Source organism: Moschus berezovskii, chromosome 5, assembly GCF_049115385.1.
Source record: "Moschus berezovskii isolate FMDL1 chromosome 5, NW_MosBer_1.0, whole genome shotgun sequence".
Classification (NCBI taxonomy): Eukaryota; Metazoa; Chordata; class Mammalia; order Artiodactyla; family Moschidae; genus Moschus; species Moschus berezovskii.
The window spans coordinates 91,950,001-92,022,089 of record NC_142464.1 but is presented as its reverse complement, the minus strand read 5'-3'; positions in this window follow the sequence as shown (position 1 = coordinate 92,022,089).

Genomic DNA, 72,089 nt, shown 5'->3' with positions numbered 1-72,089 from the left:
AGTGTTAAGAGCTTCAGTCCATAGTTCTTTAGGCACTCTGACTACCAGATCTAATCCTTTGAATCTATTCATCACCTCCATTGTATAATCATAAGGGATTTGATTTAGGTCGTACCTGAATGGCCTGATGATTTTCTCTACTTTCTTCAATTAAAGTCTGAATTTTGCAATAAGGGCTGATGATCTGAGCCACAGTAAAGTCTAGGTAGGTCTTGTTTTTGCTGACTGTATAGAGCTTTTCCCTCTTTGGCTGCAAAGAACATTAACAATTTGATTTTTCTATTGACCATCTGGTGATTTCCACGTGTAGAATTGTCTCATGGGTTGTTGGAAAAGGGTGTTTACTATGACCAGTGTGTTCTCTTGACAAAATTCTGTTAGCCTTGTCCTGCTTCATTTTGTATGTCAAGGCTGAACTTGCCTGTTATTCCAGGTATCTCCTGACTTCCTGCTTTTGCATTGCAACCCCCTCTGATGAAATGGCCATTTTTGTGGGGTGATGGTTCTAGAAGTTGTTGTAGGTCTTCATAGAACCTGTCGACTTCAATTTCTTCGGATGTAGTGGTTAGGTCATAGACTTGGATTACTGTGATACTGAATGGTTTGTCTTGGAAAGGGAACTGAAACAATTCTGCCATTTTTGAGGTTGCATCCAAGTACTGCATTTCAGACTCTTTTGTTGACTATGAAGGCTACTCCATTTCTTCTAAAGTATTCTTGCCCATGGTAGTAGATTTAATGATCATCTGAGTTCAAGTCACCCATTCCTGTCCATTTTAGTTCACGGATTCCTAAGATGTCAGTATTCAGTCTTGTCATCTCCTGTTTGACAAGTCCTATTTACCTTGATTCATAGACTTAACAGTCCAGGTTCCTATGCAATAATGTTCCTTACAGCATCAGACTTTACTTTCGCCACCAGACATATCCACAACTGAGCATTGTTTCTGCATTTGCCCAGTCACTTCATTCTTTCTGGAGTTATTAGTAATTGCTCTCCACTCCTCTCCAATAGCATATTAGACACCTGAGGTCTCATTTTCCGGTACTGTATCTTTTTGCCTTTTCATACTGTCCATGGTGTTCTCCAGGCAAGAATACTGGAATGATTTTATTTCTTCTGCCAGTGGACCACATTTTATCATAATGCCTCACAATGACCCATCTATCCTTGGGTGGCCCAGTACCACATGGCTCACAGTATAGTGTTTATTTGCTCAGTCATGTCCGACTCTTTGCAACCCCATGGACTGTAGCCCACCAGGCTCCTCTGTCCATGTGGATTCTTCAGGCAAGAATACTGGAGTGGGTTGCCATGCCCTCCTCCAGGGGATCTTCCCCACCCAGGAATTGAACCAGGGTCTCCTGCATGACAGGTAGATTCTTTACGTACTGAGCTACCAGAGAAACCCTGGTAGTTCAACTTATGGTGAGCTTGTAGCTTACACCTACAAGGTTTAAGCTTATGGTGCATGTTGTTGGATTCCTGATCTCTGAAGGGGAAGATTTAGCTTCCAGGTATCAGGCTTGATTAGTCAGAGCTTTTGGGTGACAGAGTTTCATTACAGTGAAAAAGGACAGAGAAAGTTTCTGACATAGACATCAGAAGGGGCACAGAGAGTGCCCCCCTTGCTAGTCTTAGCAAGAAAATGATAAACTTTTTCAATTGGTTATTCAGTTCTGTTCAGTTCAGTCGCTCAGTCCTGTCCAACTCTCCATGACCCCATAAATCACAGCACGCCAGGCCTCCCTGTCCATCACCAACTCCCGGAGTTCACTCAAACTCATGTCCACAGAGTCGGTGATGCCATCCAGCCATCTCATTCTCCATCGTCCCCTTCTCCTCCCGCCCCCAACCTTTCCCAGCATCAGAGTCTTTTCCAGTGAGTCAACTCGTCGCATGAGGTGGCCAAAGTATTGCAGTTTCAGCTTTAGCATCAGTCCTTCCAATGAACACCCAGGATTGATCTCCTTTAGAATGGACTGGTTGGATCTCCTTGCAGTCCAAGGGACTCTCAAGAGTCTTCTCCAACACCACAGTTCAAAAGCATCAATTCTTTGGCGATCAGCTTTCTTCACAGTCCAACTCTCACATCCATACATGACCACGGGAAAAACCATTGCCTTGACTAGACGGACCTTGGTTGGCAAAGTAATGTCTCTGCTTTTTAATATATTATCTAGGTTGGTCATAACTTTCCTTCCAAGGAGTAAGCGTCTTTTAATTTCATGGCTTCAATCAGTTATTACAGTAAATCAGAAGACGATATCAAGGTTGTAAAGGTCTTATCAGACCTACTCCCACAATTTACATTTTATGATAGTGGGATTAGAACTTACAACAGAAAGATCTTACTAGACCCAGTCCCATAATATACATTTCATTTGACAAAGTTAGGCAGCAGGGTCTTAAGAAGGAGAAACATGTCCTCCAGCAGGATACGTTGTTGTTCTATAATCACTGGTACAGAGTTCAAACTAAGTTGTGCTGTTGTGTAATCATCAGCTCTGGGCTTAAAGAAAAAATGGTTTCATGTGATTAAGATGAAGGAATGTACAAAAATGTTTGTCCTTTTCTCTTTCTGGAGAGTCCCAGGACCCTTTCTCCTCCTTGGTGACCCCAGACTTCGTATCAGCCTATCTAAGAATTGACTCTCTCAATAACTTCATTGCCTGATGGAAGTCTCTTTGCCACAACAAGTCTGTGATCCATGAAGGGGGGGATATTGAGATTTCATTTCTTTAATTGTATACTTCTGTGTTTGTTAACTATATTTATCTATTGATTTTCATATTTGTTGCAGTTGTCTCCCTCATCTTTATCATTTGATTTTAATTGTATTTTAGTTTTAAATATAGGTATTAGCCCATGGCCCTGGCAGAGTGCTGAGAAGATGGTCAAATTGACAATTTAGAGGAAGTTGATGTGTTAACATTTTATGTAGTCAAATCAATTAACATTTTCCTTTATGATTTAATCTATTATTACATTCTCAGAAAGTCCTTGTCCATCCTGTATGTTCAACAAATGCTCACCTACAAGTTTTAATGCTATATTTATTACATTTGTCTTATCCAGTTGTACAATAAGAACTAACCTAAGAAGAACTAAAGAGCCTCTTGATGAAAGTGAAAGAGTACGGTGATAAAGTTAGCTTAAAACTCAATATTCAGAAAATGAGTATCATGACATCCGGTCCCATCACTTCATGGGAAATAGATGGGGAAACAATGGGAACAGTGAGAGACTTTATTTTTGGGGGGCTTCAAAATCACTGCATATGGTGACTGCAGCCATGAAATTAAAAGATGCTTGCTCCTTGGAAGAAAAGCTATGACCAACCTCAGTTCAGTTCAGTTCAGTCGCTCAGTCGTGTCCGACTCTTGGCGGCTCCATGAATCACAGCATGCCAGGCCTCCCTGTCCATCACCAACTCCGGAAGTTCACTCAAACTCATGTCCATCGAGTTGGCGATGCCATCCAGCCATCTCATTCTCTGTCGTCCCCTTCTCCTCCCGCCCCCAATCCTTCCCAGCATCAGAGTCTTTTCCAGTGAGTCAACTCGTCACGTGAGGTGGCCAAAGTATTGGAGTTTCAGCTTCAACATCAGTCCTTCCAATGAACACCCAGGATTGATCTCCTTTAGAATGGACTGGTTGGATCTCCTTGCAGTCCAAGGGACTCTCAAGAGTCTTCTCCAGACCAACCTAGACACCATATGAAAAAGCAGAGACATTACTTCGCCAACAAAGGTCCTTTTAGTCAAAGCTATGGTTTTCCCAGTAGTCATGTATGTGAGAGTTGGACTATAAAGAAAACTGAGTACCAAAGAATTGATGCTTTTGAATTGTGTGGTGTTGGAGAAGACTCTTGAGAGTCCCTTGGACTGCAAGGAGATCCAACCAGTCCATCCTGAATGAAATCAGTCCTGAATATTCATTGGAAAGACTGATGCTGAAGCTGAAACTCCAATACTTTGACCACCTGATGCGAAGAACTGACTCATTGGAAAAGATCCTGATGCTGGGAAAGATTGGAGGCTGGAGGAGAAGGGGACGACAGAAGATGAGATGGTTGGGTGGCATCACCAACCCAATGGACATGAGTTTGAATAAGCTCCGGGAGTTGATAATGGATGGGGAAGCCTGGCATGCTGCAGTCCATAGGATCACAAAGAGTCGGACACAACTGAGTGACTGAACTGAACTGTCCAGTTGGAATTTTTTTTTTGAATACAGCATGAAAAAACATTTTGCTTTTCCCTTAAATGATTATCCAATTATTCCAATGTAATATGTTAAAAATATCAACTTTTTACTCTTATTAGTAAAATTGTTTTTATTATATACAAAATTTCTAATATATTACACGAGTCAATCTTTGATATCTAATATCCAGAGTAACTTCTATGATAATTCCAAATTTATCTTGTACTTTAATATACAAAATGCATCTCAGGAATGACTTTTTAAATAAATGTCTCTGCTGTTCTTATTGTCTAATCTGTAACATTCATAATTATTTTGCAATGTTATTTAAAAATCCCCATTGGAAAGTTGATTAGAATTAGATTAAACACCTATGTTGATTTGAAAAATATTCTCTTTCAATTTATAAAGTATTTTAAATACTTCATTAAAATATAAGAATTACTTCATTCATTCATTCTGTATATATTTTTGTATATTTTTGCTACCTGGCACTGTGAGGGGCACCATGGATTTAACAATATACTGACGAGCCTTTGCATTCTAAACCCCTTGTATCAGACTCGTATTCATGTGGTGATAGAAAAAGATAGAATATATATTCTTTACTGATGGTAATAGAAAATAAATCATGAATAATAAACTTGGTGGCAGTGAAACTCACATGTGAAAGTTGCTCAGTTTCAGCAACTCTTTGCAACCCCATGGACTATACAGTCCATGGAATTCTCTAGGCCAGAATTCCAGAATACCAGAATGGGTAGCCTTTCCTTTCTCCAGGGGATCATCCCAACCCAGGTGTCCCACATTGCAGGTGGATTCTCTACCAGCTGAGCCACAGGGGAAGCCCACGAATACTGGAGAGGTTAGCCACATAATCATGTTTAAATTTCAGATAGACAAACTCACAGAAACAATTTTGGAACAGCTCATAGGTAATTGTTGCCAATATAAGTATATTGCATATTGTATAATTGTATATTGACAATATAGGTTCTAATTAGTTACAAAGTACATGGAAATCTAAGAAAAGTTGGCATTTTCTTCTTTATGTGTCTTGTACATTGGGGGCTTTGAATGCATAATTTAGATTTGAACTGATTATAAGAAAATAATACATAAACTATTTTTTTAAGCATATGAAATCAGTTCTCTGCTAGTACACTATATATTATATTTCATATAACTGCTTTATTCTGTAAAAACTATTTTTGTTGTTTTTCTGGAAAGAAGATAAATTAATAGAAAAGAAAAGGGAATCACTCACAAAGTAGTTTCCATTGTATCTTTTAGATAGAATGATATTATTACCATGTCTAGAGATAATTTTAACTTTTCTTCATAGAATGTAATCTGTTTATAATGTAGCCACCAATTGAAATGCTTCTGATTACAATGTACATGTTTCTATGCAATTTTTTTATCTACTATTATTTCTGTGAGTATACTCAAAGAAGAATTTCTTTAAAGTTTTCATTTCTTTTGAGTTGCTCAATTGATTTTTATAGATATTTCAGTATCAGAAAGAAAATCCCAAACAATTGCTTACCTTTTATGGGCTTGCTGAAATTATTTGTATCAGTAATGTCATGGTATACAGTTGCAGGTCTGTGTTTGTTGTTTGTTCCCAAAATAGAGTTCTCATCAATACAAACTTTTGGTACTCTATTATTGTTATGGAAAACAATCATTTAAAATACATTATCCTCTCTGAGTCACATGAAGCATATTTTCTGTACATTACTGGCCAAGAAATGAAAAACAGAGAAGTTTTTGTCATTGTCTGAAACAGAACTTCAGCTGAGAATTCAGTTACCTTTCTCATTAATTATATGGTAAAAGGAAAAATCTCCTTTAACACCTGTAGTTTTCCCTTTCATTTTTTCCACATCTGTAGTTTTCCCTTTCATTTTTTCCACATCTTTTCCCCTACAAAAATTGTCACTAAATTTTTGGGAATTGTTTCTGTTGCTGCTGCTAAGTCACTTCAGTCATGTCCTACTCTGTGCGACCCCATAGACAGCAGCCCACCAGGCTCCACCGCCCCTGGGATTCTCCAGGCAAGAACACTGGAGTGGGTTGCCATTTCCTTCTCCAATGCCTGAAAGTGAAAGTGAAAAGTGAAACTGAAGTCGCTCAGTCATGTCCGACTCTTTGTGACCCCATGGACTGCAGCCTACCAGGCTCCTCTGTCCATGGGATTTTCCAGGCAAGAGTACTGGAGTGGGTTGCCATTGCCTTCTCTGGTTTCTTTCGGAGAAAGACAGTAAGTCTTAACAATCATAAATGTATTTAGAGTTCATAAAATGCTTTTCACAAGATTCCAGTTGTTTCTGTGAGGTGGGGAAAGGAGCGTTATGTTACTGCTGGAATGAGCAAAAGATTAGGAAGTTATGTGGTCTCAGTAAATATTATTTTCCTTTTATGCTCAGGAAAACTAAAGAAAGAGTTTGAGTAAGCATTAGGATAAATGGGGCAAAACTGGAGAGCTAGTGATATGCTATGCCAGGAAGAAAACTCTATGATATAACACAGTTATGATTGTTAAAGTAGTTTGAAATAAATTATACTCCTTCAGTTATATTATAGAGTTAATAATACCCTAAAACATCACTTGTTTGCTTGCAGTTTATGATTTTAGCTTCAGTATTTTCCACTGAACACAATACCCAAAATGGTATATGAGTTCAATAAATGTGTTCTTCAGATCAATTTGCATTTTATGAAAGGATTTATAAATGATTAATTAATGAATGAAAAAGTCATTTCCTTTGCTAAATTCATTTTTCAGTGAAAGATAATTGATATGTATCATATTTTAAAGAAATAACTGCAAAAAGTCATACATTTACTACATCAAGTAAACATACAAAAAATAATATAAATTATCAGTATTTTCACCATTATGAATTTAAAACCATTTATTTTTCTATATTTACCTCATGTTTTGTTAGTAAGTATATAAAGTATTTCAGCTAAATGTTGAAATGACCAATAACCCAGTCATATTTTTTCCTTCTTCCTCCTTCAAAGAAACTAAATTTTGGTAACCAAAATTTTGGTATATATAGAGTGGTATGGTATACAACAGCATTATTTCTTTATATGTATTAACATTTTGCATTTTTACTTCTTTAATATTGTGCATAATATCACCATTATGCATAATATTCTGTAATACAGTATTTTTCATTAAGCAAATATTTGTTGAATCTGAATTATGTGATAGGCACTATTGGATGTGAATGAACAAGTGCAAATTCCTGCTCTTCAAGCACTTATCTTCTAGATGGATGGAGGAAGAGAAAGCAAATGAACATATTATATGTCAAAAGGTGATAAAAGTCATGACAAAAAAATAAAGTAGAGTTAGGGGGTGGAATATATCAAGTGGAAGTATGGAAGTGGTATTGCTATTACAAATAAAATGGTCCTTTACTGGTTACTTGAAATTTTATCAAAAACCTGGAGAGTCATGTAGACAAGGGAAGTTTGGGTTCCAGGCAGAGGAAATTTAACATGCAAGTAAAAATCTTTGAAATAAGAACACGCAGAGAATGATGCTAATCCTGAATAATCAGGGAGAATGGAACAAGATGAGAAAAGAGATGCTGCAGGGATTGTATCTTGACAAATAACTATATATTTATCACTCAACAGGATCCTTTAAAGGGTGAGAGGGAACACTGTTAATAACTAAGTTGGAACAGCAAAATAAAACAGGACTCTGTTGGGTAAACTGAGATTTAAAATCAGGCTACACTATAAACCTTTAACTCAAGTTGAGATGGAAAAAGTGCTGGTGTTGTTGAGAACTGTTTAATATAACACCTGACTTAATGAGGTCTCTGTAACAGTTGTATTGAGAGTAGAATGAAGAGGACACGAGTAAAACTGGTAGATGAGTTGAGAGGCTACTGCTATAATTCTGGATAAGAAAAACTGGCATATTCTAGAGAGACAGTAAAGGGACTGAAAAGAAATTATTGAGTTCTGGATGCTAGATTTACTGACAGATATTTTTCTATGTTATTTTTTACTGTTTTGTGCATGAATTGATTGGTCTTAACTCCAGGCAATAATTTCTATGGAGTTCTGTAAATTTTTGTTTCTATGCATTAAAAAAAAAAAAACTTGTGGATGCTAATTATTATTTATAGGTTTACTTTTCCTAAAATTAAAATCAAGTATTCTAATGTTATTTATAGTTCCTTCATTTGTTCAATATATTTATGTGAATTTATTTCAATTTAGTCAAATTAATAATAATTAATCTAAGGTTATGGGTTTTATGTTTTTGATATTTTTTCTAAAAAATGCCTCCTGAACTCAAGATCATAGAGATCTACCTTTTATTTTAATACTTTTGCTTTTAAACCTTTACTTACTCAGGAATTTATTTTTGTCTATGGCATATTCAAGAATCATTAACCTGTTTTTAATCTACTTTTTTCTCTTTGATCTATTTGTCTCTTTCTGTGTCAATATGGTACTGTGTTAATTTCACAATTTCATAATCAGCCTTGATATCTGGTAGGGGAATTTTCCCCACTTTATTCTTAGTTTTGAGAATTGTGTTGGTGATTCCTTGTGTTATGATTCAACTGTCTGCATTTTAACATCAGTCTTTCATATTTTGTAAAAAATTTTCTAAGATTTATATTGATAGTAAGTGAAATCTATAGATTTACTGTGGGAAAAATGGCATTTTAATTTATTTTTTGTTTATTTTATTGCTTGATTTATAATGAAGTATAGTTGATTTGCAATATCATGTTAGTTTCAGATGTACAGCACAACTCAGTGATTTTACATATATATTCTTCTTCAGATTCTCTTCCATTTTAGGTTACTAAAAATTATTGATTATAGTTCCCTGTGCTATACAGTAGGCCCTTGTTGGGTATCTATTTTATATAGAGTAGTATGTATATTAATCACAACCTCTTAATTTATCCCTCCCCCACAACCTTTCCCCTTTTGTAACTATGAGTTTGTTTTCTATATCTATGAATCTCTTTCTGTTTGGAAAAAAGTTCATTTGTAACTTTTTTCTTTTTTTTATATTCCACATATAAGTCATATTGTACAATATGTCTTTTTCTGTCTGGATTACTTCACCTGTATGATGATCTCTAGGTCCATCCATATTGCTGCAGATGGCATTATTTCATTCTCTTTTATGGTTACTATACCATTGTGTGTATGTGTGTGTGTATCACACCTTCTTTATCCATTCATCTGTCAATGGACATTTAGATGTGTCCACATCATGGTGCTGCAGTGAACATTGAGATGTATATGTCTCTTCAATTTATAGTTTTCTGCCGATATGCCCAGGAGTGGGATTGCAGGATCATGTAGTAGCTATATTTTTAAATATTAAGGAACATCCATACTGTTCTCTGTAGTGGCTTCTATTTACATCCCTACTAACAGTTTAAAAGGATTTCCTTTTCTCCATACGCTCTCCAGCATTTATTGTTTGTAGAGTTTTTGATGATTGCCATTCTGACAAGTTGATGTGATATCTCATTGCTGTTTTGATTTGCATTTCTCTAATGGTTAGAGGGTGGTGTCATCTGCATGTCTGAGGTTATTGATATTTCTCCTGGCAATCCTGATTCCAGCTTGTGCTTCTTCCAGCCCAGCGTTCCTCATGATGTACTCTGCATATAAGTTAAATAAGCAGGGTGACAATATACAACCTTGACGTACTCCTTTTCCTATTTGGAACCAGTCTGTTGTTCCATGTACAGTTCTAACTGTTGCTTCTTGACCTGCATACAGGTTTCTCAAGAGGCAGGTCAGGTGGTCTGGTATTCCCATCTCTTTCAGAATTTTCCACAGTTTATTGTGATCCACACAGTCAAAGGCTATGGCATAGTCAATGAAGCAGAAATAGATGTTTTTCTGGAACTCTCTTGCTTTCTCCATGATCCAGTGGATGTTGGCAATTTGATCTCTGGTTCCTCTGCCTTTTCTAAAACCTGCTTGAACATCTGGAAGTTCATTGGAAGGACTGATGCTAAAGCTGAAACTGCAATACTTTGGCGACGACCTCATGCGACAAGTTGACTCACTGGAAAAGACTCTGATGCTAGGAAGGATTGGGGGTGGGAGGAGATGGGGACGACAGAGAATGAGATGGCTGGATGGCATCACTGACTCGATGGACATGAGTCTGAGTGAACTCCAGGAGTTGGTGATGGACAGGGAGGCCTGGCGTGCTGTGATTCATGGGGTCGCAAAGAGTCAGACTCGACTGAGAGACTGAACTGAACTGAACTGAATGTTTAGAGGTATTGAGCATCTTTTCATGTGCCTTTTGGCTATCTGTATGTCCTCTTTGGAGAAATATGTATTTAGATCTTCTGCCCATTTTTTGCATGGGTTGTTAGTTTTTGATTTTGAGCTGCATGAGCTGTTTGGATGTTTTGGAGATTAATCTCTTGTCAGTCACGTTGTTTGCAAATATTTTATCTTTGATTTGTTTATGATTTCTTTTGTTGTGTAATAGCTTTTAAGTTTAATTAGGTTCCATCTCTTTATTCTGTTTTTATTCCCATTGTTCTAGGATATGGATCCAAAAATACACTACTGTGATTTATGTCAAAGAGTTATTCTATGTTTTCCTATAAGAGTTTTTTTTTTCCCCAAAAAAAAAGCCTGATTTTATTTTATTTTTTAAAATTATTTATTTTAATTGAAGGGTGATTACTTTACATTATTGTAGTGGTTTTATTTTGTAGTATCCAATTTGCATTCAGGTCTTTAATCCATTTTAAGTTTATTTTTTTGTATGATATTAGATGATGTTTTGATCTCATTCTTTTACATATAGCTTTCCAGTTTTTCCAGCAGCAATTATTGAAGTCTGTCTTTTCTCCATTGTATATTCTTGTCTCCTTTGTCATAGATTAATTGACCATAGTAACTCAGTCGGTAAAGAATCTGCCTCCAATGCAAGAGAACCAGATTTGATTCCTGGGTCAGGAAGATGCCCTGGAGAAGGAAATGGCAACCCACTCCAGTATTCTTGCCTGAGAATTCCATGGACAGAGGAGCTCGGTGGGCTACAGTCCACGGGGTCACAAGAGTTGGACACAACTTACTGACTAAGCCATCAATCGACCATAGGTGCATGGGCTCATTTCTGGCCTTTCCATCCTGACCCATTGATTTGTATTTCTCTTTTTGTGACAATACCATACTGTCTTGGTTGCTGTAGCTTTGTAGTATATGCAATCAAGACTATGGTCACTGTTTCTCATAATTCCCATTATAAAATTATTGCTATGTACATACATTAAGAGTTTATTTCTGCCACTACCCTCATGAGAAAACTTTGATGAACTTTCATTTCTTCTAGGCCAAAATCTAAACCTCCTGTTTGGTGTCATCCTGTTTACCCTGTTTCTACAATCTCATGTCATGACCTCCCTGTCTCCTTACTTCTCAACTCTTTTTCCTACTTTCCTAAGAGTCACCAAAATGTCATGTCTTTGACCATCACATGTCTGGGATGTCTTATCTATCACTTTTTCATCACCATTCAAGAACACTTTACCATCTAAACTGCTCAACTAAGATAAATTATCTTTTATGACTTAGTTTATACGTAATATCTTGTCAACTTTTCCCTTCTCTGGTCATAATCATTCAGTTCTTCCTTTGTATTCAATAAAACACCTCACATTATATATATTGAATAAATATGTGTATATGTAGGTTTCCTACAGAAATTCAGAATCATCAATTACTATGTAGGCCATTTATTTTAGGTTTGGTTCGGTTCCGTTCGGTCCGGTCGCTCAGTCGTGTCCGACTCTTTGCGACCCCATGGAGTGTAGCCTACCAGGCTTCTCCGTCCATAGGATTCTCCAGGCAAGAATACTGGAGTGGGTTACCGTTTCCTTCTCCAGGGGATCTTCCCGACCCAGGGATCGAACCCGGGTCTCCCGCATTGGAGGCAGACGCTTTAACCTCTGTAATATTTTATAAATACTTAGTAGAATATGTTATTAATATTTCAAATTATTTACATGACATATATGTCCAACATTATTTATATGAGATCTTCTCAAACCGATTATTTATATATTGCTGAGTCTAGACCCTAAGCCAGATTTTTATCTAATGAGTTGCTGGAAAGTGGTAGAGTAGAAAGACGTGTACTCATCTTCTCCTCTGAGAACTCCAAAACTACAACTCGCTGCTAAACAACCACCAACTGGAGAATGATGGAACCTACCAAAAAATACCCCATGTCCAAGAGCAAAGGAGAAGCCCCAACAAGATGGTAGAAGGGGTGAAATCACATTTAGAATCAAACCCCTTACCTGTCAGAGACACTCAAAGGGCTCAAACAAATCTTATGTGCACCAGGACCCAGTGACCCCACAGACTGAGCCAGAAGTGTTTTTGAGGGTCTTCTGCAAAGGTATGGCTCAGCAGTGGCTTTCCACAGGGGCAAGACCTGGATATGGCATAAGCCCTCTTGGAGGATGTTGCCATTAATGCCACCATAGAGCCTCAAGAACTTACACAGGACTGGGGAAACAGACTCTTAGAGGGCAAAAACAGAACTGTATGACCCAGGACCCAGGAGAAAGGAGCAATGACCAGACAAGAGACTTTCCCAGACTTGCTCAAGACTGTCCAGCAGTCTCTAGGGGAAGCATGGGTTGATGGTGGCTGCAAAGTTGGGGACACTGAGCTCAGCAATGCAAGGCTGGGACCTTTTGAAGGAGGTTGCATTATCTTCATTACCTCCACCATAGTTTAGCTTCAAGTCAAACAACAGGGAGGGAACACAGCCCCACCTATCAACAGAAAATTGGATGGGCCCTGTCCATCAGAACAAGACCCAGTTTCACCCTCAGTCAGACTCTCCCATCAGGAAGCTTCAATAAGCCGCTTATCCTTCTCCATCAGAGGGCAGACAGAATGAAACCACAATCACAGAAAACTAACCAAACTGATCACATGGACCACAGCCTTGTCTAACTCAATGAAACTATGAGCCATGCCGTGTAGGGAAACCCAAGATGGGTGGGTCATGGTGGAGAGTTCTGACAAAACGTGGTCCACTGGAGAAGGGAATGGAAGACCATTATTCATACCTTGAGAACCCCATGAACAGCACGAAAAAGCAAAAAGATAAGACACTGAAAGATGAACTCCCCAGATCGGTAGGTGCCCAATATGTTACAGGAGATCAAGGAGAAATAACTCCAGAAAGAATGAAGAGATGAAGCCAAAGAAAAAACAACACCCAGTTGTGGGTGTGACTGGTGATAGAAATAAAGTTCGATGCTGTGAAGAGCAATATTGCATAGGAACCTGGAATGTCAGATCCATGAATCAAGGCAAATTGGAAGTGGTCAAACAGGAGAGGACAAGAGTGAACATCAACATTTTAGAAATTAGTGAGCTAATAGGCTCACTGGAATAAGACTGGAATGGGTGAATTTAACTCAAATGACCATTATATCTACTACTGTGGGCAAGAATCCCTTAGAAGAAAAGAAACAGCCATTATAGTAAACAAAAGGGTCCGAAATGCAGTACTTGGATGCAATCTCAAAAATGACAGAATGATCTCTGTTCATTTCCAAGGCAAACCATTCAATATCACAGTAATCCATGTCTATGTCCCAACCACTAATGCAGAAGCTGAAATTGAACGGTTCTATGAAGATCTACAAGGATGTCAAGAACACCCAAAAAAGATGTCCTTTTCATTACAGGAGACTGGAAAGCAAAAGAAGGAAGTCAAGAGATACATGGAGTAATAGACAACTTTGACCTTGGAGTACAAAATAGAGCAGGTCAAAGGATAACAGAGTTTTGCCAAGAGAACACACAGGTCATAGCAAACACCCTCTTCCAACAACACAAGAAAAGATTCTACACCAAATGGTCAACACCGAAATCAGATTGATTATATGCTTTGCAGCCACAGAGGGAGAAGCTCTATACAGTCAGCAAAAACAAGACCAGGAACTGACTGTGGCTCTGATCAGGAATGCCTTATCGTTAAATTCAGACTTAAATTGAAGAAAGTAGGGAAAACCACTAGACCATTCAGGTATGACCTAAATCAAATCCCTTATGATTATACAGTGAAAGTGACAAATAGATTCAAGGGATTAGAACTGATAGAGTGCCTGAAGAACAATGGACGGAGGTTTGTGACATTGTGCAGGAGACAGTGATCAAGACCATTCCCAAGAAAAAGAAATGCTAAAAGGCAAAATGATTCTCTGAGGAAGCCTTCCAAATAGTTGTTAAAAGAAAAGATGCAAAAGGCAAAGGAGAAAAGGAAAGATATAAGCATCTGAATGCAGAGTTCCAAAGATTAGCAAGGAGAGATAAGAAAGCCTTCCTCAGTGATCAATGCAAAGAAAGAGGAAAACAATAGAATGGGAAAGACTAGAGATCTCTTCAAGAAAATTAGAGATACCAAGGGAACATTTCGTGCAAAGATGGGCTCGATAAAGGACAGAAATGGTATGGACCTAACAAAAGCATATTAGAAGATATTAAGAAGAGGTTGCAAGAATACATAGATTAACTATACAAAAATGATCTTAATGACCCAGATGACCACAATGGTGTGATCACTCACCTACAGCCAGACATCCGGGAATGGGAACTCAAGTGGGCCTTAGAAAGCATCACTACAAACAAAACTAGTGGAGGTGATGGAATTCCAGTTGAGCTGTTTCAAATCCTAAAAGATGATGCTGTGATGTGTTGCATTCAATATGCCACTCAAATATGTAAAACTCAGCTGTGGCCACAGGAATGTAAAAGGTCACTTTTCATTCCAATCCTACAAAAATTCAATGCCAAAGAATGCTCAAACTACCTCATAATTGCACTCATCTCGTATGCTAGCAAAGTAATGCTCAAAATCCTCCAAGCCAGGCTTTAACAGTATGTGAACCATGAACTTCCAGATGTTCAAGCTGGATTTAGAAAAGTCAGAGGAACCAGAGTTCAAATTGCCAACATCCATTGGATCATAGAAAAAGTAAGAGAGTTCCAGGAAAACATCTACTTCTGCTTTATTGACTATGCCAAAGCCTTTGACTGTGTGGATCAAAACAAACTGGAAAATTCATCAAGAGATGGGAACACCAGACACCTGTCCTGTAGCAGATCAAGAAGCAACAGTTAGAACTAGACATGGAACAACAGACTGGTTCCAAATAGGGGAAGGAGTACATCAAGGCTGTATATTGTCACCTTGCTCATTTAACTTATATGCAGAATATATCATGCAAAATGTCTGGCTGAATGAAGCACAAGCTGGAATCAAGATTGCAGGGAGAAATATCAATAACCTCAGATATGTAGATGATACCAGCCTTTTGGAAGAAAGCAAAGAGGAAAGAAAGCAAGAAAACAAAAAACCTCTTGATGAAAGTGAAAGAGGACAGTGAAAAAGTTGCCTTAAAACTCAACATTCAGAAAACTAAGAAAATGGCATGGTCCCATCATTTCATGGCAATAGATGGGGAAATAATGGAAACAGTGAGAGAATTTATTTTCTTGGGCTGTAAAATCACCACAGATTGTGACTACAGCCATGAAATTAAAGGACGCTTGCTCCTTGGAAGAAAATCTATGACCAACCTAGATAGCATATTAAAAAGCAGAGACATTACTTAGCCAACAAAGGTCTGTCTAGTCAAAGCTATGTTGTTTCCAGTAGTCATGTATAGATGTGAGAGTTGGACTATAGAGAAAGCTGAGCACTGAAGAATTGATGCTTTTGAATTGTGGTTCTGGAGAAGACCCTTGAGAGTCCCTTGGACTGCAAGGAGATCCAACCAGTCCATCCTAAAGGGAATCAGTCCTGAATATTCATTGGAAGGACTGATGCTGAAGCTGAAACTCCAATCCTTTGGCCACCTTATGCGAAGAATTGACTTATTTGAAAATACCCTTGTGCTGGGTAAGAATGAAGGCTGGAGGAGGAGGGGACAATAGAGGATGAGATGGTTGGATGGCATCCCCAACTCTATGGACATGAGTTTAAGTAAGCTCTGGGAATAGGTGATGGATAGGGAGGCCTGGCATGCTGCAGTCCATGGGGTCACAAACAGTCGGACACAGCTGAGTGACAGACTGAGAGACTGAACTGAACTGTCTGATGTTTTAAACAAACAAACCATAATCTTATCAAAATGCAAAATTTGTCTGGCAATTTTGAATTTCTTGGACCCTCAAACTCTTGCCCCATTATTAATTTTACTATAATTGTTCATGTCTGTGTCAAAACTTTCCTTGAGGATGAAGATGCTTTGAACATATTGAAAATTTAAACAATTTATGAATTGCAAGAAAATTTTAAGGCATGTTTTTACAACTAATGCCTCTTTTCACATTCCTCTGTTTCTGTTTCATCAGTAGGGCTAAAATGTTGGGTCACGTCCATTAGACAACTACTGAATTTGCTCTGCCAGAGGGGCAAATCAGCAGTTGATCCAGGTGTTCCTTTATTTTGAAGACACATCTTGTTAAAGCTGAGCAGTTAAAAAATAAATATACCAACCTAAAATTTTGGTTTCAGATCTGATTTACTGTGATAAGCCTAGATTCAACTTGAATTTAATCCTGGAAATAGGGTCAGTGGGAGTCCATGAGAACTTAACATTAGAAATAAGACTACAATAAATCAGATTTCCTAGTTAGAGTTTCTCTGTCATCTGCTCTCATTGTTTGCAAGTCCATTCAATATCTAAACACATTCTTTATGTGAAGGTATTTTTATGAGAAGGGGGAAGTTTCTTTATGAACAAAATATTCAAAAATTTATTATAGTGAGCATGTAGGCAGAATTACAGATACCACTATCTTATAGATTGTTTCACCTTTAATTATTAATTCTCCTTCATAAATAGCTCTTATTAAAAAAAAAAACTTGATTTCTTTTAAAAAATGTGTCTTTTTAAATGTCACCTTGAATAGGATTTTACAAGTGAACATTTCTTCTTTCTTGGACCATATCTATTTCACTGTTTAAACTAGTTTTAAAGTAGCATACTTATTGGACCTTGAGAAGGTAAATACAAAAATATTTATTTTCCACATAAGTTCTTAACAAATTGACAGATGAAGCAAAGATGGATAGGCGGGGGGCAGGGAGGGAAAGCAGTTTTATTGCTTTAAAAATGTTGAAGAATTGGTTTATGTGTATGACCAAAATGTGTTTCCAAGTGCCAAACCACATAGACTAATCTAAGGCAGAGCCTGACAACTCCCTGACCTCCCAAACAAGAGCAAAGCCTTTTCCACTGAATATTTGCTATAGATTGGAACACCCAGAGAAAATGCTCTCCATGGACAGGAAGATACTCAGAAGACAAAAGAATAGACAGGTTCAGCTTGGCACACCTACAGTGCATTCCCAAACTTACCCAAGTGGAAATGTACTTCTTTCAGAAGGACTGAATTTTGGGGTGGAAAAATGAAAGGAGAGTTACCCGAACTGATGTTCCTTCAAGCCAAGACATAAAGTCAGAAGGAAGTTCACTCCAACAACATTTATCTCATTCGGTTTGGAACGTGAATCAGAAGCAGTAAAATCTGTTGAATTAGTTAGGTTAAATTTTACTGTTCAGGCAGATTTAGACAGCCTTTGGCTCCTGGTACTTGCCTTCAAAATATGGCATCCTTCAGGGTGGCCATGAAAACAAAAACAGATTCACTAATCTGACTGCTCCTCATGACTAGCAGATATCCATAGAAAATTTATCTTAAATTATACATTCATCATAAATTGGTCAAATATAATTTTTTGGTAGCATCAGAGAACAAGATCATTAGTTTTACACATTTAAATGGCTCAGCAAAGTATGACATTTAAAACATCATCATACTGAATTCTTGTTTCCGAGAGTTTCAGTGTCTGAGTAACTGAACAGCTTACAATACATGAACATTAGGAAGAAGATCATCCACTTCCTGTATTCAGCTGTTATTAAACTGATTTCACTCAGATTCCATGTTTTCCTCAGTAGCTATGCTCTCTGAACCTCCACTTATGTCTCTCAATACATAGATAGACAGGCAAGTATATAGATCAAGGGTATTCTAGCCATGTGTCGATGTTTTAGTATATATGTTTTAGTATATATACTTTTTTTAGGAAGACACAAAAGAATAAGAATGTTACTAAACAGCCTATAATTGTGTCTTCATTTTCTTTCTTAAAAGGAAAACAAAAGGTAAAATAAACTTTCAAGCCCCCCTAACTTTTCAGACAAATGTGAATTAGGTGGGAAAAAAATCCAGCATGAGTTGAGTAGCTGCATGAAGTCTCTAAGTGTCCTTTCTTTCAATGGCATGTTGTGCCGTGGTATTTTATACCTTTTAAGCACACTTTTCTCAATTTTTTGTTAGCAAAGCACTGGTGAAGATGTCACAGTGAAAATAATCACTGATAGAAGATAAATCTCTTAAGCATTGTTGGAATGAGAGAAATTTTAAGTACATTATTGTAGGGGAATAAAAGAGCCATAAAAGACAGAGGTTGCATGGCCTGTTCGAAGGAAAGGTATGTAACGTGATTAGCTTTTACTGCTTGCTAGGCTCAGCATGGGAAATATGCTGAAAATTCCACACCTCCAGATTTTGACAAATGAGGTCTGTTTGGCTTTTTTTTGTAGAATAGATATCAAACTTTTGTTTCAGATTTGTTCTCTTTTTTTGCTTACTACTTCTTCAAAATGATATTCATAATTTTAAAAGCAGTGGAGATTACATTTTCTGTGAAGAGTAAAAGTCAGCATGGTTTTAAGACCAAAGGAGTTTTTCAAAGTATTCACTTTTTCTTAGAAAGTAATTGCTCCATTAGTACACAGATTATTATTCTAAACCCAATTTATGAGACTGTTACCACGTGCCAGTTATAGCATTCTGCAACACATTAAGTAATACTTAATATCACTGATGAATTGCTTAAATATCTTTTCACATTATGCAGTCTCACTATGGAACCACCCACTAACAAATAGCAGTTCAAATATAAACATGGTTGCATAGAAAGTGAATAATGCAGCATCTCAATTTATGGCTTTAACTAGGATCTGATTTTCTCTCCTAAAGGTCCATTATTCAAGTTCATTGCTTGGTAGTATTTTTTTTTGCCTTCTTTGTCATGTTTTTCCCCCTTAATTAGATCATTTATAGTGACACAGGAACACTTAGCACTGGCTTTTAATCTTTTGGAACGTATGGCTTTCAGGTTCTGGTGAAACTTAAAGCTTTATATAAAAATAAATGAAGTGGATTCTTTTTGAATTAATCTCAAAAATATACAAACAACTCTTGCAGTTCAATTCCAGAAAAATAGGCAACCCAATAAAAAAATGGACCAAAGAACTAAACAGACATTTCTCCAAAGAAGACGTACAGATGGCTAACACACACATGAAAAAATGCTCAACATCACTCATTATCAGTTCAGTTCAGTTCAGTTCAGTCGCTCAGTCGTGTCCGACTCTCCGCGACCCCATGAATCACAGCACGCCAGGCCTCCCTGTCCATCACCAACTCCCGGAGTACACTCAAACTCATGTCCACAGAGTCGGTGATGGCATCCAGCCATCTCATTCCCCGTCGTCCCCTTCTCCTCCCGCCCCCAACCTTTCCCAGCATCAGAGTCTTTTCCAGTGAGTCAACTTGTCGCATGAGGTGGCCAAAGTTGCAGTTTCAGCTTTAGCATCAGTCCCTCCAATGAACACCCAGGATTGATCTCCTTTAGAATGGACTGGTTGGATCTCCTTGCAGTATAAGGGACTCTCAAGAGTCTTCTCCAACACCACAGTTCAAAATCATCGATTCTTCCGCGATCAGCTTTCTTCACAGTCCAACTCTCACATCCATACATGACCACGGGGAAAACCATTGCCTTGACTAGACGGACCTTGGTTGGCAAAGTAATGTCTCTGCTTTTTAATATACTATCAAGGTTGGTCATAACTTTCCTTCCAAGGAGCAAGCGTCTTTTAATTTCATGGCTGCAATCAGCATCTGCAGTGATTTTGGAGCCCAAAAAAATAAAGTCTGACACTGTTTCCACTGTTTTTCCATCTATTTCCCATGAAGTGATGGGACCAGATGCCATGATCTTTGTTTTCTGAATGTTGAGCTTCAATCCAACCTTTTCACTCTCCTCTTTCACTTTCATCAAGAGGCTTTTGAGTTCCTCTTCACTTTCTGCCATAACGGTAGTGTCATCTGCATATCTGAGGTTATTGATATTTCTCCCAGCAATCTTGATTCCAGCTTGTGCTTCTTCCAGCCCAGCATTCCTCATGATGTACTCTGCATATAAGTTAAATAAGCAAGGTGACAATATACAACCTTGACGTACACCTTTTCCTACTTGGAACCAGTCTGTTGTTCCATGTCCAGTTCTAACTGTTGCTTCCTGACCTGCATACAGGTTTCTCAAGAGGCAGGTCAGGTGGTCTGCGATTCCCATCTCTTTCAGAATGTTCCACAGTTTATTGTGATCCACACAGTCAAAGGCTTTGGCATAGTCATTATCAGAGACATGCAAATCAAAATTACAATGAGGTACCATCTCACGCCAGTCAAAATGGCTGCTATTAGAAAGTCTACAAACATTAAATGCTGTAGAGGGTGCAGAGAAAAAGGAACCCTCTCTTACACTGCTGGTGGGGATGCAAACTAGTACAGCCAATATGGAGAACAGTGTGGAGATTCCTTAAAGACTGAAAATAGAACTGCCATATGACCCAGAAATCCCACTGCTGGGCATACCCACTGAGGAAACCAGATTTGAAAGAGACACGTGTACCCCAATGTTCATTGCAACACTGTTTACAATAGCTAGGACATGGAAGCAACCTAGATGTCCATTGGCAGACAAATGGATAAGAAAGCTGTGGAACATACAAACAATGGAATATTACTCAGCCATTAAAAAGAATGCATTTGAATCAGTTCTAATGAGGTGGATGAAAGTGGAGCCTATTATACAGAGTGAAGTAAGCCAGAAAGAAAAACACCAATACAGTATATTAACACACATATATGGGTTTAGAAAGATGGTAATGATGACCCTATATGTGAGACAACAAAAGAGACACAGATGTAAAGAACAGACTTTTGGACTCTGTGGGAGAAGACGAGGGTGGGATGATTTGTGAGAATAGCATTGGAACATGTATATTATCATTTGTGAAATAGATCGTCAGTCCAGGTTCGATGCATGAAACACAGTGCTCAGGGTTAGTGCACTGAGATGATCCTGAGAGATGGGATGGGGAGGGAGGTGAGAAGGAGGGTCAGGATGGGGAACACATGTACACCCATGGCTGATTCATGTGAATGTATGGCAAAAAGCACCACAATATTGTAAAGTAATTTTAGTTCAGTTCGGACACTCAGTCGTGTCTGACTCTTTGCGACCCCATGAACCACAGCACACCAGGCCTCCCTGTCCATCACCAACTCCCGTAGTCCACCCAAACCCATGTCCATTGTGTCGGTGATGCTATCCAACCATCTCATCCTCTGTCGTCCCCTTCTCCTCCTGCCTTCAATCTTTCCCAGCATCAGGGTCTTTTCAAATAAGTCAGCTCTTTGCATCAGGTGGCCAAAGTATTGGAGTTTCGGCTTCAGCATCAGTACTTCCAATGAACACTCAGGACTGATCTCCTTTATGATTGACAGGTTGGATCTTGTTGCAGTGCAAGGGACTCTCAAGAGTCTTTTCCCACACATTTCAAATGCATCCATTCCTCAGTGCTCAGTTTTCTTTATAGTCCAACTCTCACATCCATACGTGATCACTGAAAAAACCATAACCTTGACTAGACGGATCTTTGTTGACAAAGTAATGTCTCTGCTTTTTAATATGCTGTCTAGGTTGGTCATAACTTTCCTTCCAAGGAGTAAGCATCTTTTAATTAGCCTCCAAAAAAAAAAATGTAGCCTCACTTTCAATAATCACCCTTTTTGGTGGGTTGTGGTCAATGAAAACAGATTGTGTTTATTACTCTCCAATCTTAAATCTTTTCTACCACCTTCTAACACATATTAATTTATGTGGACAAAACCACTAATATAAGAGAAAATTTGGATAGACATCACAGAATCAGTCTTTAAAAACTTTTAAATAGGAAACATTAAAATGTTAGGGACAAACTTTGATCTCCTTGAGTCAGATCCAGTGAACTACTCATATCTTGTAAGGAAAGAACTTCCTCTAGAAAATGTTCATATCTAATTCCATTAAAGGCTGTTAATATTTACTAATTTGATTTTTAGTAATTTTTTAGTTAAGCAACCTTAGTTATGTATTGTTATAGGAAATATTAGGTAACATTTTAAAGGATTATGACAGTATTCCCCCCCCGCCCATTCCTCTTTTGTTACTCAGTTTATGTTGTTATTAGGTGACAGGGCAGCTGGAGGAGTTGGGTACACAGGGAGTTCTGGGTATCTGCTGTTTATTAACCAGTCTGGAGTGATCAGTCTGCTTGAACAGAGAGTATGGCTTTATCAGCAACACCTGTTGCATTTCAGTCCTGGTCCTGGCTCTCCAGTGCAATTCTTTTATTATTTATGAGGTTGAATGAAATTTGTTAACCTTTGAATGATTTTGTGTGAGTGTGTGTGTGAGTTGCATGTTAATTTTCTTTGCTCCTTTCTATTTTTGCTTATTCATTATGTCAGGTTGGTTTATTTCTCTCCCTTGGTTCTTGTCTCCTTGCAACAAAAATTTGAAACTACAGAATAAAGGGTTTATAATAATAGTCAAGTTTTAGCTCAATTGCAACTCAACTAGTTCAGTTCAGTTCAGTCTCTCAGTCGTGTCCGACTCTCCATGACCCCATGAATCACAGCATGCCAGGCCTCCCTGTCCATCACCAACTCCCGGAGCTCATTCAAACTCATGTCCACAGAGTCGGTGATGCCATCCAGCCATCTCATTCTCTGTCGTCCCCTTCTCCTCCCGCCCCCACCTTTCCCAGCTTCAGAGTCTTTTCCAGTGAGTCAACTCGTCGCATGAGGTGGCCAAAGTATTGGAGTTTCAGCTTTAGCATCAGTCCTTCCAATGAACATCCAGGATTGATCTCCTTTAGAATGGACTGGTTGGATCTTCTCGCAGTCCAAGGGACTCCCAAGAGTCTTCTCCAACACCACAGTTCAAAAGCATCAATTCTTTGGTGATCAGCTTTCTTCACAGTCCAACTCTCACATCCATACATGACCACGGGAAAAACCATAACCTTGACTAGACGGACCTTGGTTGGCAAAGTAATGTCTCTGCTTTTTAATATATTATCAAGATTGGTCATAACTTTCCTTCCAAGGAGTAAGCATCTTTTAATTTCATGGCTGCAATCGATATTTTATTACACAGACACTACCAAGACATGGGAGCAAGCTGACCCCAAAGTAGTTGTCAAAATGATCCTGCTTGGCTTCCCCATTTTTATGCTTCCCATCTCGGTCTCCTCGTTTTGGTTGTGCCCTGTGCAAATACAGCTTGTACGTGCCACCAATCAAGAAAGGAAATGCAAATGGACATTTGAGCACATGCATATGCTCAGTTGTTTCAATTTGCATAGCAATAGGCTCTATGGGTAAGTCTTCCCATAATACCTATAATCAGACGTGCATGTGTAGAATATTTATGAACCCTTTATGGACTCCTAGCTACCTAAAGTTACTTGAGGAAACCCCTGTGGGTAGTTTGTATCCACTGTGTGCTTTGGATGCATGTGCAGGAGCCGGAAAAGTCTCTGTGGTTATTTTGTAGCCTATCTGTGAGCAACTCTGGGTGTGTCTGGGATGGAGTTTAGAGACCAGCTTGCATCCTTTTCTGCTGCTGCCGCTGCTAAGTCACTTCAGTCATGTCCGACTCTGTGCGACCCCATAGACAGCAGCCCACCAGGCTCCGCTGTCCCTGGGATTCTCCAGGCAAGAACACTGGAGTGGGTTTCCATTTCCTTCTCCAATGCAGGAAAGTGAAAGTGAAGTCACTCAGTCATGTCTGACTCTTAGCGACCCCATGGACTGCAGACTACCAGGTTCCTCCGTCCATGGGATTTTCCAGGCCAGAGTACTTGGACTTTATTTGTTTCTTTTTATTTTATTTTTTAAAAATTTTAATTGGAGGCTAATTACTATTGTATTGATTTGGCCATACATTGACATGAATCTGCCCCGGGTGTACATGTGTCCCCAATTTTGAACCCCCCTCCCACCTCCCTCCCCATGTCATCCCTCTGGGTCATCCCGGTGCACCAGCCCCGAACATCCTGTATCATGCATCGAACCTGGACTGGCAATTTGTTTCACATATGATAATATATGTGTTTCAATGCCATTCTCCCAAATCATCCCACCCTCGTCCTCTTCCACAGAGTCCAAAAGACTGTTTTATTCTCTTTTGCTGTCTCATATACAAGGTTATCATTACCATCTTTCTAAATTCCATATATATATGTGTTAGTATACTGTATTAGTGTTTTTCTTTCTGGCTTACTTCACTCTGTATAAGAGGTTCCAGTTTCATCCACCTCATTAGAACTGTTTCTGCCAGGACTTTAAATATTTTAAATGTTTTTGTAGTTAAATTTATCAATCATTTTACCCTTTATGGTTTCTTACTTTAGTGCCATGTTAATAAAGCTTTTCCCTTCACGAGAAAACAAAAATATTTCCATGTGATGATATTTTAATTAGAGGTTCTATTCATTCTGAATTTACTACGGTAAGACAGTAGAAAACAACAGAAATCAGTTTAGACTAGAGAGTAAGGCTTTTTTCCCTTGATTCTTTAATAGCACTACTTATGAAACCCTCTAGAGAAATCTGTATGCAGGTCAGGAATTAACGGTTAGAACTGGACTGGAACAACAAACTGGTTCCAAATAGGAAAAGGAGTATGTCAAGGCTGTATATTGTCACTCTGCTTATTGAACTTATATGTAGAGTACATCATGAGAAACGCTGGACTGGAGGAAGCACAAGCTGGAATCAAGATTGCCGGGAAAAATATCAGTAACCTCAGATATGCAGATGACAGCACCATTATGGCAGAAAGTGAAGAAGAACTAAGGAGCCTCTTGATGAAAGTTAAAGAAGAGAGTAAAAAAGTTGGCTTAAAGTTCAACATTCAGAAAACTAAGATCATGGCATCCAGTCCCATCACTTCATGGCAAAGAGATGGGGAAACAGTGGAAACAGTGGCAGACTTCATTTTGGGGGGCTCCAAAATCACTGAAGATGGTGATTGCAGCCATGAAATTAAAAGACACTTACTCCTTGGAAGGAAAGTTATGACCAACCTAGATAGCATATTAAGAAGCAGTGATATTACTTTGCCAACAAAGTTTCGTCTAGTCAAGGCTATGGTTTTTCCAGTAGTCTTGTTTGGATGTGAGAGTTGGACTATAAAGAAAGCTGAGCACTGAAGAATTGATGCTTTTGATCTGCTGTGTTGGAGAAGACTCTTGAGTCCCTTGTACTGCAAGGAGATCCAACCAGTCCATCCTAAAGGAGATCAGTCCTGAGTGTTCATTGGAAGGAGTGATGCTGAAGCTGAAATTCCAATACTTTGGCCACCTTATGTGAAGAGCTGGCTTATTTGAAAGACTCTGATGCTGAGAAAGATTGAGGGCAGGAGGAGTAGGGGACCACAGAGGATGAGATGGTTGGATGGCATCACTGACTCAATGGACATGAGTTTGGGTAAACTCTGGGAGTTGGTGATGGACAGGGAGGCCTATTATGCTGTGGTCCATGGGGTTACAAACAGTCATATATGACTGAGCGACTGAACTGAACTGATGAGTGAGCTGCTCATACTTTATGCACTTGGAAAGCAAAATTATCTGGTTCAAGGTAGAACAGTCTTCTTCCCAGGTAAAATGTTCTGCTTCCCAGGTGATGCTAGTGGTAAAGAACCCACCCGCCAATGCCAGAGACATGAGATGTGAGTTCAATCCCTGGGTTGAGAAGATCCCCTGGAGAAGGGCTAGGCAACTCACCCCAGTATTCTTACCTGGAGAATCCCCATGGACAGAGAAGCCTGGCAGGATAAGGTTCCAAGAAGTTGGACATTACTGAAACGACTCAGCACACACACACACACACACACACACACACACACACACACACACACACGCACACACAGTGCTCTTGGTTTTTCTAACTCTATGGAACAGAAATGAAGATTTCACAGATTTCAGAACCCTTAAGTCAAATATCTCTGAAAGACAAGTAGTCAACAGTTTAAAATGGTATCCTTAGTTTCATGCATCTATGAGGCATCTGGAAAATGTGGAATTTTAATGATACTATCTCTTCATCCAAATTTCACAATATAATATATTAGATCAGAATTTCTAAATTGGTGCTACAAGAGCATTTCTGAAATAGTCCATTTTGTAGAAAGTGCCTGATGTTATATTACACTTGATTGAAAAAATTCCAATAGCTTCACATCAACTCTGTGTAAATAAAGAGAAAGCAGAATGACAATTTAATAGCTCTGGGTAGATTCAGCTAAAGATTTTGTGAAGTGCCTTAGAGAAGCATTTAAATTATTAATAAAAAATCTAGACTAGAGGTGATACATACAAACTGAACTCTGGAATCCAGAAAAAAAGTAGCAGAGGAAAGTCAGAAGGCAGTTTGCTAGGTGAAAGTTAACTATAGGTAATTGTCTGCTTCTCAGTTCATTATATAAATTACTTAATGACATTTATTTGATGACTGCATGGTTCTGACAAACCTATGTGGAAATTCGGTTTCTAATTTATGCCAAGTAGATCAGAATAGCTATTTAGTAGAGGAATTGCTATTTGCTTTATCAGTTTTGCCTTTTGGAACTCTTTGTTGGAAAGGCAATTTTGAAATATTATTTTTAATTTAATTTAAGATACTTTGTTCCCGAATAACTTCTAAAAGTAAGGACACTTTGGCTTTTATTTCCTAGTTTATATTATCAGGTTTTTTTTAAAAAACTATTAGTGACATGATGATGAAGGAGATAAATGCACTAATATCTTTTGATTTTCTTTTTCTTTTTGTTCTATAGTTTGAATTCTGCAGATATTTGAGTGGACACCAATGTTTAGTATTCATTGCTAATTATTTCTCTTAATTTTTAAGTAATAGGACATTTTTGCTGGGTGGAAATTAAAGATCATGAATAACAGGGTTTCAGCAACAAACAGCAATATCAATAAAAAATTCTACACCATTAAAATTTTGTAAGAAAGCAGTATGTAAATTTACAAGTTCCTCTAAATCTCAAATTAATGACCTTGATATATTTCATTCTATGATGATTTTTATGCTATGATTCTGAATCTATAAGTCATTTATCATTTAGAAAACAAGTCATGTTGCATTTATTTGTGTGTGTTTAATTGATTAGTTGTATACATATTTTATTTTCCTAAGTATATTGTAAAGTCATTTTCCACAACTGTATATTTGGCAACAAAGGACCATTGTACTGAGAAAAGGGATTCAAAGTGAGCCCTAAAATTGCTCTCCTTTCATTTTTGAAGAGTTTTCAAGTTGCAGTAGAGGGAAGTGAACAATTAATAATAAGGAAACAAGATTCTTACTGTTGTCTAGGTCATTTCTTCACTATTTAGGAGAGTCTGAACACTGACTTGATTTGAAATCTGATTGACTTGAAAATTAAACTTTTAATGATATAGAAAATTTACAGTTGTTGTTAATAATGTTTTATTGTTTTATTCCTCCAGTAGTCTTTCAGTTCAGTTCAGTCCAGTTCAGTCACTCAGTCGTGTCTGACTCTTTGCAACCCCATGAAACACAGCACACCAGTCCTCCCTGTCCATCACCAACTCCCAGAGTTCACTCAAACTCATGTCCATCAAGTTGGTGAAGCCATCCAGCAATCTCATTCTCTGTGGTCCTCTTCTCCTCCTGCCCCCAATCCCTCCCAGCATCAGAGTCTTTTCCAGTGAGTCAACTCTTCACATGAGATGGCCAAAGTATTGGAGTTTCAGCTTTAGCATCAGTCCTTCCAATGAACACCCAGGACTGATCTCCTTTAGAATGGACTGGTTGGATCTCCTTGCAGTCCAAGGGACTCTCAAGAGTCTTCTCCAACACCACAGTTCAAAAGCATCCATTCTTCGGCGATCAGCTTTCTTCACAGTCCAACTCTCACATCCATACATGACCACGGGAAAAACCATAGCCTTGACTAGACAGACCTTTGTTGGCAAAGTTATGTCTCTGCTTTTTACTATGCTATCTAAGTTTGTCATAAATTTCCTTCCAAGGAGTAAGCGTCTTTTAATTTCATGGCTGAAATCAGCATCCGCAGTGAGTTTGGAGCCCAAAAAATAAAGTCTGACACTGTTTCCACTGTTTCCCCATCTATTTCCCGTGAAGTGATAGGACCAGATGCCATGATCTTAGTTTTATGAATGTTGAGCTTCAAGCCAACTTTTTCACTCTCCTCTTTCAATTTCATCAAGAGGCTTTTCGGTTCCTCTTCACTTTCTGCCTTAAGGGTGGTGTCATCTGCATATCTGAGGTTATTGATGTTTCTCCCGGCAATCTTGATTCCAGCCTGTGCTTCTTCCAGCCCAGCGTTCCTCATGATGTACTCTGCATATAAGTTAAATAAGCATGGTGACAATATACAACCTTGATGTACTCCTTTTCCTATTTGGAACCAGTCCACTGTTTCGTGTCCAGTTCTAACTGTTGTTTCCTGACCTGCATACAGGTTTCTCAAGAGGCAGGTCAGGTACTCCCATCTCTTTCATAGTTTTCCACAGTTTACTGTGATCCACACAGTCAAAGGCTTTGGTATAGTCAATGAAGCAGAAATAGATGATTTTTTGGAACTCTCTTGCTTTCTCCATGATCCAGCAGATGTTGGCAATTTGATTTCTGGTTCCTCTGCCTTTTCTAAAACCAGCTTGAACATCTGGAAGTTCACAGTTCACATATTGCTGAAGCCTGACTTGGAGAATTTTGAGCATGACTTTACTAGCGTGTGAGATGAGTGCAATTGTGTGGTAGTTAGAGCATTCTTTGGCATTCCCTTTCTTTGGGATTGGAATGAAGACTGACCTTTTCCAGTCCTGTGGCCACTGCTGAGTTTTCCAAATTTGCTGGCATATTAAGTGCAGCACTTTCACATCATCATCTTTCAGGATTTGAAATAGCTCACCTGGAATTCCATCACCTCCACTAGCTTTGTTTGTCGTGATGTTTTCTAAGGCCCAGTTGACTTCACATTCCAAGATGTCTGGCTCTACATCAGTGATCATACCATCGTGATTATCTTGGTCGTGAAGATCTTTTTTGTACAGTTCTTCTGTGTATTCTTGCCACCTCTTCTTAATATCTTCTGCTTCTTGTAGGTCCATACCATTTCTGTCCTTTATCGAGCCCATCTTTGCATGAAATGTTCCCTTGGTATCTCTAATTTTCTTGAAGAGATCTCTTGTCTTTCCTATTCTGTTGTTTTCCTCTATTTCTTTGCATTGATCGCTGAGGAAGGCTTTCTTATCTCTCCTTGCTATTCTTTGGAACTGTGCTTTCAGATGCTTATATCTTTCCTTTTCTCCTTTGCTTTTTGTTTCCCTTCTTTTCACAGCTATTTGTAAGGCCTCCTCAGACAGGCATTTCTTGCCTGTCTTTTTTGCTTTTTGCATTTCTTTTCCATGGGGATGGTCAGGTCATCACTAATCATGAGGCCCTTCTATGAAGTCCCAACTCTTAATGTCCCAACCTGTCTTTGCAAAATAATTATTATACAGTTATCTGATGCATTTTCTTACAGTTAAATTTTGTTATACATATTTTAACTATGTATGAATTCAGTTCTGTAAGGCAAGTTCTTTTTATTAGCATAGTACTCACTGCTCAAAGTGTTGAGTTAATAATTAATATCTTTCCCAGTGATGATCTCTTGAACACATTCCACTCTGAAAACATTTTACAAAATGCACTGAAATGCATACTTGCTCTTATAGAATCTCTTGAACATTCTAAAAACTATAATAAATTCTGCTTTGAGTTTTTTTAAATTAATTATTTTAAAATGTATACATTCTCTCTCCATTGTTCTCCTGGGTGGCTAAAATTGCAATGTATTTTATTTCACCATGACAAGTGAAACTTGCAAGTGATAACATGCCAATCTTTTCCAATTTTGAATGCTATTTGCAATCTGGATAATTGCATGCCCTTTGAAAGTACTTGATCAGACGTCTAACTAAATTTCTCATAAAAGTTAAACTTTACCACCAAAAGACAGATAATATGCCTCCAACTCTTTGAGGATTTGTGGTTATCATGCCCTTTGTGAAGTCCCACACTCAGAAGGAATATATATGAGGTGGATTTCTGCCTTTACTAGACTCCCAACACTTTTAATCCATAAAATACAAATAAAGTTTGTCTATATGAGAGAGGCCTAAAATTTCTGGGGTAGATGAGGCAGACTCTGGGTTATAAACATTTCAGTGCACACATTTTCACTCTGTCCTTCACTCTGTCACCCAGGAAGCTTATCAATCCGGGGAGTTAGTTGGATGTATCAAACAGGATAACCTGGGATTTATTTAAATTCATTTAAAAAGTTAATTATTTTCAAAATTTGGTATCTGAATTCTTATTGGTAATACATTAGTTTTGTACACCTCATAACAGACCATGACATGTGGTGCTAGCAAAATTCCAGCCTTAGACTTCCACTCGGTAAATATTAGAAGGACTGCACCAACGGATCTAGGAAAAAAAGTTTTAGGGACTGATGACCACCCTAGAATTATGAATCCAGTCTGGATCTGGGGCTAGGAACTGGTAACATGCTCTGGGCTTCCAAACCATATCCTTTTCGCACTCACTGCCTTGTTAATGCAGGTACCTAAAGGCTCCTTCTGACTGCAGAAGCCTGAGGTAGAACAGGCTGCAAATGCTAAGGAGTTAACCACAAATGACCTCTAGTCAACAGCAGCCTGCAAATGACAAATGGGAACTGGTGACTAAATGCTCTGATTCTCCCTCTCCTCCCATCGTCAAACTTTAGGGTGTATTTCTCACTGTCTACCAACTGTCCTGATCCAGATGGAATCCTAGCTGTCCACAGTGTTAACCTCTGTATGAAAAAGCCTGGACCAGCTTCCTTCCCTTCCTTGCCTCAATTCCCTACATTTCTAGGATTATCACCCCGATAAACTACTTCAACATAAAACCTAATTTCACTGTCAAGCTTTTGGGAGAACCCAAGATAAGCCATATACCAGAAATGATTATCTTGTCTTTGCATTAACTGTTCTCAAAGTTGGCTCACTTGAGATCTGGCATGGAAAAGATAAAAGAATAGCAAGAGTTATTAGCCTCTCAGTGAATAAGTAAATTCTAAATCAAAACTGCTGTCTTTCTCAGGAGTCTGTTTTCAGTATGTTTCACTACAAAAATATGTTTTAAAAAAGTAGCAAAAAGAATTAGTATTCTGAGTCATTGTTACATGTTCTAAACGTATGGCCTAGTTGTCATCAATATTTGTTTAACAGCATGATAATAAATATTATCACCCATAAGCATTTATGTCTTTCTACTTTGATTTTCATAGGGTTACTGCTCAAACTGACTTTGATATTTTTCACTAAGTCTGTCACTATAAACAAACTTCTTTTAAATTTAATATTTTATTTGATTCCCCTGAAGAAAGTTATATTGATATTTTAATCTAAGGTGCTATTTTTCATTTTGGAATAGTGAATTTATACTATTCAAGGTGTGTTAAAGAAATTTAAGTTGATTTATTGTTCTTTCTGATGTAAATGATGCCATTTGGTTTTCTGAATAGACAAAAAAAATCACTTGAATTCCATTCTTTTTGCTGATTTATGTATCTCAGTACAAACTATAATTAAGTTCTATATGTGTCAGTTTCTCTACATGAGAAGTGGAGACTTAGAATTTCAGTTCAGTTGCTACACCATGGACTGCAGAAACCAGGCTTACCCATCGATCACCAACCCCTGGAGAATGCACACACTCATGTCCATAGAGACGGTGATACCAACCAACCATTTCACCCTCTGTTGTCTCCTTCTCCTCCTACCTTCAGTCTTTTCCAGCATCAGGGTCTTTTCCAATGAGTTGGCTCTTCACATCATGTGGCCAAAGCATTGGAGCTTCAGCTTCAGCAACAGTGTTTCCAGTGAAGAGTCAGGGTTGATTTCCTTTAGGATTGACTGACTTGACCTCCTTGCAGTCCAAGGGACTCTCAAGAGGCTTTACCAACACCACGGTTCAAAAACATCAGTTCTTCAGTGCTCAGCCTTCTTTATGGTGCAACTCTCACATCTGTACATGACTACTGGTAAAATCATAGCTTTAACTAGATGGACCTTTCTCAGTAAAATAATGTCTCTGCTTTTTAATATACTGTCTAGGTTTGTGATAGGTTTTCTTCCAAGGACAAGTGTCTTAAATTTCATGGCTGCAGTCATCATTTGCAGTGATTTTGGAGCCCAAGAAAATAAAGTCTGTCACTGTTTCCACTGTTTCCCCATCTATTTGCCATGAAGTGATGGGACCGGATGCCATGATCTTAGTTTTTTGAATGTTGAATTTTTAGCCAGCCTTTTCACTCTCCTCTTTCACTTTCATCAAGAGGTTCTTTAGTTCCTCTTCACTTTCTGCCATAAGGGTGGTGTCATCTGCATATCTGAGGTTATTGATATTCCTCCTAGCAACCTTGATTCCAACTTGAGCTTCTTCCAGGCTGCATTTCACATGATGTACTCTGTATATAAGTTAAATAAGCAGGGTGACAGTACATAGCCTTGACTTAATCCTTTCCCAATTTGGAACCAGTGTTACACTTCCAGTTCTAACTTTTGCTTCTTGACCTGCACACAGATTTCTCAGGAGCCAAGTAAGGTGGTCTGATATTCCTGTCTCTTGAAGAATTTTACGGTTTGTTGTGATCCACACAGTCAAAGGCCTGGTGTAGTCAATGAAGTACAAGGAGATGTTTTTCTGGAACTCTCTTGCTTTTTCTATGATCCAGCAAATGATGGCAATTTGATCTCTGGTTCCTCTGCCTTTTCTAAATCCAGCTTGAACATCTGGAAGTTCTCAGTTCACATACTGTTGAAGCCTGGCTTGGAGAATTTGAGCATTACTTTGCTAGTAATGCTCAAATTGTGTGGTGGTTTGAGCATTCTTTGACATTGTCTTTCTTTGGGATTGGAATGAAAACTGACCTTTTCCATTCCTGTGGCCACTGCTGAGTTTTCCATATTTGCTGGCATATTGCTGGCTTTCTTCATAATGATGCTGCCTAAGGCCCACTTGACTTTGCATTCCAGGATGTCTGGCTGTAGGTGAATGATCACACCACCTTGGTTATCTGGGTCTTTAACATCTTTTTTGTATAGTTCTTCTGTGTATTCTTGCCACCACTTCTTAATCTCTTCTGCTTTTGTTAGGTCCATACCGTTTCTGTTTGTGCCCTTTATCTTTATTTTGTACTTTATCTCTGCATGAAATATTCCCTTGGTATCTCTAATTTTCTTGATGTGATCTCTAGTCTTTCTTATTCTATTGTTTTCCTCTATTTCTTTGCATTGCTCACTTAGGAAGGTTTTCTTATCTCTCCTTGCTATTCTTTGGAACTCTGCATTCAGATGCGTATATCTTTCCTTTGCCTTTCACTTCTGTTCTTTTCTCAGATATTTGTAAGGCCTCCTCAGACAACCATTTGTCTTTTTGCATTTCTTTTCCTTGGGTATGATTTTAATCATCCCCTCCTGTACTATGTCATGAACATCCGTCCTTAGTTCTTCAGGCACACTGTCTGTCAGATCTAATCTCTTGAATCTATTTGTCAATTCCACTGTATTATTGTAAGGGATTTGATTTAGTACATAGCTTTTATCCTCCATTTTTAATTTCAATATATGGTTGAAAAATCATGAGATGATTTGTCAGAAAATAATATTGCAAATGATTTGTCTCCTCAACCAGCACGTTTAAGTAGATAAAATTTTAATTTTCGCTTGTAAGTTTTCATCCCTAAAATTAAATTCAATTCAGATTCAATTTTAGAGAGATAGAAATGAAATATATGGAAGACATTATACCACTTTGGTGTGATGGGGTAGGGAGTTTTATGAATTTTGACTTTATACTGCTCTCCTTGCTTTTTTTTTTTTAATTGGGACATAGTTGCTTTACAATATTGTGTCAGTTTCTGCTGTACAATGAAGTGAATCAGCTATATTTTAACATTTATCCCATCCCTCTTGGACCTCCCTCTCACCCTCTGCCTTCTTTCTACCATCTAGATTACTGCTGAGTTCCCTGTTACATGCTGTGCTCCTTGTTACATGCTAGGTTCCCACTAGCTATCTATTTTACATGTGGCAGTGTATATATGTCAGTCCCAATCTTCCAGTTCATCTGCCCCACCCTGCCATGTCCACTTGTCTCTTCTCTAGATCTGCCTCTCTGTTCCTGCCCTGCTAGTAGGTTCTTCTAGATTCCATATATATGCATTAATATACAATACTTATTTTTCTCTTTCTGACTTCCTTCACTCTATATGACAGACTCTATATCCATCCATGTCTCTGCAAATGACCCAATTTTGTTCCTTTTTATGACTGACTAATATTCCATTGTGTATATGTACCATATCTTCTTTATCCATTCATTTGTTGATATGAATAGCTCATCCATCTCAATGTCAAAAACAAACATCCCAATCAAAAAATGGGTGAAGACCTATATAGACATTTCCCCAAAGAAGACACACAGATGGCTCAGTCATGTGAAGAGATTCTTTCCTATTTGACATAAGATACCTAACGGGCTGGGATATGGTGTGTGCTGCTCTGATTGGCTACATCTTCACCAGTTCCTTGTTTTTTAGGGCTCCGGTTTTCACCTTTGCTAACATTTTGGTCACCAACAACAAAATGACAGCTGTTTCTGTAGTGCCTTGATAAGCAGAGACATTGCTCAACTCAAAGGAGACATACTTTTCTCATGGACAACATTGTAGTCTATATGGCTGGGAACATCTCCACTGAGGAACACTGTAGTGTAGAACACACAGTTTCTTCTCTAGGTGTTAGAGCTGCAGGATCACCTACTTCTCCCTCCACAATCTACCTAGCCATTGTTTTGGCAGTTGATGATTAATAGTTCTAAAGGCTGTCAAAGATTCAGTATTTCCTGTATGCCAAGTGCTACCCACTCCTCCTGCGTTATCTTATATATAATTTCCAAAGCAATTCTAGGCAGTGTCATGTTATTCCCATTTGAGAAATGAGGATATTGAAGCACATATCTGAAGCTTAATATACATCTGCTCAGCCCTTAAATTCCTTAGATTGAGAATGAGGTGGATGTAGTTTAAATCCTGTTTTTCCACATACCAGGCAGGTAGCCAAAAGCAAATTCCATAGTCACTGTGAACCTCATCTGCCAATTCTGAAGCATGGTCTAACAGTAGCTACCCTGAATGGGTTAGGAAAATTTGGTGATGCCAAATGAACAAATCATAATGAGATGACACAGTTTGTAAAAAAGAAGGCACCACCCATAATAAATTATAATTTTATATATATATATATATATATGTAATTGTGAAGTCATATTTAAAAAAAAAATTTATTGACTGGTTTTTGGTTGTGCTGCGTCTTCATTGCTGCCCAGGTGCTTTCTCTAGTTGCGGTGAGTGGGGCTACTCTTCATTGTGGTGCACAGGTTTCTTTTCATTGAGGTACCTTCTCTTGTTGCAGAGCATGGACTCTGCAGCACATGGGCTCTAGTCGTTGTGGTGCAAATAGTTAATTGCCCTGAGGCATGTGGAATCTTCCTGGACCAGGGATCAAACCTGTGTCCCCTGAATTGGCAGGAGGATTCTTATCCACTGTACCACCAGGCAAGTCCTAATTTTATATTTATTATTCACACTTGTTCACTTAAAGGAGCATAGTATATTTCTTTCTTACTCAGAACCTCCATAGACAGAAAATGTCAGTGTATTATATCCAATGGCAATTTCAGTTTCAAGGATTGAAATAATCAAGAAATTCTCCTGCCTCATACTCTCTTTCTTCTACTTCTTCCACATACACTTTTCCAATTATGTTGACTTTTTAAATAACCAAGGCTAAAATATTAAATCTTACATTAACAAGGTCTTTGAAAATCCCCAATGTTATGAAAGTGAAACCATTTGCTTTCATTTAAGTTCATTCCCTATAACTAAGAAGTTTGATGAGAAAGGTAATTTTGAATGTTAAAGAAAACACTGGTGAGTTTTTTTGCTAGTTCAGAAGTTTTATTTTTTTGAGTAAAACAATATTTAAAGAATATCCCTGGGAAACAGAGTTCATAAAGTTTAGTTTTTGAACAGATCTTCACAGAAGGGAGGCTTTTTCATGTAAATGAATATGAGATGTGCTTTGGAGGTTCACTTTATTTTTAAAAAGTTAATGGAGGGTGATTGTGTGTGATGATTAAATATATGTGTCTAATTGGTTAGGCCATATAACTCATATATTTAGTCAAACACCAATTAGATATTACTATAAAGGTATATAAAGGTTTTTCGTTTTTTTTTTAAGAGTGTTAGTTGATCAGTCATATCTGACTCTGTGACCCCATGGACTGTAGCCCACAAGACTCCTCTGTCCATGGAATTCTCCAAGCAAGTATTCTGGGGTGGGTAATTATTCCCTTCTTTAGGGGGTCTTCCCAACTCAAGGATTGAACCTGGGTCTCCTGCATTGCAGACAGATTCTTTACTATCTGAGCCAAGAGATTAACATTTAAATCAGTAGACTGAGGAAAGCAGATTACCCTCTAAAGTATGAGTGGCCTCATTCAGTCAGTTGAAATCTTTGAGAGAGAAAAGAACGAGGTCCCCCGTGGACGAGGGAGTTCTGCCTCTAGCCCACCTTCAGACTGGAGCTGTAATATCAGCTGTTCTCTGGATCTCCAGCCTGTTGGGCTATTCTGCAAATTTTGGATTCATCTGTCTCCCAGATCACATGATCCAATTCCTTAAAATAAATCTCTGTGTATCTACATGTATATTGGTTCTGTTTCTCTGGACAACCCTGACCAATACACTGTCTTGTCCATCCTTTATAGCTCTCAGTGGCACACAGTGGGTGCTCAGCAAGGAAAAATGATGAGCAACAAGTGCTTTAAAGATGACAATTTCCCATAGAAGACGTCCAGGAAGCACATGTCATCAGGAGTTCATACACAGTTTCAGCAGGAACTCCCCAACCTTTCCTAACTTTTCTCTGAATACCCTCTGATACTTTCTTATCTAGGTAATTTTCAATACTGAACTTGATTTCATGGCTTCTCAGTGAAGATAAGCATAACCTTTTTCAACCCTTGCCCTCCCTTTCTTTTTCTCTTTACTTTCCAACCTCAAAGGCCATCTGATTTATTCCTGGCTGCACCTTCTAAAATCTCTGAACTGTGAAATTACATAATTAATAGACAGTTGAATAAGGAAGTAGTAGAGTGCCAGAAAGTCCATACTCTACGCTCTTCTGTCCCCTCACCCTCAGCTTCCCCTTGGACAAACACAGTTATGGCAGCAGATACAAAGGCAATTAGCTTTGAAAGCTCTGGCATACAGGAAGTCCCCATACAATAGCTTGGAATAAGGAGTGGTGTGTATTAAAAAGCTCCGTGAGTATTCACCACCATCTGCTCCTATCAGGACTGTCAGTTCTGCATCAGTCCCTCTCTCTCCCATACCCTTCTCCTACACACCATAGGGGTGTCCTGTGTTATCCTTGGAACAGCCATCATCTGGAAGCTTTTTTAACATATGTGCAGCAAGTTTCACTGTTTTAAGCAGCTCATCTACTCAGAAGCCCACTAAAATGAGGAAAAAATACTTTATTTTTACATGTGGAATGTTTGTGATACAATAAACCTTGATATATTTCTTAAAATAAGAATATTCATTCTGTTAAGTTAAAGTCTACACCTTATTTCCTGCATGTGCTTGGGGCGTTGGTGCCTAGGGCATGAAAAATGATTTCAGCTGGGTTTACTCATCATTCAAAATTAACATTTTTCTTTTTAAAGATAAAGGATTTACACAATTGCCTCAAAGATTACCTGGAGCTGAAAATATTTTAGAGTATCTATACAGTCAAATGGAGGAAGGGGGGAGAGAGAGAGTGTTCAGCAGTTTCCTGAAGGATGGCAGAGGGATAAGAAAAGATACTGTGAGAAGAAATATAGGTCCCTACCTCATTTTCATGACATTTTCATATTTGAGTACTGTGTAAGAGCTAATTCTGTGGTCATTCTGGAACAAAAAATAAATGCTTAAGCACACATACATGACTCTATCTTTCAAAACAGTAAATAATTACCAAAGGTATATGCCTGGAATGAGAATTACTACACATAGTAAAACAAAGAGGTTCACTGATATGGATAGTTCTAAATGATTTGAAAAAATATATATATATATATACGTGTGAGGGTGTTCTCCATATCACTCCAAGAACAGAAGTCTGATGGATATGCTCTTTATCCATTTTTTGCAGAAACCAAATATGAGACATTTGGTTGTTTGGTAAGGTGTCAGAGTAAACTGTTACCATACAATGTGGAAGCCTCCTAACATATGTTATCATTGGTCAGAAGCAGAAAATCTAAACAAAGGCCTTTTCACAGATGGTTTATTATTTTATGTTTAAATTTCTGGTGTTGATTTTCTAGTATTTCTTTTAATGAACAAGATGAGCTAGAAGAAATTTCTTAATGTGCTAATGAAAATTGGTTTTGGAATGAAAACGCCCAATTTTATTTCAATTAACATTGATTTAGTTACCTTGCTTTGTTAAAGGACAATATGCAAATAGGAAGGTAAAGAGAACATTTTACCCTATCGGCTCCAGGTATCCATGTCTACTATTGTTGATAAGGAGCCAATGGTTAACTAAATATTTCTGTCTTCAGGAATCAATGTAAAAACTTATAGAATTGTATATAGAATTAGAATATAGAATATATAGTATTAGTATATAGAATATAAAATTGTATATATTTAGTATAACTACATATCAAGTTTCCATTTGGCTTGAAATTCCCTGGTCAAAAGCATAAAGAGGAAATTCCATAAAAGGAGACCTCATGAAATTTGTATGTATATGTGATCTTACTTTTCAGTTAATCCCTTACAAATTAGGCGTTAAGAAATTTAGTAAATAGAACTCACAAGATTAATTGACCTCAGTTCCTGAACTTTTCTGTATCCTCTTGGTCCAGACTCTTTGTAGCTTCACTTTCTTCTCAGGGCAGCTAGACACTGTTAGACTTTGCTAGTAAGGAACCTGAATTACTTCAGAGATCTGTGTGGATTATGGTGAGTTCCATCGCTTCCTTGTTGTTGTTCAGTCTCTCAGTCATGTAAAAGTCTTTGCAACCTGATGGACTGCAGCATGCCAGGCTTCCCTGTCCTTCACCATTTCCGGAAGCTTGCTCAAACTCATGTCCACTGAATTGGTGATGCCATTGAACCATTTCATCTTTTGTCATTCCCTTCTCCTCCTGCTTCAATCTTTCCCAGCATCAGGGTCTTTTTCAGTGAGTCGGCTCTTCGCATCAGGTGGACAAAGTATGGGAGCTTCAGCTTCAACATCAGTCCTACCAGTAAATATTCAGTGTTGATTTCCTTTAAGATTGACTGGCTCAATCTGCTTGCAATTCAAGGGACTCTTCAAGAGTCTTCTCCAGGACCAGAGTTCAAAAGTATCAATTCTTTGGTACTCAACCTTCTTTATGGTCCAACTCTCAAATCTATACATGACTACTGGAAAAACCATAGGTTTGACTATAGAGACTTTTGTTGACAAAGTAAACTCTCTGCTTTTTAATATGCTATCTAGGTCTGTCATAGCTTTTCTTCCAAGGAGCAAATGTTTTTTAATTTCATGGCTGCAGTCACTGTCTGCATGATTTTGGAGCCCAAGAAAGTAAAGTCTGTCACTTCTTCCATTGTTTCCCCATCTATTTACCATGAAGTGATGGGACTGAATGCCATTATCTTAGTTTTTTAAATGTTGAGTTTTAAGCCAGCTTTTTCACTCTCTCTCACCCTCATCAAGAAGCTCTTTAGTTCCTCTTAACTTTCTGCCGTAATGGTGATGTCATCTGCATATCTGAGTTTCCTGATATTTCTTGCAGCAATCTTGATTCCAGCTTTGCTTTATCCAGTCTGGCATTTTGCATAATGTACTCTGTATATAAGTTAAAAAAGCATGATGAAAATATACAGCTTTGACTTACTCCTTTCCTAATTTGGAACCATTCTGTTGTTCTATGTCTGGTTCTAACTGTTCCTTCTTGACCTACATACAGATTTTTCAGGAGTCAGGTAAGGTGCTCTGTTATTCCCATCTCTTTAAGAATTTTCCACAGTTTGTTGTGATCCACACAGTCAAAAGCTGTTGTGTAGTTAATAAAGCAGAGTTCAGTTCAGTTCAGTCGCTCAGTCGTGTCTGACTCTTTGTGACCCCATGAATCACAGCACTTGATGGTTTTTCTGGAATTCTGTAGTTTTCTGTTATCCAACGGATGTTGGCAATTTGATCTCTGATTCCTCTACCTTTTCTAAATCCAGATTGTACATCTAAAAGTTCTCAGTTCATATACTATTGAAGCCTTCCTTGTGGTGGTGGTTAATTACCAAGTCATGTCCGACTCTGGTGACACCATGGACTCCTCTGTCCATGGGATTCTCCAGGCAAGAACTAAAAAAGCCATTTCCTTCCCCAAGGGATCTTCCCAACCCAGGAATTGAACCCAGGTCTCCTGCATTACCAGCAGATTCTTTACCAACGGAGCTACACGCAAAGCCCTTCCTTCAGTTCAGTTCAGTCCTTAATTTCTGCCTAATAAAATCTGCTGCTGCTGTTGCTAGGTCACTTCAGTCATGTCCAACTCTGTATGACCCCATAGACGGCAGCCCACCAGGCTCCCCTGTCCCTGGGATTCTCCAGGCAAGAACACTGGAGTGGGTTGCCATTTCCTTCTCCAACGCATGAAAGTGAAAAGTGAAAGTGAAGTCGCTTAGTTGTGTCCGACTCTTAGTGACCCCATGGACCGCAGCCCACCAGGCTCCTCTGTCCATGGGATTCTCCAGGCAAGAGTACTGGAGTGGGGTGCCATTGCCTTCTCTGTAATAAAATCTAGGTTCATGGAATTCGTATGTTCAGCATAAATTTAAAATCCCCTAAACTCCTTTGTTGGGCTTCCCAGGTGGTGCTAGTGTTAAAGACACTGTCTAGCAATGCAGGATACATAGGAAACGTGGGTATGATCCCTGCATTGGGAAGATCACCTGGAGGAGGACTGTAGCCTACCAGGCTCCCCCGTCCATGGGATTTTCCAGGCAAGAGTACTGGAGTGGGGTGCTGTTGCCTTCTCTGTCTTTTAGGTCAGGAGAGAGCAAAGACCAATTCAAACGAACAGTTGATGTTATAAGAATGAGAATAATGGGAGGAAACAGGCCCCTGAGAATCTTGAAAGAGGAATTAGCTTTGCTGGTGAGGGAAATGGAAGTTTACTGAAAACAGGAGTATTTAGAGGAAGAATGTGGAGAAAGTCAAAGAAATTCTTGTGAAATTGATGCTTTTTTTCCCCCTCAGAAAGGAAAAGGATAAACTGTGAAGAACAAAGGAAAAAGAATGTAAACAGTTTAAAGAATGAACAACTAGCTTCTGTCAGACATGAGAAAGACATGAGGAAAATGAGGAAGTCATGAGGAAAATGCAGCAATTTATAAGAATTCTGAGGATGTGGCCAAGAAGAGATAAACATGGATTGCAGTGATTCCATCTAGACCAATTTTATGAGTCTCTTAATTACTTTGTTCAATCTGGAAAGGGAGTGAATGAGTAGATAAGGGAGGTAAAGAAAAATAAGACAGCAGTTAGTGATATCACAGGACTTCCTTCATAGCTCAGTTGGTAAAGAATCTGCCTGCAATGTAGGAGACCCAGGTTCGATTCCTGGGTTGGGAAGATCCCCTGGAGAAGGAAATGGCAACCCACCCCAGTATTCTTACCTGGAGAATCCCATGGACAGAGGAGCCTGTCAGGCTATAGTCAGACACGACTTAATGATTAAACTACGAGTGATATCTCACCAAGATCTAGCACTGATGGGTGACCTCACTGCTCCAGTCAATCATGAAAGTACTGGACGTATTTATGGTTGAGGATTGGCACCATGATGATCCTCCGAAAGAATTCAGGGATGAGTGAATTATTAATGGGCTCTAGGATGCACTGGGGAACCAGTGGAACTCCTCACTATGGGTAAACGGAGAGTCAGGGAGCGAGAGGTCCTGATGAAGTGGGAAGAAGTGGTTGAAATGAGGATATGTAAGAAAGAAAAAAAGAAGGATGCCATGATCAAGAAAGAGCTGCAATATTTTATATCGATTAAATAGCCTAGGACATTTTCCTGGTTGTTGAAAGTTAAAGTAGAGGGAAATATTAGATGTGAGAAAGCCAAGAAACTCTCACTTGACATAGACTAGTTTTTAAATCTAAGAGTTTGGTTGTTTTTTTTTTTTTTGGTCAAATGAGTTTAATAAATTTTTGAAATTAGCTAAAATCCAAAGAAATTGCTAATTTGGTATAATTAAGAGTTTCCTGTGGTCTGTTTCCAAATCTCTTGTAAAGGACAGTGTTCTAAATTAATCTTGTGCTTAAAACTTAGTGTTATCACTCCAAATATAGATCCCAGTGTACACAGCCAAATTTATGATGAAATTGTTTAATTGGAAATTGTAGCAATTCCTCTGCAATTTCTAAAGCCTGTGAAGAATAGGACATTAGATGCATTTGCTCACTTCAGATTTTTTTATTGAAGTATAGTTCATTTGCAATGTTGTGTTAATTTCTGCTGTACAGCAATGTGATTAACATATACATATATATATACACATACTTTTTATATTCTTTTCTATTATGGTTATCATAGGATATTGAATATAGTTACCTGTGCTATACAGTCAGCCCTTGTTGTTTATCCATTCTATATATACTAGTTTGCACCTGCTAACCCCAAACTTCCACCATCCCTGACCCAACCCAGCCCCCTTGGAAACCATGTCTGTTCTCTATGTGTGTGAGTCTATTTCAGTTTTGTAGATAACTCACTAAAAGTCTTTATTTGAATGCTCTGCAATGTACCAAGTCTCAGTAATATGGACAAATGCATATTAAAATTAAAAATAAAACAGAGGCAAAAAAATCCATGAATTTTTAATTTCTTGTGAATTTTGCCATAGATTTTGTTTTCATCTGAGACCACTGATGTGGTTTCACAAGAAAAGCTCTCATCTTTTAGATTACATCCCTGTTATTCTGCCTCTTTTCCTATCTTGTTCCCATAACTTTTTGTTTCACTCACATTATTTAGAATTGAGACCATCTTTTTTGTCGTCGTTGTTGTTTTTCAGTCACCCAGTCATATCTGACTCTTTGCAACTGCAACACGCCAGGCCATCCTGTCCCTAACCATCTCCCGGAGTTTGCCCAAGTTCATGTTCATGACATTGTTGATGCCATCCAGCCATCTCATTCTCTGACACCTTCTCCTCCTGCCCTCAATCTTTCCCAGCATCAGGGATTTTCCACTGAGTTATCTGTTCCCATCAGATGACCAAAACATTGGAGTTCCATCCTCAGCATCAGTCCTTCCAGTAAATATTGAGGGTTGGTCTCCCTTAGGATTGACTGGTTTGATCTCCTTGCTATTCAAGAGACTTTTAGGAGTCTTCTCCAGCACCACAGTTTGAGGGCATTCATTCTTTGGCACTCTGCATTCTTTATGGTCCAACTCATAGCCATACATGACCACCGAGAAGACCATATCCTTGACTATATGGACCTTCATCGGCAGAGTAATGTCTCTGCTTTTCAACATACTGTCCTGGTTTGTCATTAGTTTCCTGCCAAGAAGCCATCATCTTCTGATTTCATGGCTGCAGTCACCATCCACCGTGATTTTGGAGCCCAAGAAGAGGAAATCTGTCACTACTGTCACTACTTCCACCTTTTCCCATTCCCATGCAATAATGGGGCCACGTGCCATGAGCTTAGTTTTTTTTTATATTTAGTCTTACTAAATATTAAGATAACATCTTACTAAGAGACCATCTTACTTTACACAAATAGCCCATTGAAATATGAATTAGTAGGACTTGGCATATAATTATGATTTTTCTGGATTATTAATTTTTATACTATTATTTTCTTTGGAAATTCATGAGAAAACAAATCCCATAAAGGGAAGTGTAAGAATTCTTCAATATTTTAGCTGTGGGGTTTTATTCAATATTTTTAAGATTGTCTGTGCATAAAGATGTTAATGCAAATTAGTTGAAAATAGCCTTTGAGATTTCCTGTTTCTAATTTTGCTTTTTTTTTTCTGAGTAAGGTATATTGGAGCTGGAGGTAATACACTTAGCAGGTTTATGGTCTCAGTAACATAAATGCTTTCAGAGGTCCATTTTAAGAGCACATTTTATTTAGCTTCCTCTGTCTTTAATCAGTCCAGCATGATTACCTGACTCACCCTGATCTAGCCTTATCATGAACAATCCCTTTTCTCCATCAGCAGATTTAATAAAACAATAGGGAAGGACGTACCAGTGAGAAAGGTGGCTTGAAGTAAAGTCAAATGAAAGAAGATTTTGCTAAGTGAGGCCTGGATGAGAAGTAGTTAGTGGTGAAATGGAACTCCATCAATGGAATCTTTCAGCAGTAGAATCTTAGTACTGGAATCTTAGTAGCATTAGCACCTGAAGTGGGTGTCATGTCCCGTCCATTCAAGAAGAGGCAAGTAGGGATGATGCTGCCTACAGCACAGGTGCAGAGCACAATAATGAAAAATGAAAAGGAACCTGGGATAATATATATATATATATACACACACATATATATAAATACAGAAAACTTGTGGGTAAGCCCATAAAATGCACAAAGGGATTTTCTAATGTCCTACTATAATATATCAGATCCAAGTAATTATTTAATTAAGAATTGTATGAAATATTGAAAGGTTATTTTCCATTTACAGTTATTAGAAAGTATTGGTTATATTCCCAATGTTGTACAATACATTGGAGAAGGAAATGGCAACCCACTCCAGTGTTCTTGCCTGGAGAATCCCAGGGACAGGGGAGCCGGGTAGGCTTCCGTCTAAGGGGTCACACAGAGTTGGACACGACTGAAGTGACTTAGCAGCAGCAGCAGCAGCAGTACAATACATCCTTGAGAATATCTTACATCCAACAATGTGTACCTTCCACTCCCCACCCTGAAATTGCCCCTCCTATTCCTCTTCCCTCTGGTAATCACTAGTTCGTTCTTTGTATCTGAGTCTGTTTATTTTTTGTTATATTCACTAGTTTGCTGTGTTTTTCAGATTCAATGCATAAGTGATATGATACATTATTTGTCTTTCTCTGACTTATTTCACTCAGCATAATGTCCAAAGAATGCTCAAACTACCACACAATTGCACTCATCTCCCACGCTAGCAAAGTAATGCTCAAAATTCTCCAAGCCAGGCTTCAACAGTACGTGAACTGTGAACTTCTAGATGTCCAAGCTGGATTTAGAAAAGGCAAAGGAACCAGAGATCAAATTGCCAAAATCTTCTGGATCACTGAAAAAGTGAGAGAGTTCCAGAAAAACATCTACTTCTGTTTTATTGACTATGCCAAAGCCTTTGACTGTGTGGATCATAACAAACTGTGGAAAATTCTTCAAGAGATGGGAATACCAGACCACATGACCTGCCTCCTGAGAAATTTGTATGCAGGTCAAGAAGCAACAGTTAGAACTGGACGTGGAACAACTGACTGGTTTCAAATTAGGAAAGGAGTACGTCAAGGCTGTATATTGTCATCATGCTTATTCAACTTATATGCAGAGTACATCATGAGAAACACTGGACTGGATGAAACACAAGCTGGAATCAAGATTGCAGGGAGAAATATCAATCACCTCAGATATGCAGATGACACAACCCTATGGTAGAAAGCAAAGAAGAAGTAAAGAGCCTCTTGATGAAAGTGAAAAAGTTGGCTTAAACTCAACATTCAGAAAACTAAGATCATGTCATCCAGTCCCATCACTGTATGGCAAATAGATGGGGAAACAGTGGAAATAGTGAGAGACTTTATTTTTGGAGGCTCCAAAAGCACTGTAGATGGTGACTGCCACCATGAAATTAAAAGACGCTTACTCCTTGGAAGAAAAGTTTTGACCAACCTAGTTCAACCTGGTTCGATGTATGATAGAGGATCCTTGGGGCTGGTGCACTGGGATGAACCAGAGGGATGGGTTGGGGAAGGAGGTGGGAGGGGGGTTCAAGATGGGGAACACATGTACACCCGGGATAGATTCATGTCAATGTATGGCAAAACCAATACAGTAATGTAAAGTAATTAGCCTCCAATTAAAAAAAAAAACAAACGTAGAGACATTACTTTGCCATCAAAGGTCCATCTAGTCAAGGCTATGGTTTTCCCAGTAGTCATGTATGGATGTGAGAGTTGGACTATAAAGAAAGCTGAGTGCATAAGAATTGATGCCTTTGAACTATGGTGTTGGAGAAGACTCTTGAGAGTCCCTTGGACTGCAAGGAGATGCAACAAGTCCATCCTAAAGAAAATCAGTCCTGAATATTCATTGGAAGGACTGATGCTGAAGCTGAAACTCCAATACTTTGGCCACCTGATGCGAGGAACTGACTCATTTGAAAAGACCCTGATGCTGGGAAAGATTGAGGGCAGGAGGAGAAGGGGACGACAGAGGATGAGATGGTTGGATGGCATCACTGACTCCATGGACATGAGTTTGAGTAAACTCTGGGGGTTGGTGATGGATGCGGAAGCCTGGCGTGCTACAGTCCATGGGGTTGTGAACAGTCAGATATGACTGAGCAACTGAACTGAACTGAATGCTCTTCAAGTCCATCCATGTTGCTGCAGATCAGACCCCAGTTGACACTTCAAGTATGCTTGCAAAAAAAAAAAAAATCTTCCTTTTTCATCCTAGTCCATAAGAAATCTAGTTGTATATTTCTTGGCAATGTTTACAATCATAAAACAGATGCTAAAACAGTATATATTGACATACCAGGATAAGTTACTTCACTGTTTTCAGCCTACATTTCTTTTTTTTAAAGCTCAAATTCTAAAAAGGACTGCTTTCTCCACTCACATACTTAATTTTTTTCTTTGAGTGGGTTTCCCTAAAGTATTCAAATATTTTGGTGCAGAGAATATTTTGTGCAGACCCAAGAACCGAAAGGGAGTCTTTTCATTTTTTTTCCAGTTTTATTTATTTATTTTTAACTTTACATTATTGTATTGGTTTTGCCATACATTGACATGAATCCGCCCCGGGTGTACATGTGTTCCCCATCCTGAACCCCCCTCCCACCTCCCTCCCCATCCCATCCTTCTGGATCATCTCAGTGCACCAGCCCCGAGCATCGTGTATCATGCATCGAACCTGGACTGGTGATTCATTTCACATGTGATAATTTACATGTTTCAAGGGAGTCTTTTAAAAGGAGAAGCAACAGAAGATTGTAAGCATGTTACCCACAGAATTTGTATGATGCAGTGAAAATGCAAACTATAATTCAATAGGTCTGAATCTAGGCTTAAGGTTCAGCATTTCTAACAACTTTCCAGATGATGTTGAAACTGATCATTGCTAGGCAGGTGCCACTCTCACTCTTTTCTTACTGCTTTTATTTATCTACTAGTGCATCCTGAGGTATCAGATAAACTGAAAAACCAGAAACATTCCTGGACCTCCTGTGTTTACATGTATGTATCTGAAGAGTTTTCTAAAAGAGTGTTCTGTATGTAATGGGTAGTTGTCCTTTGGGCCGGCAGTTTCTTGATTTCCATTCTCTAGAGGCTAGTATGATAACTTTACTGTTATAGGCCACATAATGGATCAATGTTGAGAGGGTGTCAGGATGCTTGTATCATATTTTATACTCTGCATCTAACTGGTTATATTAGACTGATAATTTCTCAGTACCCTTTCAACTTGGTGATTAAAATTCAGTGAGCACAAGATAGACCTATTTAGCCTAAGATGTCACTCTTTGGTATTTATTAGCCTTAAATAATAAATATAGCTGTGTGTCTCTCTGCTGAGCTTGCTTTTTCCAATGGGAAGATGCCTCTTCAAGACGGCTTTAAAGTCTAAAGATTTTTAATTCCTCTTAAAACTACTTTTTTCTCCCTCTCTTTCAATTCAGATCTATTTTAAGAGGAAAGACCACACCCACAGGCCCCTGATGATCAATTATTTCCTCTGCCTGAATTTTTGTTATGCAACCCAGCTAGGTCGCACTGCTACAGGGAGGCTCACAAGATAAATTGCCTCCCTTTGGCTGTGTCGTTTTCTTCAATTACACAAACAGCAGCCGGAGAATCTGGAGGAGATGAGAACTACAAGAATTCTGGGAGATGCTAACGATTAGCACTTGCATTATTAGTCTCTGGAGATTATTAAAGCTCAGAGTCCCTCATGGCATTGTCAGAAGAGCAAAGTGACACAGAAGCAGGCAGCAGTCAGGCGGCATCATTCAGCAGCCTAGGATAACACTCTCCTCGTGCACAGGGCCCTGTGCCCCCAGAGTCCCTCAATCCGCCCAGGAATCAACAGACCCTGCCTGACCGTGATGGGTTTAACTATATCTAATCAGTCTGGAGGGCTGATAGCTGTGAAAAACCTTGTTACCCTGGGAGGGAAGCCTATCTTTCTCTAATAAAATAGAATGTAGTTCCTGTACCACTGGTTTCCTAAAGCGCTCTCCTTTGTATTATTAATTTTTTGAAAGTGCAAGTTTGGGAAAGTCTTTAGAGACGCCAAGCTTATCAACTCTATTCATCTTCTGAGTGAATACATTTCTTTCTGAAAATAATGCTCTTGGAATGCTATTTTGTTTGTGGTTCTCCTAGGAGAGGGTTTTCTATCTCTCTGCTATTCTGCTCCATTTGAGAGTGAAGCTTGTAATGATACGACTGTCAAAAGGAAAGAAAACATCCTAAGACATCATGGACTGAAGCATCTGGGAAGGGTAAACATTTGCTAGTAAAACCTTTACTACTATGGTGGAGACGGTTCTTCAGCTTGCACTACCAGTGCTCTCTGAGCGACTGCTTGGAGGCACAGGATGGACTCCTAGAAAAGAGTGGAAGCTTACTGACGACATGCAGGTAAATAGCAGAGCAATCCACATACGAGGGGTTTTTGTGCATTTCAGGATAGGAAAGTGAGAGGCAGATGCTGGCGTAGCATACATAATGTAAAGCAGAATGCATGGGAAAGCTATGGGCTTGGGAGCTAGACTTTGCCATCAAACACAGATCTGCTTTGCAGCTTTGGGCATGTTCCTTTCTATTTCTATTTTCCATTTTTCTTTTTACTTGTAAAATGGGGCTCATGAAATCTTCTGCACAGGGTTGTTGAAAGGATCAAATCAGATTTGTATACATTAGTTTCCTTGCATATAATACATGACCAGTAAATGTCAGCTTTGCTAGCGTTCTTTCATAGGCAGTGTTTGCTGCTGCTTCCTTCATTTCTCTCTCTTTTATGGGTCTTAGGACATTTCATTGAAGTTATTTGTGTTGTCTGTTTAGGTTTCAATTTTCTCTTGGACAGGAACAATGTCTTATGATATTAAGATTATTAAATATGGAGTCAGAATACTTTTAGCCAATACAATTTGTTCATTAGTAACTATGGGGATGGCAATACTTCTCAAAATAGCCATGAAGATTAAAAGGGAAACCACAGTAGGTACCCTCCCTTGACATAGTGCTTAGCACAGAGTTGTCTCTAAGAAAATATTAGATTCATTCTTCCTTTCTGTCTTTTGTACATTTATGGCCTAACAGATTTTAACACAGATATTATATGTATAATACCATTGCTTAATAAATGAGGGAAACTACAAATAAGCAACGCATGAGTGAAAAAGAGAAGGGAAGTCAGAGATTCTAATTTTGCCATTGATTTTAGCTGTATGACCTTGAGAATGCATTTCTGAGCCAGGTCCCAGTATATGTCATTAGAAAGGAGGTCTTGAGTTGAATGGACTGCATAATATAGTGTATTTTTTCCTATACACAAAAATCTGAGATTTTGTAAAAATCAGTAGCTTTTGATTTATAAGAAAACATCTTCAGAAACACAGAAATGCCATAGTAAATGATAGAACACATTTTTCTCTAACATGATAAGTATGGTAGGAGTGAATGCGAAAGAGTAAGAGGTCCTTGGAGATCCACAACAGTGGCTTCATTCACTTGTTTAATGACAGCAATTCGTTTTGGATAGTGGAGAACAAGACACTTCAGTATCAGTCTAACATTTCAAACTTACTAAAGGTCATATCTTACTGTAAAGAATCACTTTACAGTGAAGAAATACTGAGGACTTAGATGCAAAGACATGCCTTGGCTACTTCTACAATATGACACATAGATGCTGTACTACATGGTGATTTTAAAACTGGTTCTCAGAGTGTGGTCCCTGAACTAGCAGCTTTAGCAACAACTGGAAATGTGTTAGAAAAAAATCTCATGTCCCACCCTAGACCTTCTGAATCAGAAACTGTATGGGCAGGTCCAGAGACCTATGGTCCCTGTTATTCCTGCTTCATGCTAAAGTTTGAGACTCAACTACTTTAAGGAAAATAAAGTCTTTAATGCTGACCAGTCTTCTGAAGCTAGGCTTCTTGGCTGTTCAGAATTTATCTCAATGAAGTTCTTTCTCATACAGCAGAAAACGTTTCAGCATTCCAATATATAATATATACTAACAATTAATTAATGTCATCGCTTCATGACAATTAATTAATTCCATCATGGCAATAATTAATGCCATCACTTCATGGCAAATAGATGGGGAAACAATGGAAACATTGAGAGACTTTATTTTTTGGGCTCCAAAATTATTGCAGATGGTGAATCCAGCCATGAAATTAAAAGACACTTGCTCCTTGGAAGAAAAGTTATGACAAACCAAGACAGCATATTAAAAAGCAGAGACATTACTTTGCCAACAAATGTCTATCCAGTCAAAGCTATGGTTTTTCCAATAGTCATGTATGGATGTGAGATTTGGACTATAAAGAAAGCTGAGTACCAAAGAATTGATGCTTTTGAATTGTGGTATTGGAGAAGACTCTTGAGAGTCTCTTGGACTTCAAGGAGATCCAACCAGTCCATCCTAAAGAAGATCAGTCCTGAATATTCATTGGAAGGACTGATGCTGAAGCTGAAACTCCAAAACTTTGGCTACGTGATGTGAGGAACTGATTCATTGGAAAAGACCCTGATGCTGGGAAAGATTGAAGGTGGGAGGAGAAGGGGACGGCAGAGAATGAGATGGTTGGATGGCATCACTAACTCGATGGACATGAGTTTGAGCAAGCTCCAGGAGTTGGTGATGGACAGGGAAGCCTGGTGTGTTACAGTCCCTGGGGTCACAAAGAGTCAGACACGACTGAGTGACTGAACTGAACTGAATGCTCACACAATCAAAGACTACCCTATGTTCTTCCACTTTCTAATCATAATAATGATCGTACTCATTTGTTAGAGAACAGTGAGGCTCTGATTTGAAGAACAGTAAGTCATTAATTTTTACCTATTGTTAGTATAGATACAAGTATTCTTTTCTTTCCTCTCTTTTAGAAAATATGCTCCCAAATCCTCAGGATAGAGAGGACTTCTGAAGAGTTTGGGATGAAATCACTTTGCTTCACACACCAAGGTCCCAGCAGCATCTTGCCTCTGAGCTTAGAGTGTCCACAAACTCACCTCCTCATCATGCTTCCTTCTGTTGAAGCAAAGGGAGAAATCAGCAGCCGCGGGTGCACCTAACTCTCTTTTGCAAGTTTTCTGTGTGTTCCTATTCCAGTTCCTTCAATCTCCTCTAGTTTCAGAAATAATGAGAAGAATTTCCCTCCTGTGTATTTTTTATCATAGTTAGAGGAAAGAGAAAAACCTCATTAAAATAATGAAGTGATTTCAGCATGATTAATTATGTCCCAAAGCCATTGATGTCCATTGGTAATGAAAACATTCAACTATCCTCAGCTCTGGTTGCAAGATAAAGTTATTTGCTCCTTTTCAGAAACTGTGGATGTGTAGGAGGGAGCAGGCTCTGGCAAAGCCGAACTTAGATGAATGATCTCTTTCATCTTGTGCTGCAGCTGGATCAATTTGGTCACCAGGAGTAGACAGATTTTATCCGAGCCTTCTGACAGAAATTCATTTGGCACCGAAAAATCATTGAGGAGTTTGCAATGTCTGTTGTCAATGAAATGAATTTAAGCATGGAAAAAGGAAAAATCCTTCACTTAGACATAATGGAGAGGAAGAAAATGAAAGCTCACCAAACATTACAAGCTATTCTGTCAAAGAAATGTGTTTTATGGCTAATTGAGCAGTGTAGTTGGATGATATGTGTGGTCACCTGCTTAGCTTGGGCCAGTTATTTGTTTCTAAAACATTGATTTTTTTAAAGACATTAACACATTAGTGATAAATACTTATTTTTGATCATAAAGGGAAAAATATATGAAATTAATTGGTACTTGATGTCCGCTTACCCTGATTTAGGGGAACTGATCCTGATCAGCATTCTTCACTAGGGGAAACAATTGCATGTGTTATTATTGCTGGTTTGAACAGAAAGTAGATCTGAATTCACATGAATCATCATGATAAGGTTTTATGAAGTTCTAAGTAAAACTAAGGATAAAACATCAGGTGTTTGGATTTTAGTTAATAGGGATAAGAGGCTTTCTTGTACCACAAAAGGATGCTCCATAGTCCCTGGCAACAGATGAAGATATTTCAAAGCACATAACTTCTTCCAAAGTGAAACACACAAATAAATAAGTTATTAGAGAAGACCTAGAAATATGGATTGACTGTAAATGGAGTTTATAGCTTGATATATGTGAATTGAGCTCAATACCAATAACACAAATGCTCAGCCATAATAGAATTCCTAAGAGAGAGGGTGGTTATAGGCCTCAAAAACTGTTATAGCAATCCCCTCTCTCTATAATGGCTAATCTTTCTCCAGTCATGTTCTGTAGGTAATGCTGTAGATGGGATTTAGTCATTTAATTATGAGACTAGGGGAAAAAGGGTCATAAACCAAAGCTCATGTTACCCATGTAGAAATAAAAATTGACTGTCTTAAATCCATCTAATTGTGGTAAAAGCAGAGGGTTTCTGGCAGACATGGTATTTTTATTCTAAGGTAAAAAGTAAGATTTTGTTGTACACATTTTGAAATTAGACATTTTCTGTTTCTTAGTATTTTGCTGATAGTCTTCAAGACTACCATATAAGTTACAAGGCTCATTATCTTGGGATATTTACAAACTTCAGCTATTTCAGTGAAGATCTGTTTATTCAGCACTATGTAAGAGGTATTGTGCTTCCAAATACTTGTTTTCCTGTCATCCATATTAAAGCTTTTGTATAAAGTTAATGGAGTCAGTTGATATTTGAATCTGTTTTCTTATAAGCCAGCTCCTACATTCACAGAAAAACCATTTCTGCTATACACTACCTCCTACACAGGTATTTATTGGCTTTTCAGGTTTGAGAGCAAAGGGTCTCAACACTGACCATATATTAGAATCACCTGGGACCTTTACAAACTCCCAATACTTGTTTCCTCCTGTAGGTCAGTTAAATTAGACTTGCTCACAGGTGAGTCTCAGGCAGTCATGTTATTTTAGGCTCTCTAGGTGATTTTACGGAGAAGACAATGGCACCCCACTCCAGTACTCTTGCCTGGAAAATCCCATGGACGGAGGAGCCTGGTAAGCTGCAGTCCATGGGGTCGCTAAGAGTCAGACACGACTGAGCGACTTCACTTTCACTTTTCACTTTCCTGAACTGGAGAAGGAAATGGAAACCCACTCCAGTGTTCTTGCCTGGAGAATCCCAGGGACGGGGGAACCTGGTGGGCTGCCGTCTATGGGGTCATACAGAGTTGGACATGACTGAAGTGACTTAGCAGCAGCAGCAGTAGCAGATGATTTTAATGTGATCCCTAGCCATGATGAAGAGCCACTATTTTCCAGTTTTGACTAAGAAGTCAATGTGTATTTCATTTTTTTTTTCATTTATTCACATTTCCCTCTTCCAGGCTTAAAATAACTCGCTGTATCTTGTTTTATAGATTTAAACATTCTATTTATTGTAGTTCTCACCTTTGGCCAAAAATATTTTCATTGATTGAAATATAACTGAAACTAGTACAGAGTCTTGGAAAACACCTAAAATCCACGTTTTCTTTTCTAGGTTGAATTCTTTATTTATAATTAGTTATTTCCTCTCAGGTGAGAGTGATTTGGGCAAAAAGCCAAAACTATTGACAAAAGTAGAGCATGATGCCACTTTATTGGCATTTCTTTTCATAATTGAAATTCTGTATGCTTTCGTTCCTTGTGTTCCTCCTGTCATCCTTCCTCGCTCTCTGTTGTTGATGTTGGTTCTTAGTTGTATCTTTTAACTAGGGATTTTCTTCTGGTGAATGGTTCATTTTTGCCTGTTAATATTTTAACATACTATGAAATATTTAAGACTTTGAAAATGGCATAAAATGCAACAAATACCCATTTACCCAGCTTAAGAACTAAGACATCGATCCAACTGAAGCCCCCATGCAGCTTTTCCTTCCTCATTAGGATGCCAGATTCAGCAAAGATACAAGCCACTGGTAAAATGTGAATTTCAGATAAACCACCCCAAACTTTTTAGTTGTCCCAACTACTGCATGAGACATGTGTACTAAAAAAAATTGTTGGTTTTTATCTGAAATTCAGCTTCCACTGGGCATTTTCTATTTTATTTAACAACCCTACTACCAAATCAACATATATTTCTTTCTACTTGCACTGTGTATGTAATGATTTAGCAGTTTATAAAAATGGCACCATATCTTAATACATACTCATTGTATGTATATCTTTGAAACCTTTTTAATTAGCCTAGTTTACTGTTTGTGGGTCTCCTATTACATTCATACAGCTCTACTTCATTTTCAACACTAAATAGTATCCCTTTGATGGAGAAGACACTGGCACCCCACTCCAGTACTCTTTTGCCTGGAAAATCCCATGGACGGAGGAGCCTGGCAGGCTTCAGTTCATGGGGTCACTAAGAGTCGGACACAACTGAGCGACTTCACTTTCACTTTTCACTTTCCTGCATCGGAGAAGGAAATGGAAACCCACTCCAGTGTTCTTGCCTGGAGAATCCCAGGGACGGGGGAGCCTGGTGGGCTGCCGTCTATAGGTTCGCACAGAGTCGGACAGGGCTGAAGCGACTTAGTGCCAGCAGCAGTATTCCATTGAAAGACAATTCCACAAATAAACTACACATTCCTCTGGTGGACATACATTTCTAAATTTTTGCAATTACAAACAGTGCTTCTATGGATATTTTCTATGTCTCCTCATGTAAGTATTTATTTTGGATTTATATCTAAGAATAAAATTGCTATGTCGTGCATAGTACATAACATCTATTAATTAGCCAATGCTTGAAATGGGACAAAATTTGAAGCTTTTTAGATAGGTTGATTATGATAATGATACATTTATTGAAAGTTTTACATTTTCATATTCTGGTCCTGGATGACTCATGTCATAAGTTATAACATCTTATTTTATGATCCCCAAGTGCTTTGGCATATACACTGTAAAAATAATGCTGATAATGATGATGACTCTAATTTTGACAATTGATGTGTTTTTAACTACTTGCTTATTTGATACACATTACACTCCTGGCAGAGGTATTGTTAATTCCATTTCACAGATGAGGAAACAGGGTTAAGGAAGTTATATATTTATCTCAAATCCTTCAGAACATCAGTACATGGTTGACCCAGGGCTGAAACTTTCATTTTCTAAATTCAAACTTCAGGTTTTTCTTTCTTTATTATAACTCCTAAATGCATTTAAATATTGATAAGGTAATTATTGTATTTCAGAAGTATCCTAATATTTTCTCATGTCAACAAATTATTTAGAGAGCATATATTAATAGTCTAATTGCTTTGAGAAATGTGGCAAAACATATACTGTATTTCTTATTTTAGAATATATATTTGTCTTAAAATAAGTGTCAAATTGCATTTAGTTAATAGCACCAGATGCTATCTCTTCACTGCCTATCTCCAAACCTGCTCAGTAAACTGTGTTCTTTCATAATTGACAGTAGTTTAAAAGAGAAAAGACTAATGGCATTAATCATGCAAATACTGTTATTCCTAATATTTGCAAGCACTCACTCAACAAACCAGAATGTTATAAACAAAATACCTGGGATTATATTATACTTAAAACTAATTTTTTACATTATAAAAATCTATTTTATGCCTCTAATTATAGATAGAAAAATAGAAATTCCAAGAGATTAGGTAATTTACTCCAAATTTTATTAAATCAATGAAGTAGAACGAAAGTCTAGACTTTTAGTAAGAAAAAAAAACTGTCAATGTTTTCTAATAATTTCATGAAAAGCTTAGATTCTGTAGTAGACAGAATAATGGCCCTCAAAGATATCCTTGATGATCTTTGAAAGCTGTGAATATATTATTTTCAAGGCAAAGGGGATTTTGAGGTTGGATTCAATTAAGGACCTTGAGTGGTGGAGAGTAGCTTGGATTGGCCAGGTTGGCCCCATCTAATCACATGAGTTCTTTAAAGTGGAGAACCTTTCCCATCTGAAGCCAGAAGAGAGCACAAAAAGGGAGGAATTGTCAGAGCAAGCTTGCCAACTCTGAGGTTGGGGATTAAAGCCATGATCCTAGGAACATGGGCAACCTCCAGAAGCTGGAAAAGATAAGGAAATACTCTCCTGTAGGTCATTTTGTAATCCTGCCAACTCCTTGAGTTCATCCCGGTAAGACCTATTTTGAATTTCTATCAAATGCTTCTGGAAAATTTTGCGTTAAGCTATCAAGTTTGTGGTAATGTTTTACCTTAGAAAACTAAGGCATGGTACAGTTTGACTATACAGCTATAATGTTTGTGTAGGTGATAGGTAAGCTCAGTAATTCAACAAATATTTCTTGATAATTATGATGATAGTTATAGTTAGGAGGAATAGTAACCTTTGAGATAGGAATCCTGGTACCTCATAATTTATGTGTGCAATAATCAGCTTGGCTTTTATTTTTAAATGCTGATTCACGGTATCTAAAAAACTTCTACTTCAAAAGTTCTAGAGTAGGATCTTGATGGAGATGCAATATAGAACAGCCATTTTGGGAAATTGTTTAGTATTTAGAAACCCAAATGTATGTCTTCTGATAAGTAAATCAACGTTATTACAATCATACAATGGATGTTTACATAAGTTATAAGTTACTAATAAGTACACTGATATGTACAAATACCAAAATTATTAATGTTTAACAATTTAGACACAAAAGACTTTGGTTATGTTTCCATTTATATGAAATTCTGAAAAGGGAAAAACTGAAGAAAAAAAAAAGAGACAGAAATTAGATAAAAATTACCAGAGGCTGTGGGTTGAAGAATGGGATTGATTGCAAACAGGGATGAGGGAACTTTGTCAGATAATTAAAATGTTCTAGCTCTCTATTATGGTGGCAATTATAAGACAGTGTGTTTTTGCCAAAATTCAGTGAAATTTAAGAGGGTGAATTTTACTTTATGTATATTTTATTTTAGTACACTGGACTTAAAAATGTAGTCTGTTTAACTGTGTCCTGAAATGCACCTTTAAAGTCAACATCCACAACCATCTCACACGGTTTAGAAAACACTGAGTTTGTGAATCTCAGGTTAAGAAATAGAAATCATGTTCTTTCAGTTGATTCCTGTTGTTGCTGCTGCTACTGCTAAGTCGCTTCAGTTGTGTCCGACTCTGTGCGACCCCATAGACGGCAGACCACCAGGCTCCCCTGTCCCTGGGATCCTCGAGGCAGGAACACTGGAGTGGGTTGCCATTTCCTTCTCCAATGCAGGAAAGTGAAAGTGAAGTTGCACAGTCATGTCCGACTCTTAGCGACCCCATGGACTGTAGCCCACCAGGCTCCTCCATCAATGGGGTTTTCCAGGCAAGAGTACTGGAGTAGGGTGCCATTGCCTTCTCTGAGTTGATTCCTGATAAGTACTAATTAAGCCATAAAACCCCAATGAAAATTACATAATATTAATTCTCAATGGGCTCTGAAAGGACTTAACTCTCATCCAATTTTACACATCCTAAGAGAGCCATGAATTTCAGGTCATTGTGTGCATAGGGATAAAAAGCATCCTGCTCCAACTAATCTTCTCAAGAGAGAAAAGAAGAAATCCTAGACTTGTAAAGGAAACTCAGAATTCATCTTTTACTTCTGTGAATCCATGTGGTTTGTAGTATGTGTTCAGTTCCTTCTCCAAGAAATCTTACAATTAAAATCTCTGTTAAAAGGGCAAAATGTTGGTAAAACAATAGACTTTAAAAGTAAAACATTTTTAAAACTATTAAAATTCATCTAGTGTAATGTATAAAAGGTTAAGGATTTTGTTTAGTGACTTAGGATTTTAAAAAAGAGCCTGAGCTGTTGCATGATATATGTTGATGTATTTCAAAATATCAATTTTACTTCTCTACTATCTTATACTTTATAGCAAGAAAACTTTCTGGCACTCAGTAATCTGATAAGAGGTGAGGTTGCCTGAAAGCCTATAAAGTTCTCCTGAGCCAGAGACTGAGAATCTAGGTAGGGTTTTCAGAATGAGTCTGGTTGATATTTACTGTTAGGCTGTGGTAGGAAGTGACTTCATAAACAGATTCCTGATTCCTTGAGTATAGTAAAATAAAGGAAGTTTCCAAAGGCATTCTCAGGGACAGTGCATTTTTTTAAATTGAGTTATAGCAATATCAAGATTGATAGCAGATAATGATTAAATTTTTGGAAGTAGATTTAACCATTGTGTAAGGGACTTGTGAACACAGTGCAAGTGGGTATTGTTTTTTTTTTTTAATTTTTATTGGAGGCTAATTATTTTACAATATTATATTGGTTGGTTTTGCCATACACTGACATGAATCCGCCCCAGGTGTACATGAGTTCCCCTTCCTGAACCCCCCTCCCACCTCGCTCCTCCCTTTATCCTCCCTCTGGGTCATCCCCGCACACCAGCCCCAAGCATCCTGTAACATGCAACGACCCTGAACTGGCGATTATTGTTAACTAGAGTGGTTGGAATGTATTGCAACAGGTCAGATGAATAATGCTGCAGTGTTGGTAAGAATAGATTCAAGAGGAGGTAAGGCTCAGAAACTTGGTGACTAATTAAATAGCTAGAATGAGCTAGAGGGAAAATTTAGGGATGATTCTAAAGATTACTAGATTTTCAAGAAAATCATCTTAAACTGCTAGGTTCCAGAGCAGTGATTTTTAACACTGGCTTTAGAGCATACTGATGTACCTCAAACCTTGCACAGGTGTACCACCAAACTCTGATCAACATAAAAATTCTACTTTTGTTCCATCTTAATATTCTGGGAGCTTCATTTTAGAAGACACCATTTTTCCAGGTTCTTTATTTCTATGAAATATTGTGCCCCTTTTTACTTTTTTATACAATTCAATTTTCTTGAGTGATTCAGTATATCTCTAAGAGTGACATTCTTATAGGATAAAGGCCATTAATCTTAATATCACTTTTTATCTGACTGGAAACTCCTTTCACTGAGTAATAGTCAATTCTGGCATGCCAAACCTCCACATGCTAAAATAGCTCTCTAAAGATGTTTTAACTAAAGTATGTCAGTGGAAAAAAAAAAAAGACCAAAGGGGAAAAAAAATTCTGAAAAATAAAGCCCTACTGTTTGATTTCAGAACTTTGTCCTTCTACCAAAGTCAAGGTCTGCAGAAAGTGTTGACAACTTGATCTGTAATTAAAAGAAAAGGTACTTACAAGAACCTGTCCCTGTGCTCTATGGTATCCCCTGAGATCATTTAACTGACTAATTTGGACAGGCTAGACAACAAACTGAAGGCCCAGACTCCTCTTCTTTTATAACTCTGCAAACATAATCCCAAATTGATTGGTCTCCAATACATGAGAACCAAATGAAAAATTAATTAGATTGGCTATAACCCTGACATGAGCACTTTCCTACATTGTTGCTTTGTTTATTTGATCCTTTTTCTTTTGATTTATCAATAAAGTAGCCCATGTGGAAAAAATAATAGAAGAAAGGTAAGGGCAAGCATCAAAAGAATCCGACAACTAAAAAACAGCAGTCTCTGCAAAATGTAAGATACAGTCGGTGTCTAAGTATTAACTGCATATAAAAATTATGTTAACATGAAATCAGTATTTTTCTATTATTAAACTTATAGACTCCCCTGTATATTCTTTTTATTTTCTATCTTTACATTGGTAATAACAATTTCTGATAATATTTATCTCCTCAGTTCATCTGTACCTAGACATTCATTAAAGAACTGACTTGAAAACAATTATAATCATAGAAAATTAAAAGTTTCATGGAATGAAACCTTCTCACTTTTATGTGTGAAGCCACTCAAAGCCTTGGAGGCTAGTGGTGGTACTGAGGGATAAGAAATCATTTCCCTTGACTCCTATTCCTGTGCTCATTAACTTTATTTAGAGTTTCAGTAATCACAGTTAGCTCCATATCCTGCCAGCAGGAGAGTAAGTTTTTATGGCACTAAAATATCATCTCAAGGAGTTGAGACAATTAATTTTAAAATATCATCAGTTCAGTTCAGTTCAGTTCAGTCGCTCAGTCGTGTCCGACTCTCCGCGACCCCATGAATCACAGCACGCCAGGCCTCCCTGTCCATCACCAACTCCCGGAGTACACTCAAACTCATGTCCACAGAGTCGGTGATGCCATCCAGCCATCTCATTCTCCGTCGTCCCCTTCTCCTCCCGCCCCCAACCTTTCCCAGCATCAGAGTCTTTTCCAGTGAGTCAGCTCGTCTCATGAGGTGGCCAAAGTATTGGAGTTTCAGCTTTAGCATCAGTCCCTCCAATGAACATCCAGGATTGATCTCCTTTAGAATGGACTGGTTGGATCTCCTTGCAGTATAAGGGACTCTCAAGAGTCTTCTCCAACACCACAGTTCAAAATCATCGATTCTTCCGCGATCAGCTTTCTTCACAGTCCAACTCTCACATCCATACATGACCACGGGAAAAACCATTGCCTTGACTAGACGGACCTTGGTCGGCAAAGTAATGTCTCTGCTTTTTAATATACTATCAAGGTTGGTCATAACTTTCCTTCCAAGGAGCAAGCGTCTTTTAATTTCATGGCTGCAATCAGCATCTGCAGTGATTTTGGAGCCCAAAAAAACAAAGTCTGACACTGTTTCCACTGTTTTTCCATCTATTTCCCATGAAGTGATGGGACCAGATGCCATGATCTTTGTTTTCTGAATGTTGAGCTTCAAGCCAACCTTTTCACTCTCCTCTTTCACTTTCATCAAGAGGCTTTTGAGTTCCTCTTCACTTTCTGCCATAAGGGTAGTGTCATCTGCATATCTGAGGTTATTGATATTTCTCCCAGCAATCTTGATTCCAGCTTGTGCTTCTTCCAGCCCAGCCTTCCTCATGATGTACTCTGCATATAAGTTAAATAAGCAAGGTGACAATATACAACCTTGACGTACACCTTTTCCTATTTGGAACCAGTCTGTTGTTCCATGACTGGTTCTAACTGTTGCTTCCTGACCTGCATACAGGTTTCTCAAGAGGCAGGTCAGGTGGTCTGGGATTCCCATCTCTTTCAGAATGTTCCACAGTTTATTGTGATCCACACAGTCAAAGGCTTTGGCATAGTCAATGAAGCAGAAATAGATGTTTTTCTGAAACTCTCTTGCTTTCTCCATGATCCAGCGGATGTTGGCAATTTGATCTCTGGTTCCTCTGCCTTTTCTAAAACCTGCTTGAACATCTGGGAGTTCACGGTTTACATACTGCTGAAGCCTGGCTTGGAGAATTTTGAGCATGACTTTACTAGCGTGTGAGATGAGTGCAATTGTGCGGTAGTTTGAGCATTCTTTGGCATTGCCTTTCTTTGGGATTGGAATGAAGACTGACCTTTTCCAGTCCTGTGGCCACTGCTGAGTTTTCCAAATCTGCTGGCATATTGAGTGCAGCACTTTCACAGCATCATCTTTCAAGACTTGAAATAGCTCAACTGGAATTCCATCACCTCCACTAGCTTTGTTCGTAGTGATGCTTTCTAAGGCCCACTTGACTTCACATTCCAAGATGTCTGGCTCTAGGTCAGTGATCACATTATCGTGACTATCTTGGTCGTGAAGATCTTTTTTGTACAGTTCTTCTGTGTATTCCTGCCACCTCTTCTTAATATCTTCTGCTTCTGTTAGGTCCATACCATTTCTGTCCTTTATCGAGCCCATCTTTGCATGAAAAGTTCCCTTGGAATCTCTAATTTTCTTGAAGAGGTCTCTTGTTTTTCCTATTCTGTTGTTTTCCTCTATTTCTTTGCATTGATCACTGAGGAAGGCTTTCTTATCTCTCCTTGCTATTCTTTGGAACTCTGCATTCAGATGCTTATATCTTTCCTTTTCTCCTTTGCTTTTCGCCTCTCTTCTTTTCCCAGCTATTTGTAAGGCCTCCTCAGACAGCCATTTCGCTCTTTTGCATTTCTTTTCCATGGGGATGGTCTTGGTCCCTGTCTCCTGTACAATGTCACGAACCTCCGTCCAGAGTTCATCAGGCACTCTATCAATCAGATCTAGTCCCTTAAATCTATTTCTCACTTCCACTGCATAATCATAAGGGATTTGATTGAGGTCATATCTGAATGGTCTAGTGGTTTTCCCTACTTTCTTCAATTTAAGTCTGAACTTCGCAATAAGGAGTTCATGATCTGAGCCACAGTCAGCTCCTGGTCTTGTTTTCGCTAACTGTATACAGCTTCTCCATCTTTGGCTGCAAAGAATATAATCAATCTGATTTCGGTGTTGACCATCTGGTGATGTCCATGTGTAGAGTCTTCTCTTGTGTTGTTGGAAGAGGGTGTTTGCTATGACCAGTGCATTCTCTTGACAAAACTCTATTAGCCTTTGCCCTGCTTCATTCCGTGCTCCAAGGCTAAATTTGCCAGTTACTCCAGGTGTTTCTTGACTTCCTACTTTTGCATTCCAGTCCCCTAGAATGAAAAGGACATCTTTTTTGGGTGTTAGTTCTAAAAGGTCTTGTAGGTCTTCATAGAACCGATTAACTTCGGCTTCTTCAGCAGTACTGGTTGGGGCATAGGCCTGGATTACTGTAATATTGAATGGTTTGCCTTGGAAACGAACAGAAATCATCCTGTCATTTTTAAGATTGCATCCAAGTACTGCATTTCGGACTCTTTTGTTGACCATGATGGCTACTCCATTTCTTCTAAGGGATTCCTGCCCACAGTAGTAGATATAATGGTCATCCGAGTTAAATTCACCCATTCCAGTCCATTTTAATTCACTGATTCCTAGAATGTCGACGTTCACTCTTGCCATCTCCTGTACATAGCTAATGTCAAATGTGGTTATGAATGTAATTATTTTATTCTTTATTCTAGAACCCAAAACTAAGTCTGGAGAATCCACATATCAAATATAAATAATAAAAATTATTTATTTATATTACAAAGTACACTGTAAGCATATTGATTAATGGGCAACATAATTTTCCTAAAATATTTGACTTTTTTACTTAGTTGGTATTCAATAGTAAATGAAACAAATTCATCAGGTAATGTGTCATAAAATTTTTGACTTGATTTATAAGAAAAATGTGAAAATTTCTGATCTTTGAAGGTGAATTCTTGAACTGAATGAGTTACTAAAATCACAAATTCAAAAGTTCTTTAGATTGAACTAACTCTTCAGATTCATGTTCAAAATTGGCCTATGGTAAAACGCAAGTTATTTAATAAGTTGTGCTAGGGAGAATAATGTCCCCAATGATGTCCACATCTTAACCTTAACATTATGAATATATTGCCTCATATGACAAAAGAGATTTTGGAGATGGAATTAAAGGATTTCGTGATAGGTATATTATCCATGTGGAGCTAATGTAATCACATGGTCCTTTAAAAGTGGAAGAGGAAGGCAGAAGAGTTGCTCAGAAAGATGCAAGGATAGGAGAAAAAATAAGAAATGAGAGATTCAATTTCATTGCTGATTTTGAAAATGGAGTGTGGGGAAAAGGAACACAGGTGACCCCTAGAATCTAGAAACAGCTCTCTGCTGATCCATCATGGTCAAAAAAAGAGTCTGAAATGCAGTACTTAGATCCAATCTTAAAAACGACAGAATGATTTCTGTTCGTTTCCAAGGCAATCCATTCAATATTACAGTAATCCAGGCCTGTGCCCCAACCAGTAATACTGAAGAAGCCGAAGTTGAATGGTTCTATGAAGACCTATAAGACCTTTTAGAACTAACACCCAAAAAAGATGTCCTTTTCATTATACGGGACTAGAATGCAAAAGTAGGAAGTCAAGAAACACCTGGAGTAACAGGCAAATTTGGCCTTAGAGCACGGAATGAAGCAGGGCAAAGGCTAATAGAGTTTTGTCAAGAGAACGCACTGGTCATAGCAAACCCCCTCTTCCAACAACACAAGAGAAGACTCTACACATGGACATCACCAGATGGTCAACAGCGAAATCAGATTGATTATATTCTTTGCAGCCAAAGATGGAGAAGCTCTATACAGTTAGCAAAAACAAGACCAGGAGCTGACTGTGGCTCAGATCATGAATTCATTGCAAAATTCAGACTGAAATTGAAGAAAGTAGGGAAAACCACTAGACCATTCAGATATGACCTAAATCAAATCCCTTATGATTATACAGTGGAAGTGAGAAATAGACTTAAGGGACTAGATCTGATAGATAGAGTGCCTGATGAACTCTGGACGGAGGTTCGTGACATTGTACAGGAGACAGGAACCAAGAACATCCCCGTGGAAAAGAAATGCAAAAAAGCAAAATGGCTGTCTGAGGAGGCATTACAAATAGCTGTGAAAAGAAGAGAAGCGAAAAGCAAAGGAGAAAAGGAAAGATATAAGCATCTGAATGCAGAGTTGCAAAGAATAGCAAGGAGAGATAAGAAAGCCTTCCTCAGTGATCAATGCAAGAAATAGAGGAAAACAACAGAATAGGAAAAACAAGAGATCTCTTCAAGAAAATTAGAGATTCCAAGGGAAGATTTAATGCAAAGATGGGCTCGATAAAGGACAGAAATGGTATGGACCTAACAGAAGCAGAAGATATTAAGAAGAGGTGGCAAGAATACACAGAAGAACTGTACAAAAAAGATCTTCATGACCAAGATAGTCACAATAATGTGATCACTGACCTAGAGCCAGACATTTTGGAATGTGAAGTCAAGTGGGCCTTAGAAAGCATTACTACAAACAAAGCTAGTGGAGTTGATGTAATTCCAGTTGAGCTATTTCAAATCTTGAAAGATGATGCTGTGAAAGTGCTGCACTCAATATGCCAGCAAATTTGGAAAACTCAGCAGTGGCCACAGGACTGGAAGAGGTCAGTCTTCATTCCAATCCCAAAGAAAGGGAATGCCAAAGAATGCTCAAACTACCGCACAATTGCACTCATCTCACACGCTAGTAAAGTCATGGTCAGAATTCTCCAAGCCAGGCTTCAGCAATATGTGAACTGTGAACTGCCAGATGTTCAAGCAGGTTTTAGAAAAGGCAGAGGCACCAGAGATCAAATTGCCAACATCCGCTGGATCATGGAGAAAGCAAGAGAGTTCCAGAAAAATATCTATTTCTGCTTCATTGACTATGCCAAAGCCTTTGACTGTGTGGATCACAATAAACTGTGGAAAATTCTGAAAGAGATGGGAATACCAGACCACCTAACCTGCCTCTTGAGAAACCTGTATGCAGGTCAGGAAACAACAGTCAGAACTGTACATGGAACAACAGACTGGTTCCAAATAGGAAAAGGAGTACGTCAAGGCTGTATATTATCACCTTGCTTATTTAACTTATATGCAGAGTACATCATGAGAAATGCTGGGCTGGAAGAAGCACAAGCTGGAATCAAGTTTGCTGGGAGAAATATCAATAACCTCAGATATGCAGACGACACTACCCTTATGGCAGAAAGTGAAGAGGAACTCAAAAGCCTCTTGATGAAAGTGAAAGAGGAGAGTGAAAAGGTTGGCCTGAAGCTCAGCATTCAGAAAACAAAGATCATGGCATCTGGTCCCATCACTTCATGGGAAATAGATGGAAAAACAGCGGAAACAGTGTCAGACTTTATTTTTTTGGTCTCCAAAATCACTGCAGATGCTGATTACATCCATGAAATTAAAAGACGCTTACTCCTTGGAAGGAAAGTTATGACCAACCTAGAGAGCATATTAAAAAGCAGAGACATTACTTTGCCAACAAAGGTCCGTCTAGTCAAGGCTATGGTTTTTCCCGTGGTCATGTATGGATGTGAGAGTTGGACTGTGAAGAAAGCTGAGCACCAAAGAATTGATGCTTTTGAACTGTGGTGTTGGAGAAGACTCTTGAGAGTCCCTTGGACTGCAAGGAGATCCAACCAGTCCATTCTAAAGGAGATCAATCCTGGGTGTTCATTGGAAGGACTGATGCTAAAGCTGAAACTGCAGTACTTTGGCCACCTCATGGGATAAGTTGACTCACTGGAAAAGACTCTGATGCTAGGAAAGGTTGGGGGTGGGAGGAGAAGGGGACGACCGAGAATGAGATGGCTGGATGGCATCACCGACTCTGTGGACATGAGTTTGAGTGAACTCCGGAGTTGGTGATGGACAGGGAGGCCTGGCGTGCTGTGATTCATGGGGTCGCGGAGAGTCAGACTTGACTGAGCGACTGAACTGAACTGAACTGAGTGAGTAAGCAAGTGGATTTTCTCTTGGAGCCTCCAGAAAGAAACAGCCCTCCTGTACACCTGATCTTTAACCCAGTAAGTCTCATCTCAGACTTCTGACCTGTGGAGTATAATAAGAAAGGTGTTTTAGCTACTACATTTGTGGTAATTTTTTATTGCACCAATAGAAAATAATACACAAGCCATCAAAGTATCATGAAAAGAACCAGCTGTGTTAGTAACTTGTGAGCTGCTGCTGCTGCTGCTGCTAATTCACATCAGTCGTGTCTGACTCTGTGCGACCCCATAGACGGCATCCCACCAGGCTCCTCTGTCCCTGGGATTCTCCAGGCAAGAACACTGGAGTGTGTTGCCATTTCCTTCTCCAATGCATGGACGTGAAAAATGAAAGTGAAGTCGCTAGGTCATGTCCGACTCTTAACAACCCCATAGACTGTAGCCTACCAGGTTCCTCTGTCCATGGGACTTCCCAGGCAAGAGTACTGGAGTGGGATGCCATTGCCTTCTCCAACTTGTGAGCTAGTGAGTATTAATCCTTACAATATGCCAAGCCAAATTCTAAGCCATACTCGGGACCGTATACAAAATTTGCTTGTATTCCTGTGAGTAAGGTACGCTATTGATCTAGAGTGGTTTGTTTGCTTGGTTATATTTTTCATTAATGTAGGAGGGGGCTCTTGTGGAGCCAGTCAACTTTACAATTATCAACAGGGAAACTTTCTTCCATTGATTGAGGACTTGTGAGGAAAATAACTTAAGATCTTGCCTGCTCTGAGGCAAAATTATTAAGAAAAATTTTGTCATCCTGTCACGTCATCAGTAGCTACTTCAGCCAAGAAATAATCAATACAAATATTCTAATTGATAATTCAGTCACTAAATCAATATGTACTGAGAACTTTCTGTCAATTAGTCTCAGACAACAATGATGTAGTAACAAGAAAACAAATGTGTATCTTCATAAAGTCTGGAATCTATAAATAGGCAAGTAAATAGGCATAATAAGTTGGGAAAATCATATTTAACTCGGGTTTCCCTGGTGGCTCAGAGGTTAAAGCGTCTGCCTCCAATGCGGGAGACCCGGGTTCGATCCCTGGGTCGGGAAGATCCCCTGGAGAAGGAAACGGTAACCCACTCCAGTATTCTTGCCTGGAGAATCCCATGGACGGAGAAGCCTGGTAGGCTACAGTCCACGGGGTCGCATAGAGTCGGACACGACTGAGCGACGGAACGGAATGGTTTAGGAGGTGAAGTGCAAGGAACACAACTACTCAGTGAGTAACTAAGAAGAAAAGTGGTTTCTGAAAAATCATTTCAGAGATGTTGGATCCATTTAAGCACATTGGTTTAGTTGAGTGGACTACACAATAATATACCATTTGTGCTAAAAGCTCTATATGGAGAAAGCAGTCATTATTAGAATTTGAACTTAAAAAAAATAAATGTAGATTGAAAATACCAAAGTAACTTATCCTGGGATGTCAGTATGTACTCTTTTGCCATGTCTTTTATGACTGTAAATGCTACTAAGAAAGAGACACACTGGGTTTATTATGGACTATGATGAAAGAAGAAGGAATTGGTCTTTTTACCAGCTGCTTTGATACAGTCAGAGAGTGTCATAACTGAGCTGATAAGGAATAGTCAGAACCCAACTCAAATTCAAGGCATGACTTCCCTGGAAGTTAGCAATTATATGAGTATGTGTGCCTGTGGGAGAGATCACATAGTAGGTTTTGACAGTGTTCCTGACAAAAGAATGTATACATGCAAAAAGTGGGAAGAACAAGGTTTACCAAGAGAATTACATTAGGTCAAAATGACAAGAACATGTGATGTAAGTTACATAATGTGCATTTTAATATAATTTCTCAATATAATTACTTAAACTTATATAGGATTATTAATTACTGAGATATTATGCCAAAATATTTGGGTCCAGGGAGCACTGATAGATGTTTAGCAGAAACAACTTTTCCAAATGATAATTTCCTTATATGATGAGAGCTGTGGTTTATCCTTCCTTTCCTCCTTTCCTTATGCCCTCCTTTCATGAGAATTTATTAAACACTTGTTAGATGTTAGTAACTCTGCTGGGTATCAAAGATACAGAATGGAAAACATAACATGATTATTGTGTGATAAGTACTGTGATAGGGTCTTAGAAGAGATACCTATTCTGTTTGGGCCATAATGAGGGTTTATAGGTATGCTGGCTAAACATGATGCTTGATTTGAATCAAAGATGATTAGGAAAAGGAGAATAGCAGGATCTTATGACAAGGTAGACATAGGGAACTGTGTGTAAAGACAGAGGTATGAACAAGCATGATGTATTTGAAAAACTGTCAGCTGTTTAAATTGCTTTAGTACAGAGTGGGAATGGAGTGTGATGAGATAAATTCCCCATCATGAAGTATACTATATTTGAACTTAACACATGGATCAAAGCAGTTGGAATGTTTTAAGTGGTACTAATGTTCCAAATACAATGATAATTATATATATATATATATCCTTATTTAATCACTTATTAAGGTATTGTTTTCTGTTTTTACATATAAAGAGAGGGAGAGAAGGAGGAGGGAGAAGCAGTGAGAGAGAAAGTTGACCTCGTTCTTAAAGTCAAACCATCAGAGTCAACAGCCTGCTTAAACCTAGTTCTGTCCCAGTGAAATGGAATATTTATTATTTTTGAGGAATCACTTGGTGGCACTGTAAATGATGCAGGAAACATTAAAAAAAGAAACAGTCTATTGCAATAATGAGTGAAAAATAATCATGATCAAAAGGAACTTGTGGGTATAGAAGAGATTGAGCTAATAGCACTTGACAACAAGAGGTGAGGCTCAGAGAAAGGCAAATATGGTTAAGAATCCGCCTTTTCTAAATCTGGTAAAGGGTTAGAGGCATGAAATTTAGAAAACAAGGAAGAGAGGGTTTGATAGTATGAGAAAGATGAGGAAGTCACATTCGGACATCTAATGTAGAGAGACTTTTGAGATTTCCAAGTGTGAGTTTCTTAGGACCATGGATATAAGGCTCTAGGACTGAAGTGAGTTTGCAGGAGGAGAGAAAAGTTGGAGTAACTGTTATCAGGAGTGATGCCCACGAACTTCATCATTTTCTGGCTCTTAAATTTAAGTGTAAAATGGATGCTTATTGTCTTCTGGATAAAAGCCATGTCTCTCAATAGTTCTTACACGATCCTGCTTATGTTTCCTGTTTCTATTTTACCCAGAATCTTTCCAAGCAGCAACTCCAACCTCAGCCCCACTTAAAAAAAAAGTATTTATTTTCGGCTGTGCTGAGTCTTTGTTGCTGCACAGACTTTTCTCTAGTTGTGGCAAGTGGGAACTACTCTCTAGTTGTGGTGCATAGGCTTCTCATTTCGTGGCTTCTCTTGTGACAGAACACGAGCTCTAGAGCGTGAGGACTTCAGTGGTTGTGGCACATGGGTTTAGTACTTCCAGCTTCCTGGCTCTCGAGCACAGGCTCAGAAGTTGTGGTACATGGGCTTAGTTGTTCTGAGCCATGTGGCATCTTCTCCAAACAGAGATCTAACCCGTGTCTCCTGCATTAGCAGGTAGATTCTTTACCACTGAACCACCAGGAAAGTCCTCAGTCCCACTTTTCATTCATAATCATATGAGGCTCTTTAGCCCTCTGAATGCTTATTGTCTTTGATTGTGTTAGTCCAATGTACTATATTCTCTCTCTCCTTTGAGGAGTCACACACAGTATTTTTTCAGGATACTGTCCTTTCATTTCTTTAATTGACTAACAGTCACTCATTCTTTCAAGCTCCATTTAGATGTTACTTCACAAGGCGTAAATTACTTGACAACCTTCATCCTCCTACATTTATTTGTCCTAAGGAACCCTCCCATGTGCTCCCAAAACACACAATATTTTTCCAATATCTTTGTTTAATGATATGTTTACTTTTCTGTATCCACAAAAGGCTCTAAGTTATATAACTCTTAAGTTTTTCTCTTATTCACCATCATGCTGAGAAACTAGCACTTTTTAGAGTGCTAAAATACCTTTTAAGAAAGGTATGAGATTGCTTAATGAACAAACAAGTAAGAAGGAAGAGCAAGAAGGGAAGCTTGGGTAAAAACAAACTTTTAAGCTGTAGAGAAAATAATCTTAAAATCATATAGGAAATATCAGAGTGAAATATTAAACCAGAGAAGAATCTCACAGTATCCAAAAAAGAGCTCCCCACAGAGGAAGAGATCAACAGGTTGAACACTGTAGATATCAAAAAGCAGTAATGTACTAGATTTTGCAGTTTGGAAGTTGACTTTGGAACCTATACTGATAGATATGCCTTTGATTTCAGCATCAGATTATAATGGGTTTTCTTTTGAATCAATGAAAATAACAGGTCTTCTCATTAACACATACACACACACACAGTACATTTTCCCCTTAACACCAAGGAGAAATGAGTACCCATAAATAATTTAGTCAGTACTGGCTTAGAATTCTAATTTTTTAAAAAATACATAATAAAATCCCTAATTGTTGCACATAACATAGCCAAACATTAAAAGATCTTTTACAGATAAGCTGGATAAATACAATGTCAATATTATACCAAACTTCTATGCATATTATAGGATATAAACAGTAAATAATTTCTCCCAAAAGTTGCAAAAAGCTTTCTGCTGGTCCTAATATGATGGTAAATTTAATGTGTTGAACTTTTTATTTTTTCACTTTAATACTGACATATGGTCAGTCTGTACCTAACCAAAGAAATATTCTTATGGACCAT